A 68,886-nucleotide genomic window follows, 5' to 3' on the forward strand; every position below is an offset into this window, starting at 1 on the left:
GCCGGCCATCTTGGAAGCCCTCGAGGGGCTGTGAGCTGTGAGGGCCAGGTGAGCAGGGCCTCTGCACCCTTGTGGGAGACCCAGAGGAAGCTCCTGGCTCCTGGCCTCCAGTGAGTCCAGCTCTGGCTGTTACAGCCATTTGAGGAGTGAACCTATGGACAGAATAATTCTGCAACCCTCCTTCTTTCTGTGTGATATGCCAAATACATACACACAAGTCAAAAGGTTTATAAAGTGGGGGGTGGGTCAGGAGGCGGGATGTGGTCCAGGAGGCGGGATGTGGTCCAGAAGGTGGGATGTGGTCCAGGAGGCAGGAGGTAGTCCAGGAGCGGAAGGTGGTCCAGGAGGCAGGAGGTAGTCCAGGAGCGGAAGGTGGTCCAGGAGGCGGGAGGTGGTCCAGAAGGTGGGATGTGGTCCAGGAGGCGGGAGGTAGTCCAGGAGGCGGGAGGTGGTCCAGAAGGCGGGAGGTAGTTTAGGAGGCAGGAGGTGGTCCAGGCAGGAGGTGGTCCAGGACGCAGGAGGCAGAAGGTGGTCCAAAGGCGGGAGGTGGTCCAGGCAGGAGGCAGAAGGTGGTCCAGGAGCGGAAGGTGGTCCAGGAGGCGGGAGGTAATCTAGGAGGCGGAAGGTGATCCAGGAGGCGGGAGGTAGTCCAGGAGGTGGGAGGTGGTCCAGGCAGGAGTTGGTCCAGGACACAGGAGGCAGAAGGTGGTCCAAAGGCGGGAGGTGGTCCAGGACGCAGGAGGCAGAAGGTGGTCCAAAGGCGGGAGGTGGTCCAGGCAGGAGGCAGAACGTGGTCCAAAGGCGGGAGGTGGTCCAGGAGCAGAAGTTGGTCCAGGAGGCGGGAGGTGGTCTAGGAGGCGGGAGGTGGTCCAGGAGGTGGGATGTGGTCCAGGAGGTGGGAGGTGGTACAGGAAGCGGGAGGTAGTCCAGGAGGCGGGATGTGGTCCAGGAGGCGGGAGGTAGTCCAGGAGGCAGGATGTGGTCCAGGAGGCGGGAGGTGGTCCAGGCAGGAGGCGGGAGGTGGTCCCGGCAGGAGGCGGGAGGTGGTCTAGAGGCGGGAAGTGGTCCAGGAGGTGGGAGGAGGCAGAAGGTGGTCCAGGAGGCGGGATGTGGTCCAGGAGGCGGGATGTGGTCCAGGAGGCGGGATGTGGTCCAGGAAGTGGGATGTGGTACAGGAAGCGGGAGGTAGTCCAGGAGGCGGCAGGTGGTCCAGGAGGCGGGAGGTAGTCTAGGAGGTGGAAGGTGGTCCAGGAGGCGGGAGGTAGTCCAGGAGGCGGAAGGTGGTCCAGGAGGCGGGATGTGGTCCAGGAGGCGGGAGGTAGTCCAGGAGGTGGGAGGTGGTCCAGGAGGTGGGAGGTGGTCCAGGCAGGAGGCAGGAGGTCGTCCAGGAGGCAGAAGGTGGTCCAGGAGGCGGGATGTGGTCCAGGAGGCGGGATGTGGTCCAGGAGGTGGGAGATGGTCCAGGAGGCGGGAGGAGGCAGGATGTGGTCCAGGAGGTGGGAGGTAGTCCAGGAGGTGGAAGGTGGTCCAGGCAGGAGGCGGGAGGTGGTCTAGGAGGCGGGAGGTGGTCCAGGAGGTGGGAGATGGTCCAGGAGGCGGGAGGAGGCAGAAGGTGGTCCAGAAGGCGGGAGGTGGTCCAGGAGGTGGGAGGTGGTCCAGGCAGGAGGCGAGAGGTGGTCCAGGCAGGAGGCAGGGAGCTGGTCCAGGAGGCAGCCATCGGAAGCAGAGCTTCTCGCAGCTCTCTGGTGTGGCAATAGGGACCCGAGGCCTTGGTCCACCTTTGACTGTTTTGCCAAGGACATTAGCAGTTAGTCAGATTGGAAGTAGAGCAGCTGCTACGATAATTGGTGAGCATAGGGCTATACCACATCTATTCTAAGGCTTTTTTCCTTTTAAATTTAAAAAAAAAGATTATTTTTATTTGAAAACCAGAGTTACGGGGGCAAGGCAGGGAGACAGAAAGAGAGAGTGAGTAAACTTTCAACCACTGGTTCGTTCCCCCAGTAGCTGCAGTGAGCAGAGCTGGGCTGGTCCACAGTGGGAGCCAGGAGCTTCTTCTGGGTCTCCCATGTGGGTGCAGGGGCCCAAGCACTTGGGGCACCCTCTGCTGCTCTTCCAGGCCACAAGTAGGGAGCTAGATAGGAAGTAGAGCAGCTATAACTTTAACAGGCACCCATATTGTGTGCCGGTGCCACAGGCAGAGAGTTAGCATACAATGCCACCATACCAGCTCCATACTTTTTTCCCCCGCTTTTTAAAAAAGTGAACTTGCTGAGTGTCTTCCTGTGGTGTTGGACATGACCTAGCCACAGTTCACAATGTTTGAAGTCCAGTGTTGTACTCTGATGGGACTAAGAGGGTTCGAATAATACAGTTATGTTGATTAGAAGTGGGGCCTGCTTGAGAGGCACTGAGGGTATGTCCTTGCATGCCCGCGGAGACCACGCTCCCAGGAGGCTGGGGCGGGCAGCCATAGCATGCTCGCCCTCGCCAGACCCTGGGATCCAGCCGATCCTGTGCTTGAACCAACACTGCCAGCTACACAAACTCCCATGCTTGGAAGTGGCAGTCCTGGGTACTAGATCACAGCAGGAGGAGCTGCCAACAGCCCCACCTGCTCTCGCTGCCAGGGAAGGGGTCCCCTCCTCCTGAGAGAGGAGGCTGCCAGGCCTTCGGGGACTCCGGAAAGGGAGTGGCCAGGGGCCACCGCTTCCAGGCCCCACCCACACCCGACTAGCTTTCCTGCAGATCTCAGTTCTGGTAACCTTGGGACCCGAGCTGTTTTGAATTTCAGATTGTGAAATACCTGCATATACACAACTAGACATCTCAGGGATGCAAAACAGTTACGAGCCTCAAACTTACATCATTGACACTTTGCCCAGGGCATGAGTACAATCTCATACATTTGAAATAACTGTTTTTCTTCAAGATTAATTTTATTTATTTGAAAGGCAGAGTGATAGAGAGAGAGATCTTGCAGTCACTGGGTCACTCCCAAAACAAATGCAATGATCAGGGCTGGGCCACGCTGAAGCCAGGAACTCCGGCTGGGTCTTCCCTGTGGTGCTGGGGACCAGCGCCGGGCCTGCTGCCTTGGCAGGGGCAGGGAAGCTGATCAGACCAGAGAAGCCCAGGATACCGACACGAGGCAGGCATCTCAAGTGGTGTCAAGCACTACGCCAAACGCCTCCCCTATTTCTTTCTCTCTCATCCTTTTTCTCTCTCTTCCTTCCTTCTTTCCTTTTTTGAAAAGTACTTCTCTAAATATAGAATCCTGTTTTCTGCAGGGTTTGGTTCCATGGCTCATAAGCTAGTCCTCTACCCTATGGCATTATCAAACCATACGGGCGCAGTTCATGTCCTCGCTGTTCCACTTCTGCTCCAGCTCTGTGTGTGTGGCCTAGGAAGGCAGTGGAGGACGGCCCAAGTGCTTGAGAACCTAAACCAGCGTGGGAGGCCCAGAAGACGCTCCTGGCTCCTGGCTTCAGTGTGAGCTAGAGAGATCTGGCACCATTTTCTTTCTGTTCTCTTTCTAGGGCTCCAAATACAATCACAAGTATGCCAGAGGCTTGTTTGCTTGGTTATTATTTATTTATTTACAGACAAAAAGGTCTTCCAACTGCTAGTTCACTCCCCAAGTGGCCTCAGTGGCCAGAGAGGAACTGATCTGAAGCTGCAAGCCAGGAGCCTCTTCTGGGTCGCCCACGTGGGGGCAGGTGCCCAAGGAGTCATCCTCTGCTGCTTTCCCAGGCCATTGGCAGAGTTGGATTCTGTTTTTTTTATATATATATGTGTGTATGTATATTTATTTATTTATTTATTTATTTAAATTGGAAAGCCAGATATACAGAGAGGAGGAGAGACAGAGAGGAAGATCTTCCGTCCAATGATTCATTCCCCAAGTGACCGCAATGGCTGGAACTGAACCCATCCGAAGCCAGGAAGGAGCCTCTTCTGGGTCTCCCAGGCGGGTGCAGGCCCCAAGGCTTTGGGCTGTCCTCCACCGTTTTCCCAGGCCACAGCAGGGAGCTGGATGGGAAGTGGGGCTACCAGGATTAGAAACGGCCTCTGCATGGGATCCTGGTGCATGCAAGACGACAACTTTAGCTGCTAAGTCACCATGCTGGGCCCTAATATTTATTTTTAATAATATTCTGTCACAATGGCTGGAGCTGGGCCAGTCCCAAACCGGAAGCCAGGAGCTTCTTTTGGGTCTCCCACGTGAGTGGAGGGGCCCAAGCACTTGTGCCATCCAACACTGATCTTCCAGATATCTCAACAGGAAGTGGAGCTGGGACTCAAATCAGTGCCCATATTGGATGCTAGCACTGCAGGCAATGGCCTTACGGCCACACTGTCATGCTCACCCCTGTGCATTTCAAAGCACGCGTGCAGTGCATACTGATCAAATCAGTGCACTCCGCACTCCGGTCCTTTGCCACTGCTTTGTGAGTGAACTTGCAGCTCCTTTCTTCCGCTTGTTCAGATGGTATTTGTGTTAGTTCCACACTGGGCTGTGTGACACTGCGGATGTACTTCTTGGCTGCGGTTGGATTTGGAACCCATCATCCAACTCGCTCTTGCTGCCTGCCCCTTCCAGCCTCTGTGTTCAGATAAGTTAGACTCAGCGTCTACATGTGAGGGACAGCACTGCATAGTTTTCGGTGTTTTGCTTATTCTAGCATGTTGCCCTCCAGTTCCATCCACGTTGCTGCACATCACAGGATTTCTGCCTTTTCGTGGCTGAATCGTATTGCACCCTGCATAGATAACACATTTCTTCCTCCGTACAGGTGATAATGGACATCTTCATCGGCTCCTTGCTTCGGCTATGCTGAGCAGTGCTGATGGACACAGTGACGTCACGGCTCTCGGATGCAGATCCAGCACACAGTCTGCTGTTTGGTTACGAGGACTTTCCAGGGAGACTTGACGGCCCCAGACTCCATTCCCAGGGCAGACGTTCCTTTCACTGCATGTCTTCGTCAGCAATAGTTACTTCCTGTTTGCCGGCAGATAGTCCGCCTGGCAGGGGTTACATGATCTGTGTGTGTGTGTTTACTTTGGTTGGTTTTGTTTTGCTTAAACAGCTTTATTTTTTAAATTCTTTTTGACAATGTAGATTCAGGAGCATAGTGGGACCCCCTTTCTCCATTCATTCCCCAACAACCTCGCCATTCATTCTTCCCTTTCCCCCACGTTTTTACCATGGTGTTCTTTCAGTTCACATTTAAGTCACAGGCTCAACATTCCGTTAGGTTAGGGTTAGGGTTCAACAACACGGAGATAGAAAGGAAGAAAAAACCAAAACAACCTTACTGTTTCTCAAGAGTAGACAGAGCTTGCCTAACAGGTTTTAATAAAACGGCCTAGGGGTCAGCGCGACGGCTCAATGGCTAAATCCTCACCTTGAATGAGCCTGAATCTTATATTCCGGCAGCTCTACTTCCCATCCAGCTTCCTGCTGTGGCCTGGGAAGGCAGTGGAGGACGGCCCAAAGCCTTGGGACTCTGCACCCGCGTGGGAGACCTGGGAGAGCTTCTGGCTCGTGTGTTGATTTTGTATCCTGTCACTTTACTGAGTTATCCCACCTGTTCTGACAGCTTTTCGGAAGAGTGCTTAGGTTTTTTCCACATACGAAATCACGGCATCGTTAACCATCAGGACGCCCCTCCCCCTTTCTGGTTTCAGCGCCATCCCCTTCTTTCTCCGCCCCAAATGCTCTAGCTGAATGTCTGCTAAGGCTGAGTAAGAGTGATGAGAGTGGCCATCTTTGTCTTATCCCAGAATGGAAGGGAGATTCAGCTTTCCCTTTTGGTGTAACATTGGCTCTTGGTTTGGCATGTGTAGTCTTTATATCTTCAGGTACGTTTCTTCTATTCCTAATTTGGTGGGAATTTTTCATTTTTCTGCAGATACTGAAATGGGCACATGGCTTTGTTCTTCATTCTGCCCATGTTATTTATTGTGCTTATTGATTTGTGCATCTTTTTCTTATAGATTTATTTTTCAAAGGCAGAGTTCTAGAAGAGTGACAGAGACAGAGAGATAGAGAAAATCGTCCACACACTGGTACTCAAACTTGTGCCTGGAGTTTGAAACCTGAAGGAACAGGACTCGAAGCACACGCGTGGGGCTGAGCCAGCGGGCAGGGCAGCAGGGGCCACTGAGGGCCAAGGGCGGTCAGGTCCACTTCCCTGTGTGCCTCGGGGCTTCCATCACTCGTTGTCTGGTGGCTCTGGCAAAGCGTGGTGGGCACGAGACTCTTCTCTCAGCTGTACTCTTTCTCAGTAAGAAACTTCTGGCATTCTTCTGGGCACAGGCCACTCTGGGAGGAGCTGCAGCCCCCAGTCACTGGGGGAGAAGCACATGTGGTTTGTGCACTTTTCTCGAAGAGCAATGGTGTGCCTTTCCTTTTGCTCTTTTTCTTGAGTCGTAGGAACACTGTCACAATGGTTGGAGCGTCAGCAGCCATTTCAGACTGTGGGGAAGCAGCCATCTAAGTGCCCCGGGGTCTTGACCTTGCACACACCGAAGGTCAGCAACCTCTGGCCAGGATTTCTTAGCCAGGCCCTGTCAACATTTTGCACCAGATACAACTCTTGCTGGCGACTATGCTGTGTGTTGTAAGATGTTTAGCACAGCCTCTGGCCTCGAACCCCATTGTCAGTTGCTCCTTGACCCCCACATGTCAGTCACACCTCACCTCCAGCTGTCACAATCACGAGTATGTCCAGAGACAACTACTGTTCTCTAGGGGGCAAGATGCCTGTAATTGACACCACATCTGTCCAGCAGGGTTAGAATGCATATCACATAGGCAGTTTAAAAGAAATTCATGGGCCTGAAGCAGTAGCCTAGCAGCTAGTTTTCGCCTTGCACACACCGGGATCCCATATGGGAGCTGATTCTAATCCTGGTAGCCCTACTTCCCATCCAGCTCCCTGCTGTGGCCTGGGAAAGCAGTCGAGGACGGCCCAAAGCCTTGGGACCCTGCCCTTGCGTGGGAGACCTGGAGGAGGCTGCTGGCTTCTGGTTTCGGATCAGCTCAGTCCGGCCATTGCGGTCACTTGGGGAGTGAATCATTGGACGGAAGATCTTCCTCTCTGTGTCTCTTCCTCTCTGTAAATCTGACTTTGTAATACAAATAAATAAATCTTTAAAAAAAGAACTAAATGTTATATAAAAAATGCACTTATTTTCATCTGGAAAGCGAGAGAGGCAGGGAATCTCCACCTGCTGGCTCACTCCTTGGATGTTTCTAGCAGCTGGGCTGGGTTAGACCGAGTTCTCCATCTGCTTCTCCCACATGAGCGGCAGGAGCCCAACAATGCGAGCCAGCATCTGCATCCTCCCAGGGGGAACACTGGCAGGAAGCTGCAGCTGGAAGCAGAGCCAGGGATTGGGGCCAAGCACTCGAAGTGGGCCGTGGGCAGCCGAGGCAGCATCTTAACCCTGAGCCCAAGCTCACCCCCAGAAATGCAACTTTAAAAAAAATTTTTTAAATTTATTTTTATTATAAAGTCAGATATACAAAGAGGAGGAGAGACAGAGAGGAAGATCTTCCATCCATTGATTCATTCCCCAAGTGACCTCAATGGCTGGAGCTGTGCTGATCCAAAGCCAGGAGTCAGGAGCCTCTTCCGGGTCTCCCATGCGGGTGCAGGGTCCCAAGGCTTTGGGCCGTCTTCGACTGCTTTCCCGGGCCACAGGCAGGGAGCTGGATGGGAAATGGGGCAGCTGGGATTAGAACCAGTGCCCACATGGGATCCTGGTGTGTGTGTGCAAGGCAAGGACGTTAGCTGCTCAGCTACTGTGCCAGGTCCCAGAAATGCAACTTTTTAAAAAGAAAAAGATACACAGGTAAAATTAATTTTCAAGACATTGTATTTAATCCAAAACATTGGAAACACTGCCACCATCACAGATGTGATCTGTATTAAAAATGTCTGCAGACTATCTAATCCTTTTTCATGTAGGTTTCGAACTTGAGGTGTACTTTGCATTTCCACCTGTTAAGTGAGTTTTCAGTTTCCATTTATGTGAAAGACGGAGGGACCAAGAGTCACAGAGACAATTGGGCAGCAAGGATTTCCACCCGCTGGCGCACTGCCCGCTTCCCACCCAGCCAGAGCTGGGCTGGAGCCACAGGCTGGCTTCATCTGCGGAGATCCAAGGCCGGGAGCCACCCGCAGCTGGATCTCCCGATGCGTATGAGCGGGCAGGACGCGAAGCGGGGGAGCAGCCAGGCACTCAGCGCCCCGCGGCGACTCACCTGCTGAACCCAGGCCCACCGTATTTCCAGCGCTCCGGGGCTGGTGTGCGCCGCATGCACCCTTCCTGGATTCCCAGGAAGCGTGGCCCGAGTCACCTTCTGGCTCCTTGGAGCCAGGGGCTTCCTGTGACTGCAGCAGAAGTAATGCCAGCAACACTTGGGGCTGCTGGTCAGCCACCCCAGGCACACCCCTCAGAGGCTGTGACGGCAGCACTGGTGAGACAGCCACTGCCACCAGCATCATCTCCCCGAGGCCTCCCCTCCCCCGAGAGCTACTGCTTTCATCCTGTGAACAGATTGTGCCGGAGAGGAGGCGGGCAGGCTGAGGCGGGCGGCCACACGAAGCCCCCTGCGCCTTCCGCTGAGCTTTGTGCTCCCCGAGGCCCGCAGCTTGCCTCCTGCCTGCCTGCTTCCTCCCTCACCCTGGAAGAACAAGGGGCACCCACGGAACCCACGGCTCCCCTCTGGCTGTCGTTACCCTCCCCTCCATCCTCGCCAGCGTCCAGCTGCAGCAGGTGCCTGGCTGCTGTGCTGGGTGGCGGGAACGACTCGGGCTGCTCCAGCTTCTGGCCTGCCTCCCAGCACGGGCCTGGGGTCTGGGCCCAGTGGAGTCCTCCATGGTCTAAGGTCCACACCAGGGACAGGGCTGAGCCTGCTGCGGCCGGTGGGCGGGGGGCAGCAGTCACCTGTGGACGGCAGGAGCGGCCTGGGCTCAGGCCACACGTCCGGATGCAGCGTGGAAAGCTCGCGGGGGCGCCGCCGTCGGCCCGGCCTCCCTCTGCGCGTCGCTCACCTAGACACCCTCCTCCGCGGGCACCGCTCGGGCTTCGCTCGCAGCCGCACCTGGGGGGCTCTGCAGGCTCCGAAGTCCCCCCCACCCCACTCCCCGCCACGGCCTCTCCGTCTGGGCCATCGGGGCGCAGTGAGGGAGCACCCCACGGACCGGCAGCACCCCGGGCTGCCTTCCCTTGAACTAAAGGCGGAAAGCGCTGCTCGCGGCAAGGCGCGGCCGTGGCCGGCTGGGCGCCGAGCAGAGGCCCGAGGGGCGCGCGGGGAGCCCGGGCGGAGCGGGGCGCTCGCTCCCGCGCCGGCCGGCAGGTGCGCGGCCGCCGGGCGAGGCTGGGCGGGCCTGGCCGCGGCCCCGCCTCCGGGCCGCCCATAAAGGAGCACGGCGGCGGCCGGCGGGGCTGGGAGCGCGGCTGGCGGGGTCGCTGCCGGTGGGCCTCGCGTCGCCGGCGCCCGCGCTGCAGCCATGCTCTTCTGGCACTCGCAGCCCGAGCACTACAACCAGCACGGCTCCGGCAGCTACCTGCGGTAAGCGCGCCGCGCGCCCCCGGCGCCGGCCATCGGGGCACCCCGCCGGTCGAGGGGCACCGTCGGGGCGCCGACTTGGGGCGCTCCCGTCCGAGGAGTTGAGGCAACTTTGGGTCCCGCACCCCTCGATCCGCCGCGCGCTTCGCTGTGCCCAGGGTCGTGCCGGCCGCCGGCGCTCCGCCAGAGCCCATCCTTGCGCGGGGTCCGGGCTGAGCCCTGCGTGCGCGGCGGCTCCCGCGATCCCCGGGACCCCCGGGCGGGCCGGAGTGCGCTGGTTTCCTTGGCTCCGCAGCTCGCCGGGCGCGCGGTCACTCCCCTTCTCTGAACTCGCCGGAACCAGCTCTAGCCTGCGCTGATTTCCTCTCCGCCGGAGCCCGCAGGGCTTTTGGTGCGCGCTCAGGGCGGTGGGGATTGTGAGCGCCAGGTCCCGCTCGGAAGTGCATCCCCGCTAGTCGCCGGAGGCCCGGGAGGCCCGGGGGAGCTGGGGGGGATCGTGCGTCCTCCGCTGCTGGGCAGGCGGGAGTGGGAAGGCGCGGCACAGGCGCGGGCAGGACCGGGAGCTGCAGGGAGGGACCCCCAGAGAGGAAGCTGCAGGGGGACCCCCAGAGAGGGAGCTGCAGGGAGGGACCCCCAGAGAGGGAGCCGCAGGGAGGGACCAGAGAGGGAGCTGCAGGGAGGGACCCCCAGAGAGGGAGCTGCAGGGAGGGACCCCCAGAGAGGGAGCTGCAGGGAGGGACCCCCAGAGAGGGAGCTGCAGGGAGGGACCCCCAGAGAGGGAGCTGCAGGGAGGGACCCCCAGAGAGGGAGCTGCAGGGAGGGACCCCCAGAGAGGGAGCTGCAGGGAGGGACCCCCAGAGAGGGAGCTGCAGGGGGACCCCGAGTGCGGCGCAGGTGCAGCTGCGTGTCCCGGAGGCCCGCGCTGGGGACTCGCGTGGGAGGGGCTGCCTTGACATCTGCTCCCTGGAGGGGAAGGTCCCCGGAATAGCTGAGATGCCTGAGAGCGGGAGCCGCAGGCCCTAGGTGCTGCGTTTCTGGCGCCGTCTTGGGTCCACGCCGCTCACTTTTGCAGGGTGGGGGTTTCGCTTGCGTGAGGGTTGGGCTCAGTGCGGCTCCTGGATTCTAGAGCGAAGGTCTGGTCCTTCTCCTCGCCTCCTGGGTCTCCTCCCGCAACTCTTGTGCGGGTTGCGTGGCCTTCACTCTCCTCTTCCCCCATCGTGTTTGATGTTCCTGTGACTTTTATTCCTTGGCAAATAAGGATACCAGGCTTGAACAAGTTACTGTTGAGTGATGGCCTGCCCCCACCCTACCCCTGTCCCGTGCCTTTTTTTTTTTTTTTAATTTGAAGGCAGCAGCCCATGGATTATTAACTTGCCGTGGTCTGGGCAAACAGGAGGTTATGCAATCCTTAGGGGAGCTGGCCTGGGTTCCTAGAGACCTCCACAGAGGGGGAACTGGCTCCCAGGACGGTGGGGCGTGGGGGACTCTGGCAGCTGCCCTCCGGCCTGGGCAGGGCGGCGCGTCTGAGTGCGCCCACAGCCCAGCTCTCCTTGAGAGTGAGGTGGGCATGGTCGGGGTGTGTGCCACACTCGTTTATGATGTCGTGTGGGGAACAGATTGTCCCGGTGACTCTTGTGTTTATACAGTGGAGTCAGGTCAGCCAATCTGATTCATGGCCCGGGACCTGTGCAGGGAGGAGGCTGATCAAGATAAGCATGCTGGCACTTTTTTGGCACCTGTCGCTGCCCTGCTGACGGTGTAGCGAGTCTCTGCCGCTTGCAGGTTGTCCGGGTTCTCAAGGAGCGCTTTGTCCCTTGCAAGGGCGTTTTGAATGTAGAGCCAGGGCTGGTCCTGATCATGTGGTTGTTTCAAAGTGGAGAAGACACTTCCTGGGGTTAGGCCTTGAAGCCGCCGCTGGAGAGAGCACTCCTGGGAGGGTTGGGAGCCTGTCCCCTGCCCCTGGGTGGGGAACTCAGCCTGCATTTGCACTTAGAGCCCCCTGGACAGGGTCTGATCTGACTAGTGGTCAGTTCATCGAACCGTCAACCTAAAGTCAGAGCGTTTGTTAAGATTCTTCTGAGGGCATGGCCGGGGGCACCTTTCTGGGTGTCCCGTGGCACCTCTGGCTTGAGCTGGTGGGTGAGTGGGGACCATGCGACTCCCTGGCTGCAAGCCTCTGCTGCAGGTGTCTGGCTGTGCAGCTGGCTGCCCGGGCTCCAGCCTGACCCCGGCCCTGTGTGTTGCAGGGACGTGCTTGCCCTGCCCATCTTCAAGCAGGAGGAGCCGCAGCTGTCCCCGGAGAACGAGGCTCGCCTGCCGCCCCTGCAGTACGTGCTGTGTGCCGCCACATCCCCGGCCGTGAAGCTGCACGAGGAGACACTCACTTACCTGAACCAAGGTAGAGCCAGGCCCGGGCACACCTGGAGGGTGGGCTCACTGTGTGGTCAGGCGAGCCGGTGCCAGTGGGGTTGGAGGCCAGGGACTGGGGCTCAGCTTCTGTTTCCTGGCTGTACACCCCTGCCCCCCGCACTGGCTGTCTTCATGGGATGGAACACTGGCTTTGTGGTTACACACCCCGAGCAGAACTCGCCTTGCATGTCCCCCCCGAATGTCCCCTTCACTGGTGGGTCCTACAGGCTGGAGCTTCTGCTGCCAGATGTCATATGTGGGCATGAATTGAGCACCGTTGGCATACCACGTGTGTGTTTTTCTTAAAGATCTATGTGTTTGAGAGGGAGAGAGACAGACAGCCAGGCACCCTCATACAGAGTGCGAGAGAGTGAGAGGTGGATCTTGGGGACCCTGGCTTACTTCCCAAATGGCCACAGCAGCCAGGGCTGAGCCGGGCCCCAGCTGGGGACCTGGAGCTCCAGCCTGGCCTCCAGATGTGTGCATCTTCCGCTGCTTTCCCAGGCATGTTAACAGGGAGCTGGGTCAGAAGCAGAGCTGTGGGATTGCAATGAGGTTCCGACGTAGGGTGCTGGCGTCTGAGGCAGCGTAGCCTGCTGCGTCACAGCACTGGCCCCTGCTCTGCTCTCTGCTGGAGCTGAACCTGGTGGTTATGGCAGCTCAGTGCAGGGCCCAGGTGCCTCAGCCAGAGAAGCCAGGGCCGAGGCCGCCGGGACTTCGTGCTGGGTTCTCTGTAGGAGCTGGGCCGGGCCTCCGTGCTGGGTTCTCTGTAGGAGCTGGGCCGGGCCTCCGTGCTGGGTTCTCTGTAGGAGCTGGGCCGGGACTTCGTGCTGGGTTCTCTGTAGGAGCTGCGCCGGGACTTCGTGCTGGGTTCTCTGTAGGAGCTGGGCCGGGCCTCCGTGCTGGGTTCTCTGTAGGAGCTGGGCCGGGCCTCCGTGCTGGGTTCTCTGTAGGAGCTGGGCCGGGCCTCCGTGCTGGGTTCTCTGTAGGATCCGGGGCCGGGCCTCCGTGCTGGGTTCTCAGGGCAGCACTCCGGCTCGTTCTGATCCTCTGCCGGTTGGAGAGCAAAGGTGTGTGAGGCGCGTAGTGTGACTGCGGCTGTTCTGGGGCGAGTTGTCTTCATCAGGACGCCTGTTGGGGGACTGGAGCACGTGGCTTTGGCTGTTCCTGGGCCTGTGTAGGGTTTGCTGTGTCTCCCGGGTCCTGAATGGAGCAGAGGACTCGGGAAGTTTTGTGGGGAAGCTCAAGGGTGAGCGTCTGGCAGTAGGGAGACCCTCTTCTCTGGAATTTTGCCTCAATTTGGGGAGCCCCTGGACTGAGAGTCCATTGTGATCAACAGGCTCCCCTGGCCTGCCGCAGCCACGTCCTGGTGTTGGCAGGGCTCGGTGGGCGGCCCAGGCTTGCTGCTGTGGGCAGCACTGCTGGCTCGGTCGGCTGTGGGGAGCCTGCAGGCCCCGGTGGCCCTGGCTGGGGGTGCCGAGGGTCTGCGTGGCTGCAGCTGCTGTTGCCCTTGCCTCTCTTTCCTGCAAGGTTTGCATTTCAGCAGTTTCTTTTCTTTTTATTTTTTTTAAAGATTGATTTATTTTGATTGGAAAGTCATATATACAGAGAGGAGGAGAGACAGAGAGGAAGATCTTCCGTCCGATGATTCACTCCCCAAGCGACCGCGATGGCTGGAGCTGTGCCGATCTGGAGCTAGGAACCAGGAACTTCCTCCAGGTCTCCCAGGCGGGTGCAGGGTCTCAAAGCATTGGACCGTCCTCCACTGCTTTCCCAGGCCACAAGCAGGGATGGGAAGTGGAGCTGCCGGGATTAGAACCGGCGCCCATATGGGATCCCAGCGTGTTTAAGGCGAGCACTTTAGCCACTAGGCCACGGTGCTGGGCCCAGCAGTTGCTTTCTTTTGTGGGCTGCTGGCAGCTTACCCTGCCGACCCACAACACCAGCCCCTCTGTTCTTTCTGTGTGGTGTTGGGATCCAGCACTTTACGCATTTGCTCCTGCCTTTATGAAGTACTGTTTTACCAATGGCATTTTCTACTGTTGTCAAAGCATCTTAAACGTCATTTAAAATGTTTACATTCTTCTCGTTATTTAGAGCAGAATCTTTTCATAATAACTAAAACACATGGTGTAATTATTTAGGAGACGGGGAGGGCCGAGTCCCCCTGTTTAAAAACATGGGTGTATTTATTTGTAAAGTAGAGGTGGAAGGAAACGGAGAATCTTCCGTACACTGGTTCACTTTCCAAATGGCCACAATGGCCGGAGCCAAGGTCAAGTTATGAGCCTGGAGCTTCTTGCGGGGTTCCATGTGGGGGCAGGAGCCTGGCTGGGTGGCCTTCCTTTGCTGTTTTTCCATGAGCATTAGCAGCGAGCAGGTTGGAGGTGGGGCAGCCAGGACTTGAACTGGTACCTGTACGGAATGCTGGGGTTTCTAGGGGTGGTCTCGCTGCTCCGTGCCAGAGTGGGCCCGCTGCGGAGTCCATGTGTCAGCACACAGTGTGTCAGCGCTCAATGTGGCAGCACACAGTGTGGCAGCACACAAGGTGTCAGCAGTCACTGTGTCAGCGCACAGTGTGTCAGCGCACAGTGTGTTAGCAGTCAGTGTGTCAGCGCTCAATGTGGCAGCACACAAGGTGTCAGCAGTCACTGTGTCAGCACAGTATGTCAGCGCACAGTATGGCAGCATGCACTGTGTCAGCGCCCAATGTGGCAGCACACAATGTGTCAGCACACAGTGTGTCAGGCAGCACACACAGTGTGTCAGCAGTGACTGTGTCACCACACAAGGTGTCAGCAGTCACTGTGTCAGTGCACAGTGTGTCAGCACAGTATGTCAGCGCACAGTGTGGCAGCACGCAGTGTGTCAGCAGTCACTGTGTCAGCGCACAGTGTGGCAGCACCTGCTGTTCAGTGTTGATGTTTCCTGTGCTGTTGCCATGGTATTTCTTTTTGCACATTTCTGTAAGCCATCCACATGCTGTGAAACATGATGGGGTCCTGTTGCTGATAGAAGACCACCAGAGAGGGGTTGGTGTCGTGGTGTCATGGTGTAGCACGCTAAGCCTCTGCCTACCGTGCTGGCATTCCAGTGGGTACTGGCTCCCGTTCTGGCTGCTGCAGCCATTTGGGGCGTGAGTCAGCAGATGGAAGATTCTCTCTATAACTCTGCCTTTAAGTAAAAATAAATCTTTAGAAAGGGAACCACTAGGCACTCCCAGGCCGGGATGCTGTGGTTGGGGAAGGTGTGTCACCTGGACCGCCTCAGATAGTTTAAGATGCAGTAAAAATGGTTTGAAGAAGAGTCTGTCCTTGTAAGGGGCAGAGAGCTATCTCAAGAGCTTTGCAAAGGCTGGTTTATCTGCTGCCCTCACTGGGCCAAAGGTCACTGTGGCCTGCTCTGGCTGCAGCCCCCTGGAGGGAGGAGGTGGGTGGGGCCGCCTGAGAGCCCCAGGGTGTCTGCTGGGGATTCTGGCTTTGCGATAAGAATGGCTTGCAGAGAGAAAGCTCTGGTATGTTCTACCAAAGCAGCTGTTCCTGGAGGTTTGTGAGGGTGGGATACAGGGAGCACTCCCGGCTGTGTTGGCTGGAGCTGGGCGGGGCCGAAGCCAGGAGCCAGGACCTTGGTGCAGGTGTCCCGTGGAGATGGCAGGGATCCAACTCCTAGAGCCACCACCATTGCTGCAGGGGTCTGGAGTCGGGGACTGAGCTGGGATTCCGGCAGAGGCACTCGCTCCGTGTGGGCCTGGACATCAAACAGCTAAGCCAAATGCTTACTCTGCACAAAAGCTCTTCTTAAGGGTGGAGCAACAGAGAGGGCTTTTTCTTAGTTTTATTTTTGATGGTTACATAATTGGTTAGGTGGGAAGGGTCAAGGATTAGCGGGGAAATTGGGTGAGACCGTTGTTTTCATACCTTCCTTATCATCTTCCTGTGTCTGGGGAAGAGGGGAGATAAGGGGAGAAGCCACACCCAGCCTCCAAACCGCCTCAGCCCCCGGGGATGGGGGAACTGCCACCCAATGTCATCCCAGGATCCCCGGCCCTGCTCAGGTGGTTTCAGTGGTTCTGAAATGCTGTGGATCTTGCAGATCTGAGGAAGAGGCAATCCTTCCACAGTCTGTTGGCTGACCTAGTCCACCTCAGAGGCTCTCGTGCTCAGAAATGTGCTGTCAAGCTTTGGTGGGGTAGTTTGCCAACTTGCTCTGCCCTCCCTCCTCTGCCGTGGTACACATACCCCCCTGAGGCTCCAGTGGACTGCCCTATCCCGTGTGCCTCTGGGTATGCTGTCCACTGCCATCTTCAGGAAGTGAGCAGGCCCCATTCAGACACACGCACTTCACTGTCAGACCACAGGCCCTGCCACTCTCCCCGTGCATGGCTCCGAGGCCAGCAGTTCGGTTGGGGTGACCCTCAAAGAAATCTCATCGGAGGTGATTCCTGACCTGACTCTTATGTGTGCCTGCCAGTATGGGGTCCGGCTCATTCTGCCTCTCGCAGCAGCCCACACACACTGATAGTTGTAATTGCTAGGTCAGATCTATTTCTAGCCCTATTTCTATCCTTACGCAAACCAGTGGGTGCTACAGCCCTGCCCAGCCCTGCGCACCACACACTTGGTCCCAGTCGGAGTAACCCTCGGTACCCCCTCCTGGGCCTGTCCCCAGCCCTGGTGTCTGTGCCTGCCACCATGTGCAGTGGACTGGTCTGGTCTGTCCCACATTCCATTCTGCTCTCCTACACATCATTGGGCACCAAAGCCAAACTGTCCAACCAAGTCTACCCTCCAGTCCTGGTTCTCATGCTCACCAGTGGGAGCTGCAGCCCCTCAGAGAAGTGCTCATGGTTTCTCTACTGAACCCATTCCCTACCCCGGATCTTGCACTCTCCAGGTGGTTCTGTGGTGTAGCTCAACAGGACTTGCCCCCAGCTCCATCACCTGCCAGCTGATGTTGTGACAAAGCCCAGCCAACCTGTACCCACTCTGGCTTATGCATGCACCAGTAGGTACAGTCGGTTAGCCCAGCCTGGCTTTCCCCCAACCCAGTTCACGTGCAGGTGAACAGGTGTTGTGGTCGGTCCAGCGTGGCCTGGTCTGCCCCTCAGTCCCAGCTCTCACGGTCACCAGCAGGGAGCTCCCTGGACTTTCTGGTTCACTCCTCAAATGATTGCACCTGTTAGGGCTAAGCCAGGTTGAAGTCAGAAGCCTGGCATTTCATCAGGTCTCCAGATGGAGCAGGGGCTTAAGCAGCTGGGACATCTTTGGCTGCTTTCCCAAGTGCATTGGCAGGAAGTTGGACTGGAAGCGGAGCAGTTGGGATTTGAACCGGCACCATATGGGGTGCCGTGTCACAGGCAGCTTCTGGCTCTCTGGGCCGCAACACCGGCCACACTTTTCAAGAGTGTTTTTACTATTTCCATCCTGTTCCTGGTCCCAGGTGAGACAGGGCAGCTCGGGAACTGAGGACTGCACTTAGATTGGACCAAGTGCTGAATCTGTTAGGCTGCTGGGAGCAGCATCTCCCCTTCTCTCCCCCATCCTCCAGATACAGGAAGAAACAAAATTGACAGCAATTGTCTCATCCACTCCCCCCATTCCTTGACCCTTCCCGCTCTGCCTGGTGGTCCAGGCGGGCATGCATCCTTCTCAACTGTGTAAACATCTTCAAAAATACAATAAATTTCTTTTTTAAGAAACAAAGAATTGGACCAAGTAAGACAGAAAGACTTTTCCTAACTGTGGACTCGCCACACTTCAGACAGTGGATAAAGCCCCGTGAGACATTTCTTCTTTTTTTTTCTTTTTCAAAGGATTTTAAAATTTATTTCAAAGGCGGAGTCTCACACACACACACACACACACACACACACACACACACGGAGAGAGAACAGAATCTTCTATCTGCTGGTTCACTCCTCAAGTGTCTCCAAAGGCCAGAGCTGGGCCCATCTGAAGCCAGGAACCAGTAGCTTTTTCCTGGTGTCCCACCTGGGTGTAGGGGCCATCCTGGGCTGCTCTCCCCACTGCATTAACAAGGAACCGGATGGGAAGTGGTGCAGCTGGGCCTGGAAATGGTGTCTGAATGGGATGTGGAATCTGCAGGCTGCATCTTTACCTGCTATGCCACAGCAGCAGCCCAGCAAGGAGCCGTTTCTCACAACGGGGTGTTTAATGCCACTAGAAAGGTGTGGCTGCCGAGTGCTGCCCGTGAATGGAGCACCTGGGAAGCGGACTGCGGTGTGTCGCTGCCCTGTCTGGAACTCAGGAGTACAGCAGCACTTCGATCTTGTCCTGGATAGCACGTGTTATGCTGGTTTTCCAGGTGACAGATATAGAGGGGGTTCGCCACCCCCAGACCTTGATCCATGCTGAGGGTGCTGTAGTTTAGGGGAGACTTGGTGAATGGTGGGAGGCAGAGTCTAGGCTGCAGCGCTGAGCCTGGTGTGCTGGTGGAGGCCTGCAGAGACCCCCGGCAGGGAGAGAAGAGCTCAGTGGGAAGTCCTGTGTTTCCCACCCTGGAGGCCCTGGCTTCCTGGAAGCTTCTGCCCCCGGGGGTGATAATCCTTCCAGGCTTTATCTGGGAACCTGGGTTTTCTCCTGGGGTGCGCCCTGTGGCCTGCCCTAGAAAGTAGCCAGTGAAAGGTGCCTGGCAGACACCGGGTACCAGTCCTGTTTTTGCTTCTGCTTGATTATGTCAGTGACACTGAATGTAAGGAATGAGGCAAAGGATTAGTGACTGTTACCTTTCTCCATCTCTGAAGTTTTCTTTCCAGATTAATTTTTAGCCAGAGTATAAACTGAACAAGCCCAATGACTCTGGGATACCTTACTTTTGTTTTTTAATATTCTCTCTTATTTTTTCTCCCAAGTACAAAAGTAGTACGTGCTTATTATAAAACCGACGGCGTTTGGGGCTATGGTCAAGTAACCCCTGGGCCACCTAGGTTTGAGTTGGAAGTTCCTGGGCTTGAGTTGCAACTATGTATCCAATTCTAGGTTCCTGATCAGGCGCCCGTGGGAGCTGCTCAGGTGAGGGCTCCAGTGCTTGGGGGGAGAGCTGGGTTCTGGGCTCCTGGCTTTGGCTCAGGCAGCCTAAGCTGTTGCAAGCATCTGGGGAACAAAGCAGCGATTGGAGGGTCTCTGTGTGTGTGTGGGCTCTGCTTGCTGATGCAGCTGCGGGGCACGAGACAGTAGTCCTGGCACTGGGGCTGCTGCCATCTGTGTGCAGGCCTGGGTGCAGCTCCTGGCCCTAGGTGAGGGCTGGCTCGGCCCTGCGCACATGTGGGGTGTGGAGCAGTGTATGCATCGTCTTTATTTTCCTCTGATTTTCAAGTGAAATGAAAGTAAAGAAATAAAGGGAACAAGCCACGGCCACTTGCTGGTTCCCTCGTGGCAGCTGTGTGTCTGTTGAGCAGTTTGTCTTCGGGGAATGTTGGCCTGGCCCCCCTTGCACTGTTTTGCCAGTCCTCGTTTGGGCAGTAGTGCCAGGGTTTGTGGGATAAACCGCTTCGGGCTGGATGGCCAGCACCGAGTTCCTGATGGACGCTCCGGCCAAGAAGCACTCGCGAGCTTTTGGTGGAGGGGGCTCTGGATCGCTCAGTTCCTCCTCTCTGCTTTCTGCCTCATCTTTCCCGTCGGTGGGCTGTGGCCCGGAGCCTGGCCAGTGTCCGGCCTGCAGCACCGTGGGCGGATGAGGGATGCCTCTTCTTGACCTTCACCAACACGCTTTAATCTTTGGTGATTTGCAGCAGAAACTTTGGGCTGTTTCTGGTATAATTGTTGTCTCTTCAGTGATGCTGAAAATTTTTATAGTTTAGTATTTTTTTTTTTTTCCTGCCTTTTATGTGATTTGCTCATATTAAGGTGTCTTTGGAAGTATTGTTTTCATCTGTCCCATTGACCTTGGTTTTTCATTTCCTTTGTTTAGCCCTCGCTGCCTCACTTTGACAAGCAGAGCCAGAGAAGTGTCCACAGGAGGAGGTCCTCCGTGTGCCGGCCCCTCCTCCGGGTGGCCGCCGTGCTTGCGTGGGGCCTGAGCCGCAGCTGCGGCTGTGTGGTGCGGGGCTTCTCCGTTCCTTCCCAGGCACCTTAGCAGGAAGCTGGGTCAAAAGTGGAGCAGCAACAGTAGTTATAAAAGATATAAAAGAAAAAAGAAAAGACTAAGCAAAGAGCTCTTTCTTGAATGTCATTTTCCCATAACAATCTGAATTTAGGGTTAAACTGGTAAGCATATCAGTGGGAGAGCTGGGGTAGGGCTGTGGCTGGGTGGGTTTTCAGTTTCTTTACGATTTTTGAAACCAGTCAGCATGTATGGAAAGGAGTATGAATTTATTTGTGGCTGGATGGGAAGTGGAGCAGCTCGGGCAGAAACCGGCCCCCATAAGGGGTCATCAGTATGTGCAGGAATAATGCAATATCTGAACTCGAGTGGGATTCCACAATGCCTGGTGAGCTGGCAATGTTGGGTTTTACAGAATGTACTGGCGACATGATGCTGAAGGAGGAAGAGCTGGTGGAAGGACTCTATGACACAGAGTCCTGAGAGCACCTTGGGGTACCAGGTGTCCATGTTCTGTGTGCAGATCCTCCCGGCAGGTGTCTGCCTCAGCACAGCTGAACATGCCCCGTGTGGCGCCCTTGTGTGGCCGGGTGATGTCCTGTGTGCTCACCGTTGAGCGAGGGGTGAGCACTGGGGCTGATATGATAGGTCGCCACCGACAGTCTACATCTTGTGCCCCAGCCACTCCACTCCCAGCTTTCTGCGCATGCTCCTGGGTGGTTCAGGTAGTGGGGCTCCTGCCGCCTTGTGGAGTTCTGGAAGGAGTTCCTTGCCCCTCAGTTCCGCCTGGCCCAACCCTGGGTGTGTCACTTTCGCAGGCGTCTGGGGAGTGAGCCAAAGGTGGAGCTATCTCTTGCTCTCCTTCTCCATCCCTTCCATCCTTTTCTGCATCTCTGTCCTTCAAATGGGTGAGTAAAGCTATCGTAAAGAGCAAAGGCAGCCAGCCCACATGACCGCACCTGCCCTCGCCCCGGGGACCATGCAGGTCCCTGGCGAGCAGGGGAAGATGCCAGGTTTAATGAGCTTTCTTCTGGTCTGTCCAGATGGGATTATGGCTGCCATGGCATCTCCTGCTGAAGGGCTTGAGTGCTTTCTTCTGCTGTTTTCCTGAGTGTTTGGAGGGCAAAGGGAGATGAGGGTGGGGAGACCTCTTTCCTCTCTGTACCTGGGCTTCTGAGAAGGGCTGCAGGATGCTTTGCAGTGGGGTTAGAATTTGCCTGAAGGATGAGTGCAGGTGCTGCTCGGGCTCAGGGGGCACCCACGGGTGCCTCCACCTAAGTAGCCCCCATGCTTTGTTTCACAGGGATGAAAAAACCCAGGGTGAGGATAGGGCAGACCCAAGGTGTTCCTGGGGCCTGTAGGCTCAGGGCTTCCTGGTGGCATCAGCCCAGTGCCCTACCTGATTTTTTTAGGACTCTGTATTATTGACATGTCCCTGTGGGATGCTTGTCCCATGGTGGGGCTGTCCGGGCATGAACTGGCTGCTTGGGTCGGGGGCCAGAACCTCCAGCTGACACTCGTCACCGTGTCATTCAGAGGAATGTCCCCTGGGGACCTGAGCAGCTTCCCTTCTTGGGCGGGTATCCTGGCAGGGGGCACATGGGGCACACTCCTGGTGGTGTCTGTGAGTGGTTGGCTTGAGCGTGGCACCTGCTGTGACCTGGACGTCGTTAGTCCCCGTCCGTGGTTCCTGCTAGCTCGGGCCTGGGAGGGCAGAGCCGTGGTCTTGGGTGGACAGTGGCCGCAGGTCCTGGGGATGCCGCAGGCGCTGCTGCGTGTCTTTCCTTGGAGGAAGCTGTGGCTCTGCCCTGCTGGCCCTGCTGGTCAGAGGACCCTGGCGCTCTGTGACCCTGCAGACTTCATGCGAGTGGTGGGAGGTGTCTGGAGCCTAGGTGCGGGGGAGGGACAGATGGGCAGGAGTAGTTGGTAACGCTAGGGCTGGAGGGGCTGGGGAGAGCCCCGGGAGATCTTGCTGCCTGCCGTCCAGCAGCATCACCGAGAACGTCCTCCAGCGCAGGCTTGGGCTCAGCCAACTGCCACGTCAGGTGGGTATGAAGGATCGGTAGCTCTCGTCTGGATGGCCAGCCCACCCTGGCGCTCTGCAGGTGGCTAAGCTGAGATCCGCAGAGGTGTCTCTGCCTTTGCCAGAGCTGGAGCTGTGTTTCAGTCTGGCCCATCTCATCTTTCTTTCCTAACATTTAAAGAAAGAAACTATTGGAATGTAATTCACGTACATAATTCAGTCAAAGCATGCAATTCAAATTTTTTAACATTATATTCAACTACGTATGCTATACATAAACTATTACTATAACCAGTTTTAGGATACTTTTGTCCTAAGGCTGGCATTGGTCCTGGGGCTGGTGTTGTGGTGTGTTGGATAAAGCCATTGCCTACAATGCTGGCACTCTGCGGGCCGCATTCCCTGTCGCCCACCTCCCAGCCCCTGTGGGACATCCGTTTGCTCCTCAGGGCATCTGCTTACACGGAGGCATCCGGAAGTGGCCATGAATGGTCTCCAGAGGAGCTGCGGCAAGCCGGGAGGGCTGGTCTGCAGAGCCAGCACCTGCTGTGTGCGTTGTCTGTCTTCGTGGCATTGGCGAGGGGCCCCTGAGGTGGCTGCCATGGATGGTGCTGGGTGGAGCGACGCCACGGGTGTCGCCATGTCCCTGAGAGCCACTTTGCTGCCCTCTGTGGCCTGCCTTCTCCTGGCTCTGCTCAGCTGCCCTGCCTCTGTCAGATGGCAGCCTGCCCAGTCACAGGTGCTCGCTTTCCTCTCGTGGCAGGAGCTGTGGTCTGGTCTGAGGGCCACGCGTGCACTGGGGTACAGTCATGCTGCCTTCATTCTCTCTGCAGCCCTCAGGGAGGGTCCCCAAAGCCATGCTCTTGTGGGCAGGCCTGGGAAGGAGGCGGGAGGGGAGGCCTCGAAACGCCCTCCTCCTGCTCCCCAGAGGCCGAGCCAGGGAGTGGGGCTGCCCTGGGTAGTGGGCAGTAGTGTGGGAGTGCTGAGTGAGCAGGTGGCCTGGCCTCCACCCTGGTGCATCTCCGTGACTTCCCTCAGTCCAGCGATGGGTCTACCTCACTGCGTGCCCAGCCTGACAGGCGGTCACGGCCATGTGCCCAGTGAGTCACAGCGCTGACCTGACCTTGGAGATTGGCTTTTCTGGCCATTACTGTCCTTTGTCCCAGTGACTTGTAGAGATGTTTCCTTTGTGTTTTCAGGAGTGACTGTTTTGCCAGAGTCTGAGATTCCAGGGGTAGAGAGGGTGGATGGCACGCCTCCATCGCAGCCCTGCCCCAGGCGCCGGCTCCCTTCCCCAGGGCACCTGATGCTATCCGTGTGTTCACGTGCCACGGGCTCGGCTGCGTTCTTGTGCTACTTGTGTTTATGATTTCCGGTGAGTCACATGCACCTTACTCCTGTGCGCCTCTGTGCAGGTGGGCATCTGAGCGGGCACAGTGGGCTCGGCCGTGCCTGCACCTGAGCTGGCACAGTGGGCTCGGCCGTGCCTGCACCCGCTCGGCCGTGCCTGCATCTGAGCTGGCACGGTGGGCTCTGCGTGTCCTTATTGAATCTTCCGATGTGATGTATTCAGGGAGTGGGAGCACGTGGTTTGTATTTGCATTTAAGTTTATTTTAAAGTTTATTTATTTTTATTTGAAAGGTAGATTTACAGAGAGGAGAGACACAGAGATCTTCCATCCACTGGATCACCCTCCCAAAATGACCCCAGTAGCCAGGACTGGCCTGGAGCTTCCTCTGGGTCCCCGTGTAGGTGAGGGGCCCAAGGCCTTGTCATCCTCCTGCTTTCCCTGGTGCACTAACAGGGAGCAGGATGGCAAGTGGAGCAGCTGCGACTCACGTCAGCCCCCATGTGGCTGTTTCATTTCTTGTAATGATTATGAGTGAAATCGAGCTTCTCCTCCTATGATTCTGTGCCCTTTTTATGCCCTTGCTACATCCTTTGCCAAACACTGGCAGTCGGTGTCCATTGCTTATTTTTTTCTTGGGGTTTTGCTTACCGATGTGCAAGAACCCTGGGAGAGCTGCGTCTGGGTCTCCCCCAGGTTCGGAGTGCATTCTGCATCTGGATGGGAAGGGGAGCGGCTGAACCCAAACCTGCCCTCCTCCGAGCTGCCAGCCGTGCAGGCAGTGGCTTAAGCCACGGCGCCGCAGCACCAGCTCTCTGGTTTTCCCTTGACTGGGGGGAGCACTGGAAGCCATGTTGCAGCCCTGAGTTTCCTGGAATGTTGCTGCCTTTTGGCAGCGTCAGTTTCTGCTTAGTGTTTGTTTAGGGATGATTTTCTGCCGTTTGTCTTCTTTCTGCATTGTATTTAACACACTACTGTCAAAAGTGGGCTTTCACCCGGCATGGTGGCCTAGCGGCTAAAGCCCTCGCCTTGCGTGTGCAGGATCGCATATGGGTGCCGGCTCATGTCTTCCCATCCAGCTCCCTGCCTGTGGCCTGGGAGAGCAGTCAGGACGGCCCAAAGCCTTGGGACCCTGCACCCGCGTGGGAGACCTGGAAGAGCTCCTGACTTCAGATTGGCGCTGCTCTGCCATTGTGGCCGCTTGGGGAGTGAATCAATGGGCAAAACATCTTTCTCCCTGTCTTTCCTCCTCTGTGTATGCCTTAGTTTCTAGTAAAAATATATAAAGTGAGCTTTCTCTTTGCTGTGGGCGTGTCTCCTTTAGTTATGTGTCCTATCACTGCAGACCGTAGGCATCGAGCTCCCGCTGGGTGTCTTTGGTTATGCTGCTGCTGTAGTTGTGACCCGCTGTCATTCCGGAGGGTGGCCCCGGGGCTGCGTGCCTGTGCGTTGTAGGAACACGGCCTCCTCTGTGGGACAGTGCGGGGCTTGAGGGTTTCCTGCATGCTCTTGCCTCCAGCCCTGTAAACTCTGAGACGTCTGCGACAGGATTTACTTTATTGGTCCATTCATGCGTGCTCGCACACATGCACATACACCGAGCTGCAGGCATTTGCCGGGGACTGCAGTGTGCCTGGCTGGCTGCCTCGGCCGTCACATTGCCAGTGAGTGCCCAAGGTCGCATAGGTACTGTTGCATCAGGAGGATGTGGCCTCGGACGGCGAGTCTGCCCTGCAATGCGCTGGCTTGCATGTGAGCTGTCTGCTGCGACACACGCTCTTGTGAGGCTACGCAGAGAGGTGACAGGCCCGGCCACACGTGCTGGGCGCAGCAGGTGCGGTGTTGTGCTCTGTGTGTGCCATTATCACAGGACTTTTGGCGTCTGGCCCTCCTTTCTCTGGGGTAATCATGGCCTCCATTATGTTTTATGTGGCATTAATTACCCAAACCAGTAACTGTTGGGAGGTAAACGACCTGTAAATCTTGGCTGGTCTGGGCAATTGCCTGCTGTTCTTGGGAACACAGTGATCCGAGCAGGAGGCCCAGCTCTGGGTTCTGCCCTCTGGGCAGAGGCACTAGGGCTTGTCCACACTGCTCTGCAGTGGTGCCGAATGGCAGAGAGGGGAGGCAGCTGGGGTGGGCACTGCGAGGGCACCGGGGAAGCAGACCCTGCCTGGCTGTGCTCCGTGGTCAGCCCTCTGGATGTGGGGCTGTGGGCAGGGAGCCCGTTCGCTCCCTGTTTGGAAGCGGTGAGTGTGGACTGTGAGTCTGCAGAGGACAGCCGTACAGGTGTTTGAAAGGCTGCAGCAGGAATCAGGCAGACGCTGGCATCGTGGAGGGTTTCCCTTCAGCCCCGTGTGTCTCCCCTGACCCACAGCTTCCTGTCCCCTCTCATCCTAGGACAAGCTGCAGGGTCTTCGTCATTGTGGCGTGACCGCTCTGGGCCTCTCAGTTTCTTAACCCCAAATGGGCACGGCCACGTGCACCTGAGGCTGGAGCTCAGACCCTTGGTACTGACCCGTCTGACTCCTGGGAGAAGGAACACCCATTGCTCGCATCATCTGGGCTTGAGGCGGATTGAGCGAGACAGTTGTTCTCAACCTGTCTCACTCGAAATGTTTTGCTAGATTTTGGGAGTTGTTGATTATTTTAGAGCCGCTGCTGGAGGCCCACATGATTTAGAAAGAGCCTTTCGACTCACTGTCAGACTCTTGGATTAGCTTGACCCACGTCAGGGCATGGCACACACCCAAGGCACGTGTGTGTGTGTGCGTGTGTGTGTGTGTGTGTGTGCGTGTGTGTGGTTGGTAAGTTTTACATGTCTGTAGTACATCTCAGTCAGCCTAATGTTTTGTGATCTTAACTTTAGTTTCTTCTTATTTTTTTTAAAGATTTATTTTTATTATTTTTTTTATTGGAAAGGCAGATATAAAGAGAGGAGAGACAGAGAGGAAGATCTTCCGTCCGATGATTCACTCCCCAAGTGAGCGCAACGGCCGATGCTATGCCGATCCGAAGCCAGGAGCCTCCTCCGGGTCTCCCACGCGGGTGCAGGGTCCCAAAGCTTTGGGCTGTCCTCGACTGCTTTCCCGGGCCACAGGCAGGGAGCTGGAAGGGAAGCGGGGCTGCCGGGATAGAACTGGCGCCCATATGGGATTCCGGGCGTGCAAGGCGAGGACCTTAACCACTGCGCCGGGCCCAGTTTCTTCTTATTTTTAAAAGATTTATTATTTAGTTTTATTAGAAAGGCAGATTTACAGAGAGAGGAAGATAGAGAGAAAGATCTTCCATCCACTGATTCACTACCCAAATGGCTGCAATGGCCAGAGCTGAGCTGATCTGAAGCCAGGAGCCAGGAGGTTCTTCCAGGTCTCCCATGCCAGTACAGGGTCTATAGTCCATTGCTTTCCCAGGCCACAAGCAGGGAGCTGGATGGGAAGTGAGGCAACCAGGACGCGCACTGGTACCCATATGGTATCCCGGCAAATGAAAGGCAAAGATTTAGCCACTGGGCCATCGTGCCATGCCTGCTTTAGGGAATTTTTTTGGAAAGAGACTTATTTGTTTGAAAAATCAAGAGACTGATGCTCGTTCGCTGGTCAGCTGGCCTCAAGCGCCAGGCTGAAGCTAGGCCAGAGCCAAGAGCCAGGAACTCCTCCTGCCTCCAACATGGGTGCAGTGGCCCCAGTACTAGGCCGGCATCTGCTGCCTTCCCACTGTGTGAGTGGGAACTGGAGCCGCCGAGGCTTGCAGCGGGTTCTGTGGTGTGGGAGGCCAGCAGCACGAGCTGCACCCCAGTGCCGGCCCTGCAGGCTCTGCCCCAGATGCGGTGGAGGAACCTGCTTGGAGGGAGCTGGTAGGGGTGCTCCAGCCAGTCGGCCTCATGCTTGAGGCCTCAGGGTCAGATGCAGAGCTCTGAAAAGAGTGGCAAGGAAGGAGGAGGTCAGCAGAAGAACCAGGATTATGAAATCCCAAAATCGGTTTGCTTATTTGAAAGGCAGAGTGACGGAGGGAAGACAGAAAGAGGGCAGAGAGAGAGAGTCCCCGCTTCCGGTTCACAGCTGAATGGCCTCACAGCTGGGACTGGGCTGAGCTGAAGCTGGGAGCCCTGGGGGGCCGCCCATGTGGGTGGTGGACACTCTGGCCCTTGAGCCCCTTTGAGCAACCAGACACAAAGGCGTGGGAGCCAGGAGCTGCAGCAGATCTGAGGTACTCGCAGTGTCCTGGGGCGGGCTTGCTAAGCAGGCTTGAAGGTCCTTGCAGGCTGCAGGAGGAAGCCAAGGTTTGTTAAGAACCTGCCTGGGGCAGGCCCAGGCTCAGGGCTGGATGGTGGCGGGTGCTCAGCCTCTCCCTCCCTTCTCCCCTCCTGTGCGGTTGAGCCTGGGAGGACATGGGTTGCAGCAGGGCCCACCTTCACATGTGGGTGTGCAGTCCCGCGGAGCCTGGGCCCCCTAAGGAGCATCCCTGACCCCACGAGGGACCTGGGTGGCCTGGACTCCTGGGGCTGGAGCTGGGGAGCCAGAGCAGGGTGGGGTCAGCCAGTTGAGCTGAACTGCAGGGTGGGGCTTGAGGCTGCTCCGCCCCAGCACCTGCCGCTCCCAGGTCACCTTGGCTCTGGGAGCTGGCTTGGCCTTGTTGACATCACAGAGTGATCGGGCCCCCTCCCTGCCAGCTGGAAAAGGCCTTGAACAGCCTTTACAGTGGAGGGCAGGGCTGGGAAATTGCCTGGCAGCCTTTCTAGGCCTTGTGTGCCTGGTCTGGCTCCTTTTTGCTGCCAGGGTGGGAGCATTTCTTGTGAGCCGGATGCTCTGCTGAGTGCGCCTGAAGCCCCCTGCAACAGCCCTGAGCAGCAAGATGTGGGCAGAGCCCGTGGTGGAGCTGCCGGCCCGAGGCTCCCAGGGTAGCGCCGGCCCAAGGCTCCCAGGGCAGCACCGGCCCGGCGCCTGGCTGCAGCAGGCCAACCTTCGCAGTTGCTGCTGGCTTGGGATCTGTCTCCATGCTCTTCCTCTGAAGGCGTGTTTGCGCCTTGAGGGGCACCCCACCATGTGCACTTTCCTCCAAAGGTACGCTTGCACTCTAAACACATCGGCGTTTGGAAAGTGGGTCGGTGTGGGCTCCTGGCAGCAGCTGTTGACGTCGTGGAGTTGCGGGTGTGGTGGGAAGTGAATGAGGTTGCTGGTGTGAAGTTTGCACTCAGCGTGTTTGTGCGATTGTGTGTGTGAGTGAGAGAGCGAGCTTAGTGTGTGATGTCAGCGAACAGGTGTCCCAGGCCCAGCCTTGCCAGAATTGCCACTGGCCCTCCATCTTCCTAGGCTCCGTCTTCAGAAACACGTCCTCTTTCCCAGGCCCATTCTTACGGTTTTTACAGCCTGCTTATCGAACCATAAAAATGAGCAGCATTGTTCTGCGTATCTTCCAGCATGGCCCAGCGTCACATATGCCACTGTGTGCTCTTCTGTTTAATGCCGTGGCTCTGCAATTGTCTGGCTTGTAGGATTTTTTTCTTTGTGTGTAATGTTTACCGATTCATTGTCGGTCTTGTTTGCTGGACATATCTTTTTCTCAACCTAGAACCTTTCCTAAGCTCTGTGATGTATTTTATCCTAGAAGACACTGATTTTAATGTCATCCTTCCTGAATGATGTGTGTGTTGCTTTCCAGGTGGGATGTGGCCTGTCTCACAGTCCTAAACTAGTCTCCCATTTGCCTTAGCAGTGGTACTGTCTTGCTTTTATTTTTAGGTCTTTCATTCAGAATTAATTTATTGTGCGTAGTGTTGGTAAGGATTTACTTTTCCTTTTAAAATGCATTTTTACAATTTTTTGGAGATTGAATCATTTGTTTATTTGAAAGGCAATGTTACGAAGAGATGGCAAAGCGGAGAGAGATAGGTCTTCCATCCGCTGGCTCAGTGCCTGCCTGGCTGGGAGGGCCAGGGCTGGCCAGGAGCCTGGAGCTGCTGCCTGATCTCCCACACAGGTGGAGGGCCAGGGCACTGTCTGCCTGGCTGGAAAGGCCAGGGCTGGCCAGGAGCCTGGAGCTGCTGCCCGTTCTCCCACACAGGTGGAGGGCCCCAAGCGTTGTGCCATCTTCTGGGAGCTGGACTGGAAGTGGAGCAGCCGGAACATTTGTGGGCACTCATTCAGGTGCTGTGCCACCACTCTGGCACCTGATGTAGATATATTCCTTGGCACTGTTCTGTTGTGGTGCCCAGAACACGGGTTTAAGTCACCTTAACTTGGCAGTGTGCTCAGAGTACTGGACACAGGAGCCTGGCCTCAGTTCACACCGTGGTTTCTCATTCTTCTTCTTTTTTTTTTAAGCGACCGCAACGGCCGGAGCTGCGCCGATCCGAAGCCAGGAGCCAGGAACTTCTTCTGGGTTGCCCACGTGGGTGCAGGGTCCCAAAGCTTTGGGCCATCCTCGACTGCTTTCCCAGGCCACAAGCAAGGAGCTGGATGGGAAGTGGAGCTGCCGGGATTAGAATCAGTGCCCATGTGGGATCCTGGGGTGTTCAAGGCGAGGACTTTAGCTGCTAGGCCAGCATGCCGGACCCTTCTCATTCTTTAACCTTCAGGCCATCCCAGCTCAGGGAACTGAGAGTATTCGGCATCAGGAGCTGGGAGCCCCAGGAAGGGGAGGCCTTAGATCTGTGAAAGAGGGTCCTAAGACAAAGCAGAATCCAGGCCAACTGTGCTTTTCAAGTGGGGACTGCGGGGCCACGGGAGGTCGGGGTCTGTGGGCACAGGGCTGGGCCAGCCACAGGAGGTCGGGCTCTGTGGGCACAGGGCTGGGCCGGCCACGGGAGGCTGAGGTCTGTGGGCACAGGGCTGGGCCAGCCACAGGAGGTCGGGGTCTGTGGGCACAGGGCTGGGCCGGCCACAGGAGGTCGGGGTCTGTGGGCACAGGGCTGGGCCAGCCACGGGAGGTCGGGGTCTGTGGGCACAGGGCTGGGCTGGGGTCTGCGGGCACAGGGCTGGGCTGGGGTCTGCGGGCACAGAGCTGGGCTGGGGTCTGCGGGCACAGGGCTGGGCTGGGGTCTGCGGGCACAGGGCTGGGCTGGGGTCTGCGGGCACAGAGCTGGGATGGGGTCTGTGGGCACAGGGCTGGGCCAGCCACGGGAGGTCGGGGTCTGTGGGCACAGGGCTGGGCTGGGGTCTGCGGGCACAGGGCTGGGCTGGGGTCTGCGGGCACAGAGCTGGGCTGGGGTCTGCGGGCACAGGGCTGGGCTGGGGTCTGCGGGCACAGGGCTGGGCTGGGCTGGCCAGAGCTTCACTGTTGTGGAACTTTGTGGAAGTTGCTCCTCCGAAGGGGTGTCACTGGCTTTCCTCTGTGAGTGGACCAGACAGAGCAGGCACGGGCTGATGTGTGACCGCTGGCTGTGTTCACCCTGCTTCCTTGCTTTCAAGGTCATCCTCTTTTTCTTTTCTTCTTCTTCTTCTTCTTTTTTTTTTTTTTAAAGATTTATTTATTTGTATTGGAAAGTCAAGTTTAACAGAGAGGAGGAGAGACAGAGGAAGATATTCTATCCATTGATTCACTCCCCAAGTGGCTGCAACAGCCGGTGCTGCACTGATCTGAAGCCAGGAGCCAGGAGCCTCCTCCAGGTCTTCCATGTGGGTGCAGGTCCCAGGGCTTTGGGCTGTCCTCTGCTGCTTTCCCAGGCCACAAGAGGGAGCTGGATGGGAAGTGAGGCAGCTGGGATTAGAGCTGGCATCCATATGGGATCCCGGCATGTGTAAGGTGAAGACTTTAGCTGCTAGGCTATCGTGCAGGGCCCATCCTCTTTTTTCTTGATCTGCATCTCTGAATTCTAAAACAAGGGCAGATTTTTTAAAAGACTTATTTGTAAGGCAGAGCTATAGAAAGAAAGGAAGAGGCAGAAAGGAGATCTTCTGTCTGCTGGTACACTCCCCAAAGGGCCACAAGAGCTGAGCAGGAGCTAGGAGCCAGGATCCTGGTCTTCCACAGGGGCCCAAGCATCAAAGCAGCTTCTGTTGCTTTCCCAGGCACATTGGCCAGGGAGCCGGATCATAAGTGGTGCAGCCAGGACTGGAACTGGCGCCCTGCTCTCTGAACAGTGTCCTAACATGCTACACCAAACTCTCCCCAGAGCAGGTTTTGTCATATTCTTTAGTGGCATTTCCACCCAAGACCACTGTGGCTTGTAGGGAACAGACTGAGCCTTCCCTGGGGTGAGAGTTGGGCCTCGTTCTGCCAGAGGTAGACCCTGTCAGTGTGTGGCACAGAAGCAGGTGCAGCAGCCAGCAGGTGGGATGTGGCCGAGTGGGGCAGGTTGTAGAAGCAAGCCGAGCGTGAGAGCTGGTGTCTCCTGGTCAGGTCACGGCTACAGGCCTGGGGGGCTATGGACTCTCCGTGGGCAGGACAGTTTTCAGGGAGTGCCTCTTCTTGTAAGCACCCAGGGAACCAAGCTGCTGGCTGTAATTTTTTTGGTCCCATCTCACTGCCTCCCTCCACTTCCTTGCCTCCACTCACCACACAGCACCGTGGCTTTTGCTAAGCACCTACTGTGTGTACATGGGGCCGCAGAGGCACCGAAGGAGCCCTCTCCAGGACTCCCGCTTGTCCCCCGTGGTGGTACTGACAGCCTGGAATTGTTGGCTCAGAAAGCCTAGGTCCCTGCAGAATAGTTTCCCGAGGTTTGCCATGCTGAGCGGCCTAGATGCCTGGGGACCCAGGCGTGTGAGTGGGGAAGGAAGGTGGCGCAGTGGGAGGTGTGAGGCTCGGGTCCGTGCTGTGGAGCAGGAGGCTGTCAGGCCCAGCGGCCGTGGCGCCGGCTGTAAGCTTTGCTGTAAACACTGCGCAGAGCTGACCAGTTAGGGTCCGCGTGCTGGGCTAGCGATCGGGTCTCAGTACCCTCCCCTTGTTCCTTGAGCACACACCCTAGATAGGTCAGGAGGGGCGGGAGGCACCACAGTGCTGTGTGTGCCACAGGAGGCTGGACTCTGGGGGTGCAGCTCAAACACCAGCCTTTGCAGAAAGGTGGGCCAGTGGGAGTGCCCCTTCAAAATATTTATTTTATTTTTATTTGGAAGGCAGAGTTAGAAGGATAAGAACACACACACAGCTTCAAACTGCTGCTGCACTCCACAGATGGCTGCAACAGCCCAAGCTGAGCTGATCCAAGGCCAGGAGTCATGTCTCCCACGTGGGTGCGGGGTCCCAGGGCTTGGGCCTTCCTCTACTGCTTTCCCAGGTCATAAGCAGGGAGCTGAGTGGGAAGTGAAGCAGCTGACATTCGAACTGGCACCTGTATGGGGTGATGGTACTGTAGGTGGAAATTAGCTCTTTGTTCCTCCATGCGGGGCTCGAGGGATTTGGCAGGTCTCCTGAGAACAGGCCAGTGGGGCAGGATGGAGCCTGGCATTTAGGACAGAGCCGGCATTTGCTTGTCTTCCCTGTGACGGGTCAGCCCCCAGCAGTTTCGGGCTGGGGCCCCCTGGGTGTGGCCCTGCTCCCCGGCGTGCTGCCAGGCCCCTGGGAGCTCTCACTGGGGCACTGTGACATGTGCACTGCCATCGCTGGGTCCCTCGCGTCCCTGGGACATGCACTGTTGCTCAGCAGGTACCGGATATGAGTGATTCAGTTGTGTTTTTGCTGTCCCTTGAACGATTCTTAGGGATGGTCGCTTCAAGTTGCTACCAGCCCCCTCCTAGTGCTGGGAGCCAGGAATTCCCAGGAGCTCCTTTTTCCTGGGATGCCACTGGGGCTCCTGGTGGCCCCAGGATTCGGCTTGGGGGCTGCATGACTGTGACCTCTGCCTCCACAGGGGCCAACCTCTTTCCTTCTCTGCCCCTGTGTCTCCACCGGTTTGTGTCCTCACTCAGAAGCTGTGTCCTGGGCCCAGCATGGTGGCCCAGCGGCGAAATCCTCACCTTGCAAGCACTGGGATCCCATATGGGTGCTGGTTCATGTCCTGATTGCCCCGCTTCCCATCCTGCCCCCTACTTGTGGCCTGGGAAAGCAGTCGAGGACGGTCCAAAGCCTTGGGACCCTGCACCCGTGTGGGAGACCCGGAAGAGGCTCCTGGCTCCTGACTTTGGCTCGGCTCAGCTCCAGCTGTTACAACCATTTGGAGAGTGAAGCAGCAGATGGAGGCTCTCTCTCCCTGTTTCTCCTTTTCTCCATAAATTTGATTTGCCTTATTAGTATAAATAAATAAATATTTTTAAAGCTGCTTCCCAAGGATAAGGCTGCTGGGAGTTCAGTGGTGGGCCCTCTTGGGGTCTGCCTTCACCTCTGTTCACGGGCTCTAGGTGTTTTTCGTGAACGCTCCCGCATGGCTGGTGTGGGTTGGCCGTTCCTAGTTTGCTGTGTGTGTTCCGTCTTTGTAATGTGAAGTTTCTGTATAGCTGAACTCCCCCGTCTCCTTCCATTCTGAAAGCTTCCTGCTGTAACGTCTGATCAGTCTTCATAGCTAAGATGAAACTGTGACGAACTGGCCAAAGTTAAGGTAAAAATGTGAGGAACTGACCAATCAGAGCTAAGGTAAAGCCAGGAGGAATTGGCCAATCAAAGCGGTGTGTGTAGCCTGAGGTTTTGGGATGCAGGTGCACTGTGGAGTATCTCAACCGAGCTGGTTGCCACATGCCTTACCGTACACGTGTACACGTGTGTGGCTTTCGCTGGTGAGAAAGTCTCTGCTCCCTTGGTGTGATCTCAGGAGCGCAGTACATTGCTGCTAACTAGTCCTCGTGGTGTACAACAGACCACAGTGCAATACTAACTAGTCCCCATGCTGTGCCACAGACTACAGTGCAATACTAACTAGTCCCCGTGTTGTGCAATTGACCCTACAGTGCACTGCTGCTAACTAGTCCCCGTGGTGTACAACAGGCCACAGTGCACTGCTGCTAACTAGTTCCCGTGGTGTACAACAGGCCACAGTGCACTGCTGCTAACTAGTCCCCGTGGTGTACAACAGGCCACAGTGCACTGCTGCTAACTAGTCCCCGTGGTGTACAACAGGCTACAGTGCACTGCTGCTAACTAGTCCCCGTGGTGTACAACAGGCCACAGTGCACTGCTGCTAACTAGTCCCCGTGGTGTACAACAGGCTACAGTGCACTGGTGCTAACTAGTCCCCGTGGTGTACAGTGTTGTACAACAGACACTCCAGTGTGTTGCTGCTAACCAGTCTCCGTGTTGTATAACAGGCTCTTGGGCTTATTCTTTCTGTCTGAATGAAAACTGTCTGTCGACCAACACCCCCAGTTCTCCATTCCCATGAAGAGTTTTGTTTTAATAAGGATCGGAATAGGGGCTGGTGCTGTGACACAGTGGTTGAGCCGCTCTGTGTGGCAGCAGCATCCCCCAAGTGGCATTGCTTTGTGTCCACTTCCAGTCCAGCTCCCTGCTGATGTGCGGAGGATGGCCCGAGTGCTTGGGTCGCTGCAAGCATGTGGAAGACCCAGGAGAAGCTCCTGGCTCCTGACTTCAGCCTGGCCGAGCCAGCCCTGCTGGTAGGGAGCCAGCAGATGATATCTCTTTTGCAAAATATAACAAAAACAAAAGTTCTAGAGAGGAAGATACAGAGAAGGGAGTCATTCACCAAACGGCTACACTGCCTGGGGCTGCGCCAGACAGCAGCCAGGAGCCCAGAATTCCTGCCCGCTGTCCACGAGGATGGCAGGAGCCCATGTCTCTGGCCGTCTTCAGCTGCTTTCCAGGTACCTTAGCGGGCAGCTGGATTGAGAGTCAAGCCCACCAGGGCTTGGATCCTTCCTGCAATGTGGCTGCTGAACCCTAGAACATGGCTTTTTTTTTCTTTTTTAACTTTGATTTATCTGAAGGATGGCTCAACAGAGAGACAGATTAATCGATGTTGCGGTCTATCCCCCGAGTGCCTGCAGCAGCTGAGGCCAGACGAAAGCCAAGAGCCCAGCACTCTCTGCCTCCCAGCGTGGCAGCACTCCCGTACTTGGGCCTCCTGTGCTTCAGCAGGAAGCTGGAGTCACTGTGACTCTGAGTCCGTACAATGTTGTTTTCAGGTTTGCTGTGAGGAGAGGATGTATGCATTGAAAAACAACAGCTGATGTCTCCGTGTGAGACATCACACACTGAGCATGGGAACATTTATCTCTGATCTCCGTAGGCAGCCCACAGGGAGACGTGAGCGCAGTCCGTGCTGGAAACAGTTGGCCGGTTTGGACGATGTCTGACAGTTTCCTCAGACGTCACCACTGGGGGATTCCAGAAGGGAATTCAGGACCTTTCTTTAGGGTTTATTTTAAGTTGTTTTTAAGTTGTATTTTATGTTGTATTTTATTTATCTGAAAGGCTCAGTTACACAGAGGAAGAGGGAGAGAGAGAGAGAGATTTTCTGTCTGCTGGTTCACTCCCCAAATGGCCACAACAGCTGAGGCTGATTGGATTGAAGCCAGGATCCAGGAGCTTGTTCCTGGTCTCCCACATGGTCCAGGGACCCAGGCACTTGGCCCATCTGCTGCACCTCTAAGTGCGTTGTCAAGGTCATGGATCATGAGTGGAGCAGCTGGGACTTGAACTGGTGTCCATGTGGGGTGCTGGCACTGTAGGCTATGCTTTAACCTACTAAGCCGCAGCACCGGCTCCCTCTGTAGGACTTTTATAACTTCTTGTGAATGTCTAATAGTTGGAGGCTTTAGACAGTTCTCTTGCTGTGAAAGTCCTTAGCTGAGTGACAGTATGTGCCAGGGTGTACTAAAGTGTGGTTTAACATTGACTGTCGGGAATGCTGACAACATTTGCATTTACACAGGCTGTCTGTCCTGTGACATGGTGTGCTCTGTTTATTCAAGCACATGTCACAGTTTTCTTCAGATCATTCATAGATGCTTTGAGAGGCTTTTTTATTATGCTCAATTTTCCCCCCATTTATATATCTTAACTGGCTGGTACCAGTTGTATGCCACCGAACAACATCCCCACACCCTTTCAAATACATGGCATTCTTTGACCTGGGGAAAATGCTTTCGTTCTGCCATTCGGGACAATGTTTAACAGGCTCCTCTGTTCCCTGCACCTGCTCAGGCAGGCTCTGGTGGGTGACTGACGCCATGCAGGGGCAAGGGGCGGGCCCGCGATGGACACAGGAAGCCGTGTGTGTCCTGGTGGGGCCTTGCTTGGCATTCCAGCCCAGGGAGGTTGACCCGGTGTACAACTGAGGTGTAGCCGGACGGTCCGACTTGGGGGTCGGACCACACACGCCTTTCTTCTCTGCTCGGGGCCTGAGCAGGCGCGGAGGGCTTGCAGGAGGCCGCCGAGCTTCGAGTTGGGACAGTCGGATGGAAAGTGTATCTTAACCTCTCTGTCCAGGTCAGTCTTATGAAATCCGGCTGCTGGAGAACCGGAAGCTGGGAGATTTTCAAGATCTGAACACAAAATACGTCAAAGTGAGCCCTGGGGTTGTGTGTGTGCTAGGGGTGTGGGCGCCCCGGGAGGGGCACAGGCTAGGGGCGGGGTTCTGAGGGCTGTCGCCCCTTCTCCTGCTGGGGTAGTGGGGAGCAGGCTGTGCACCCACCCACTCATGCCTGTGTTGTGCACGAGGGGTTTCCAAGTGCATCACAAGTGTATGTAAAGCGTTTGGCAGCCCTGTGCTGGGTGGGAGTACTCTGGGCTCTGGGGAAGGGGCCTTATGGGTTGGGAAGCGTGTGCTTGGGTGCATGGGAGAAGCACTGGGATCTGCACAGAGGGCCAGGTCCCTCCTGGCCACCCTGGGCCCCACACCCAGCTGTCCCCCTCCCTCCCAGAGCATCATCCGCGTGGTTTTCCATGACCGCCGGTTGCAGTACACGGAGCACCAGCAGCTGGAGGGCTGGCGCTGGAGCCGGCCCGGGGACCGTATCCTGGACATTGGTGAGTGCCCTTGTAGTGCCCTTGGGCCCTGGGAGGTGGTGGCAGCACAGCCCCTCCTGTCCTGGCCCTGAGGGTGCACACCACCTTTCCCTGTGTGGCGGTGGGCTTCTTTTCAGGGAGGCTTGTAGTAGGGAGCGAATAGTGCAAAGATTCCGAGTGAGGAAGGGCAGGCAGAGAGCTTGGACTCTGGGGGCCCTCGACTGCCACAGGGCTTCAGAGGCTAGAGTGAAGGTGGGGTGTGTGCACCCACGGCCTCCAGGGTCTCTTGCTGCCACTCAGTGCTCCTGCAGCCAGAGCAAGTGGGACAAGGAGCATCCTGAGTTCACAGTGGCTCCCCAGGAGCTGTGAAGAGCGGAGGCACCAAGCTTCCAGCATGATGAGCTGCGGTGCGGGAGCGTGGGCTCTGAGAGATGCTGACTTGCCCTCTTGTATGTGTGCACAGATATCCCACTGTCTGTTGGTATCTTGGACCCCAGGGCCAGCCCGACACAGCTGAATGCAGTTGAGTTTCTGTGGGACCCTGCCAAGAGGGCTTCCGCGTTCATTCAGGTAAGCGAGAGCTGGTTTCTCAGGGGCCCACCTGGCTGCGTCCCCTGGCCTAACGCAGGACTGAGCTCACTCTGGATCCGAGGGCTCCTGGTTTGGGAGCTTTGAGGAAAGGACTTGGAGAAACACAGAATCAATGAGATTTCTTCCTCAAATCAGCATTTCCCAGCATCGAGAAGTAGTTTAAAGGCAAGTGTTTTCCAGTATAATTTCTATTAGGGAACAAGCTGTTATCCAGCACACAGTTTTGCAGCTCTGTCAGGTGGCAGTGGTTAAGGGCGGGGCCTGGGCCTGAGCCTGAGCCTTGTCCTGGGCCTGGTGGAAAGCTGTAACACAGCATCCAGTCAGTGAAAATGATTTTTCTTTAGCATTAATTCAGAAATTTACAATGTGATTGTAATAAATTATAATATAATAGTATTATGCTATTATAACAATAAATACACAGAAGTCTTAAAATTTTGAGGGGGGCCTGGCACAAAGGCCTAGTGGCTAAACCCTTACCTTGCAAGTGCCGAGATCCCATATGGGCACAAATTTATGTCCCGGCTACTCTACTACCCATCCAGCTCCCTGCCTGTGACCTTGTGAATGCAGTCGAGAACAGCCCAAAGCCTTGGGATCCTGCACCCACATGAGAGACCGAGAGGAAGCTCCTGGCTCCTGGCTTCAGATTGGCTTAGCTCTGGCTGTAGCAGATCGGGCCCTGCAATCTTTTTCTCTGTATCTCCTATTCTCTGTAAATTGCCTTTCCAATTAATTAATTAATTAAATCTTAAACAGTTTATGAGAAACTAGGAATTAAGGTATAATGTACATTTTTCTATTAGCTTTTTTTTTTCTAAAAAAATATCTATTTAGAAGTCATGTAGAGAAAGGGAAAAACAGAGAGAGAGAGACTGAGAGAAAAAGAGAGATCTTCCACCCACTGGTTCACTTCCCAAGTGGCTGCAGCACCGAGGCTGGGCCAGGCAGGAGACAGGAACTTCATCAGGGATTCCATGTACCTGGGTACAGGGGCCCGCTGCCTGGGCCGTCCTTCCCAGGCCATTAACAGGGAAATGGACTGGGCGTGGAGCAGCCTGGTTAGTCCTGAACCTGTGCCTACAAGCTGCCATGCCAGCCAGTGGCTTTACTTGCCATGCCACAGCCCATCACTCAGCTTTGGAAGCCTTGTGTAGTGAGGAGCTTCTGTGTCTTGCACCCAAAAGCTCATACCTGAAATGCTTCAGAACCTGAGATGTTGAGCAAGAAGAAACTCAACAATACTGTACTTCACAGCATTTTTGGCTTTAGGATTTTTGGGTTTTAGAAATACTTAATGGTAAAATCTATGTCAATATTCGCTCAAGTCCAAAATGTGAAATATTTCTGATCTCCAACATTTTAGAGAAGGGATGTCAACTCGGACTCCTGGACACATGGCAATTCCTGTAGCTTCTGGTTGTGCTCAAGCCAGCGTGCTGGAGAGCACTTGGGCTGCTCTGAAGTCTGTAGGACTTGCCGGGAGTGGGGTGGGTGCCTGTGGGGACAGTGTCCTGAGCCAGGTGGGCAGGCCTCCAAGCACAGGCATGGAGATGGGAGGTGCATCTTGTCTGCATGGGGACTAGGAGCTATCAGGCCACTGGTGTTGCATGGGGTCTTGGCAGAGCAAAAGGCAGACTAGGAGACTCACATATGGAGCACAGTCCTGGGGAACCCCACCCTGCACCCCTCATCTTGCTGCCTGCTCTCCCCCCTCCTCCCAGGTGCACTGCATCAGCACAGAGTTCACCCCGCGGAAGCACGGGGGTGAGAAGGGCGTGCCGTTCCGTGTGCAGGTTGACACGTTTAAGCAGAATGAGAATGGGGAGTACACGGAGCACCTGCACTCGGCCAGCTGCCAGATCAAGGTGTTCAAGGTAGGAAGCGGGGGTCTTAGCCATGGGGTCCCAGCCACGGGGTCCCAGCCACGGGGTCCCAGCCCTGCCTTACGTGAAAGCGGCTCAACTTTTATCAGGAGTGTCGGGACCCCAGATGTGAGCGTAAGGCTGTGAGGATGGTGTGATCGGCCAATTTGGGATTTTTGTTTCTCCTAAGCATTTGGAATTGCTCCCAAGTGCCTGCTGCTAGGTCCGCTGCCACGGCGCTGGAGGCCTCGCACCTCTCCTGCTTAAGCCCCAAGGCCTGTTTGCCCTCCGTACTGACCTCTTGGGGGAAGAAACATGTTGGGGTGCCCCTGCTGTCTGTCTGCCTTGTCCCTGCAGTCATCTGCCCCAGTTGCTTCCTGAGCATGAAGACCAGTTTTCCCACTTGTTGGCCCGTGTGGTTTCTGGGAGATGCGGGGCATGACCCACCCCTGCAGCCTGGGCAGCTCCAGCAAGTGTCCACGGAGAGAGCAGGGCCACCGCTAGGCAGGGACTGCCCAGATGACCTGCCCCTGAAGCCGTGCTGGCATGCCCCTTCTTTCACACTCAGGAGGATTTGGAACCTGTTGGGGCTGGAGTCACTCTGGACAGGGGCTCACCAGCAGCAACTCTGGGGGCAGCAGTGACCTTCCTGAGCTCAGCTGGGTGGGGAATGGATGCTCACTGGTAGAGCCATGAGCCTGCTGACTGAGTGGCAGGTGGGCCTGGTGTCCTGCTAGACAGGGCAGTGCCACTGCCCAGTCTGTAGCATCTTCTGCAGGCCTGGTGCCCAGGAAGCCCTTGGAAGGAATCTGAGTCATTCGCCACTCACTGCAGGTGTAGGTGCACAGAGGAGTCTGCCTGGTGGATGGTGCTTCTGAGGCTCCCGTTTGAGCCGTGGGGGTAGGACTGGGCTGCCTGAGGCCTGGGGCGAGAGACAGTGCAGCCCTGATGAGGCTCTGAGTGCTCGGCCCCCGTGGCTAGGCGGTGACCCTGGCCCAGCCGGAGAGAGAAGCCAGTGCCTGTTGGGGAGCCTTCGGAAACCTGCTTGGGATTATGAAGCTTCCCAAGGAAGTTGGCCCTTCCACCGTGTTTGTGTCTGTTGCTGCTAGGTAAACTGGGCATCCGAGCGTAAACACCCGTGCGCTCATTTCCTGTCACTGTACTGACGTTCTGAACAGGTCCACATTCCTTCCCAGAGTTGAAGCGAGAATCTATTTCCAAGACTTTTCCGGCTCCTGGGGCCCCTCCATTCCTTGGCTCGGAGTCCCTCACAGCCTGTGAAAGTAGGCATCACCCTGGCCTCCTCTGCCAAGAGCCCTGTGATTCCATGGGGCCTGCCAGACGGTCCCGAGGCACCTTCCTGTATTCCGTGGCAGTTTACTGACCCGCATTCTAAAGTCATTTGGCCTTCAAGCTTGAGCAACTGCGTGCCACATAAGGCCACATAGCCGGTGGGCCCTCCTTGGGGCCAGCCCTTCTGCAGATCTCTTGGCCACGGCCACAGTATTTCTGGGTAGCTGTTCCCTCTGGATGTCTGACAGCACAGCCCGTGGTCCTGGCGCAGCCTGTGGTCACCGCCGTCTGCCAGGTTCAGACCCCACCTGTGGTCCCACTAGCCGGGGAGCACCCTCGGGGCAGCAGTTCTCTTCCTTGCAGGCTGTGCCTTGGTGTGAGATGCTGTGCTATCCCCATGGCCTCTCAGCCTCATGCAAGAGTGTCCCAGTCCAAACTGGGTCCCCAGGGTGCCACCAGCCAGGCTGGGCAGAGCCCTGTGCCGTGCCCATCATTGTTCACATCCTAGTTCCTGGGAACCCTGGCTGCTGGGGTCCAGCAGCTAGGCCAGCAAGGCTTCAGCATGTGGCCAGGACGCCCAGCAGCCCATGCTTCTTCCATGTCCCGTCAGTCATCCCTGTGGTGCTTCCTGACTCCAGGGGAGGAGCGGCTCCTTTCCCTCATGAGCCCCAGTCTCTTCGCAGTATCTCCTTGGAAGCAGCAGAGAGGCCACCGAGAGCCGACTGACAGCCTGTGGGCAGGGAAGGGTGACAGGCAGGAGGCTGATCCCGTGTTGAGCTCCCCCCGTCCGTCTGTTCTGGGCCCTGTGTAAGGTGGGCTTATGTGCTGGCAGCTGTCCCTGCCTGCTGTGCGCTGACCGGCCCCGTGTGCCACCAGCTGTCCCTCCCTGCCTGCTGTGTGCTGACCGGTCCCGTGTGCCTGCAGGTACCCCTGCCTGCTGTGCGCTAACTGGCCCCATGTGCTTGCAGCCGAAGGGAGCTGACCGCAAGCAGAAGACTGACCGGGAGAAGATGGAGAAGCGGACTGCCCAGGAGAAGGAGAAGTACCAACCGTCCTATGAGACGACCATCCTCACAGAGGTGCACAGAGCCCCGGGGCCTCTGCACAGGAGCCAGCTGTGGCTCCAGCCCTGGGGAATTACACTCAATCCTGTCATGGTCCGTCTGATCAGGCCTGCTGTGGGGGAGCTGTCTTGGGTCACTCAGAGCCCTCTGCTGCTTCTGAAGGAATCCACGTGTGCCTCCCCAACTGTGCTTGTTTCCGTTTGCTTACTCACGGGACTCAGAGTGGAACAGGTTTCAGTGTCTGCCTGGAGCTGCCCTGGAGTGCCTGCCCTGATGCACTGTGTGTGTGTGTGTCTGTGTGTGTGTGAGTGCTTGCTGCATACCTGTGTGTCTGTGGCACAGCTCTGTACCCCGCTCTTGTCATCTGGTAGCTGGTCTGGAGGCCCCCACTCCTGCATGGAAGCCTTCTGGTTCGTTGCCCAGCTGTGCAGCATTCCTCTTGGATAGCTTCTTGGCAGGTGGGATGTGGCTCACAGGCTCTTCCGCCTCACACCGTGCGGCTGGGAAGACGTGCATGGGGGAGAGCACCTGGGGTGGACATGGAATGCAGCTGCCAGCCTCTCTCTTGATCCAGTAGCTGTTGGAGTCATTTCCTCTTCGCCCTGACACTGTGCTGGCCTGCTCTCACCAGCATGACGCCCTGGGGGGGCTTCCAAGGCTCTCACTGCTTGGGTCGGAGTTGGCTTTTCTTTTACTGGGCTCTGCGTTTTGCTGTTTTTATTTTTTATTTGACAGGTAGGGAGTCCCATGTATTGGTTCACTCCCCAAATGCAGTGGCCACAGCTGGCCCAAGGTGAAGCTGGGAGCCAGGAGCAAAGGCCAGGTCACCCCCATGAGTGGTGGACCCATGAGCTGCACCATCGCCCGCTGCCTCCCAGGGTGTGTGAGCAGGAAGCTGGAGTCTGGAGCGGCCCTGCACCCTCCGATCCAGGCATTGCAGTGTGGGATGTGAGCATCTTAGCTGCTGGGCTAGCCTGCGTGGCCTCAGATCTTTTTGGAACATCCACTAACCCACTTGGCTTGTAGTTGGATCTACTACTGTTGGTGCTTGTCCACTGAGTATTTGCAGTTTCTCAGAATGCCCCTGTACCTATATGAGTGGCCATGGCAGGGCAAAGTGTGTTAGCAGAGCATGTTAGAGAAGCATGGCTGACAGCAGTGATGTGTGTGTGTGTGTGTGTGTGTGTGTGTGAGTGTGTGTGCACGCCCGCACGTGCATAATAAGCCATATGCAGAGGAGTGTTTGCAGTAAGGCAGTGTAAGAGCTAAGTTGTGGTTGGGCCTGGAACTTCACCTGAGGGTAGCTGTGGCCATAACCTTGATGAGAGGAGCCCTGCCCCATCAGTGTGACAGATGCAAAGGCTGCCCTTGATGGCCTGGGACTCAGCCCAGTTTGTTCACGTGCCTTCTCCATGCCTGTGCTGTGGCGCTGCCTGGGAGGCCTCCTGCATTGGCCTGCCTGCCCCAGGGGCACCGTCCTCTCCCCAGCCGAGCTTCAACCTCTTTCCTCCTTCCCTGGTGGAGACAAAGTACCTGGAGCTGTAAGGCTTGGTGCCAGCACACTGCAGCCCACGCACTCATGACAGAGCTCCTGTGGGTGCTCGTCGGTCCACAGGGAGGCTTCAGCTGGGTCTACTCCACGGGACATGAGCCCAGGGCCCTGTGTGTGGGAATCCCGTCTGCCTTCGCTTGCTTTTGGGGAGACGCCTGCTTTTGGTTTTTGCTTCTGAGCTAGTGGTTTTTGGGGGCAGGATTGCATGTGAGCATTGACAGGTGCCCTGTAGCCCCAGGAGACCTGAGCTGCCCAGGTGCCATGGCGAGAGCTCACCTGCTGAAAACTCCACTGGCATGCTGTCTCCCGTTTTCTGTGTGGTGCTGCTTTTGGTGTTGAGTGTTGCTGGCTGCCTGGCACTGGGCAAGGTCTGGTTCTCCTGGGCCATGCATTTGGCCACGTCTGTTTGTCCTGGAGGTGACCCTGTCTCAGCCCTCTATTTCCCTTTGACCGGGAGTCACCTGCCTGCTGCTGTGTCCCTGTGGGTTTGAACCAAAGGAAGCTCACAGACACCACTCGCACTTAGCTTGTCCCCAGGCTGGCTCCGTCAGCCTCCAGCCTCCTTGCTGCTTGCTTTGGCTTCTGGGCTTCCATAGCCCGCTGCCCCCTGGGTAAATGCAGGCCATGTTGGGCAGGGATTGGAGGGTGAGCATGCTGGGGCCTCTGGCCGCTCCTGGAACTGTTGCTCTTGTCTCCCTGCAGTGCTCACCGTGGCCCGATGCCGCCTATCAGGTGAACAGCACCCCATCCCCGAGCTACAACGGCTCTCCCAACAGCTTCAGCCTTGGCGAAGGGTACGTCGTCCTGTGCTCCCTGCTCCGTGCCGTTAGGACGCTGGTCCTCCTGCCTGCACTGTCCCCCTTCCTGTGGGTTTCACGGCAGCTGTCTGAGCTGTGTTGACATCCATGCACCTGTTTGCACTCAGAGCCATTTCCATCGACTTTATAAAGCCCAGAGTTTTCCCAGTAAACCCAGGCCAGCCTCCTGTGTGCCCTGGGGAAGAAGGGCCTCTGAGAGCCACTGTTGGGCTGGTGGGGGTGTCTGGGAGGCCCTGACTGTTTGTCCTCTGCAGCTCCTGTGTACATTTTCTGGGTGATATGGGACCCCTCATGTGCCTTCCCTGGGCTCGGCGCTTAGAGCTCCGAGCTAGCCTGGCTGTCGGTTGCATGGGCACAGGGCAGTTTTCTGGCTGTGCAGGCTGGGTGGCACGGCCCATGACCTCCCTGTGATGGCTCTCTGAGTTGAAGCCTGGGTGGAGCCAGGGAGCAGCCAAGCCAGGCAGTGTCAGCAGGTGGGAGTGTAGTCATTGCACAGCAGGCAGAACTCATCTGATTTCTTCCTTTTAAGATTTATTTTACCCATTTGAAAGACAGAATTAGAGAATTCTAATTAGACTTAGAATTAGCTGGGGCTGGGTCAGCCTGAAGGCAGGAGCCTGGGGCTTCATCGGAGTTTCCTCCTGGGTGCAGGGGCCCGTGCACCTGGGCCGTCCTGCGCTGCTCTCCCAGGTGCAGAGGCAGGGAACAGGATCACAAGTGGGGCAGCCTGTGCTGTAAGACACTGGCCTTGTGACAGCCAGCCGCACCCAGCACCGTGTGCAGGTCCGTGGCATTCACTTTCTTGCAGGGTTGCACGATGGTCAGTGTTGTCCCTCTTTGCGCTTCAGTTCTCAGCTCCATGCCTGGGCGTTCTGGTCACAGCCTCCCCTGAGCTGACCTTCAGGGAAGTGTCCTGCTTACAGGAGAAGCCCTGGGGATGATGGCAGCTCCTCCTGCCCCCCATGGGCACACAGGAAAGTGGCACTAGGTCATGCAGCCGCGGCCCCACCTGAGTCCCTAATGTCGGGACTGGTTGGGACTGTGAGAAGCTGTCAGGAATGGGGTGGGGTGTGTGTTGGCAGCGCAAGCTTCCTGTCTGGCAAAGGTCAGCTGGTAGTTTGGAGCACTCGGCTGGGAATACCGGCTGCCGTTTCTCTCCCTGGGGACATCCACAAGGAGCCATTTTGTTTCCGACAAACCATGTAGCACTGTGGCTGAAGCAGGGCTGGGGAAGGCATGGCCTCCTTGCGACTGGAAGAGCCCTGTCCTCACTGATGGCCCCTTTCCCTTTGCAGCAACAGCTCCCCGACCCATCCCGTGGAGGCCCTGCCACTGGGCAGTGATGTAAGTGTGTGCATGCGTGGGCGTCCCGGCTGGCTGGCGGCCCCAGGAGCTGTGGGCCACGGCTGGCTGGCGGCCTCCCAGGCTGTGGGCCACGGCTCAAGGCCTCTTGTCTCCCTGCAGCACCTTCTCCCGTCCGCCTCCATCCAGGACGCCCAGCAATGGCTCCACCGCAACAGATTCTCACAGTTCTGCCGGCTCTTTGCCAGCTTCTCTGGTAAGTGGGCGTTGTGACACCCCTATCGCGTCTGCCGGGACCTGCCCTGGGTCCCTGGGGCTGACCCTGGTCATAAGCTGGAGACACAGAGGCAGCCCAGGAAGTTTCTGTTTGAGTGTGGACTCATGGGAGTGGTCTGCATGGCCCCGTCATGATCCCCCTACACCTTCATGGAGCGGATGGAGCCTGTAGCCAAGCAGAGTGGCTGCTCCTGGACTGGTCACTTGTTCCGGTCTTCCTTCCAGTGAGGAGCAGAGGCCTGGCAGGCACCCAGGACTGCCCAGGGAAGAGTTTGTGCCTTCTCGGCCTTCCTAGCCTTCTGCTGGCTGCCAATGCGCCTGTGCCCGGCCGGGATCTGGGAGAGATGGGGAGGGGGTTCTCCTCTCTACGGTGGTCTCGCAGAAGCTGTGAGCCAGGCACATTGCGTCGGGGGTGGGAGCCACACTGCAGCAGCCTCGTCCTCCAGCACCACCAGTCCACCGTCAGTCCACCATCAGTGGTATTTCCCATCTGCTAGTTCACACTCCAACTTCCTGCGGCAGCCGGGACTGTGCCTGCTTGGGTGAGAGCGTGGACTCGGTCCCATTCTCGAGACCTGTGTGATGACAGGGGCGCAGGTACTCAGGACACCCCTGCTGCCGCCCAGGTGTGCGCTTACAGGGAGTGGACATAGACTTGAGGCCAGACGCCTATGCCTCTGGTGTGGCTGGGGCCCGCCCCTCACCTTCTTCCTAGCACTCTCTCTGTTCCCAGGGGACAGCCACCCTCCGGGCTCCTTTGGAGCTGGGCCAGTCCTTGTCCGACTCTGCTTGCAGTGCATGGAGATCCGATGTGCCTTGCTGCTGGCTGGGGTCTGCTAGAACCCAGCACTTGTGTGCCCTGGGACCTGGTTGTCTAGCCCAGACCCTATGGGCACGTGTGAGAGAGTTCCTAGAGGCTGTTCGTGCAGCCACAGACTGGACAGCACCCAGGTGCCCACGAGGGGCGGGTGTTACATGAAAGGGAGCATTGCTAATCATGGGCATGAGTCCCATGAACACTGAACTGGGACCTGGGAAGACGGGAGCTGGGAGTCACAGGTCCTGGGGGAGCAGAGCCCTGGGTGGAGGCAGAGAGGGCGGAGGGGGTTGTCACTGAGACCCAGGGTGTGCTCAGGCGCGCTGGCCTCTGCACCAAGAGATGTGCTCGTCACACTGCCAGTGTGCTGGTGGGAGCTGTGCTCGTAGGCTCAGATGGAGTGCCAGTCAGAAGTATGGTGGTGAGGCTCTCCTGGCTCATGTCCGTGCCCCCTGAACCCCAGCAGGGCTTCCAGGGTCTCACAGGGTCACTGGCTGCTTCACTGTTTTTCTCCCTGGGCTGTCCGTTGTTCCTCCAGAGTGAGACTGGCGCGTCCCTTGGCCCCCCTGCAGTGTGGATGTTGGGGCCCTTTGTCTGGGTCCCTTCCGTGAAGGGTGGCTGCGTTTTCCTGTCCAGGTGCCGATTTGCTCAAGATGTCCCGAGATGACCTGGTGCAGATCTGCGGGCCCGCGGATGGGATCCGGCTCTTCAATGCCATCAAAGGCAGGTGCGTGCTAACTCCTCAGGCTGCAGGAGAGCCGCAGGCACACTGAATGACAGGGGCCAGGGCTGAAGGCCGGGAATGAGGTGTGGAGACACAGCTGGGATGAAGGGGTGAGGGTGCTTCTAGATCTTGTCGCCGAGCTGCTCACCCAGGTTCTCCAGTCTTGGGTGGCCCTGGGCTCTAGGCTGCCACCCACGCAGGAGCCCTGGGCCACCCTAGGTGTTTATCATCTCGTGGCAGTGCACAGGAGCAGGGCCAGCCATGCTGTAGGGTGTCATTGTTCTCAGCCACGTTGTCCACTGCAGGAGCCTCTGGCTGCCTGTGCTAATGTGGTGGCTACATTTGTATTCCCTTACACTGTACTGAGTTGAGATGATCATCCCCATGCCAGACAGGTGCAGAGTGAGAGGCCAGAGTGGGAAGCCGAGATCCACCTGCTGCAGACCTATAACCACCCCCAGTGCTACATGGCTTGGAAGGGGCCTGTGCGCTGGGTGTGGCGAGGCCTGGGAGGCCACTGTGGACTATGCGGGAGAAGGTGGGGGAAGTTCTGTCTTGGTCACCCTCAGGAGGCCGCTGGGGCAGGCCACAGGGGAAGGCCTATCTGTCCCTGCACTCCCCACCCACAAATGACACTTGCTCTTCCACTGGCCTCTTGTCCTGGCCTTCCCACTGCTCTTTCTATCCTGGGTTTTGGATGTTCTGAGATGACCGTGCACCTGCTACTTGTCTCTTGTGTCCACCCACCAGGAATGTGAGGCCGAAGATGACCATTTATGTGTGCCAGGAGCTGGAGCAGAGCCGGGTGCCTGTGCAGCAAAAGCGGGAGGGTGGCGGGGACAGCAGCCTGTGTGGTGAGTCGGGGCCCTGTGTTACCCTCAGGGATTCAGGCCCTTGCTGTACACCTGTTCGTGGAGTCTGTGTCCTGGGTTCCCACCGGTGAAGGAAGGGCAACTGTTTCCTCCCACAGCGGGTCCTGGGCACACTTTGAGGCTCCTGGACTGGTCGCTTGTTCCGGTCTTCCTTCCAGTGAGGAGCAGAGGCCTGGCAGGCACCCAGGACTGCCCAGGGACGAGCTTGTGCCTTCTCTGCCTTCCTAGCCTGCTGGCTGGGTGCTGGCACAGCCAGCTGGCCTTCTGTTCGCTCAGTGCTACTGCTGGCCACAGTCAGCAGCACAGCCACGGCCCAGGAGGAGGGTCACAGCCGCAGTGCCAGCCCGCAGATCTGCCGCTGCTTTTTAGCCAGAAATGGAGTTGGCTTTGGGAGGAAAATCGGGCAGAGAGGAGCTGACTCTGAAAAGATGAAAAGGAGGAAGAAACGCAGCGATGGGGGCAGGGCGGCACTGTTGCATAGTGGGTAGAGCCATTACCTGCAGTGCTGGTATCCCATGCAGAGGCTGGTTCGAGTCCTAGCTGCTCCACTTCTGACCCAGCTCCCCGCTAATGCATCTGGGACAGCAGGGTGGGGATGGCCCAGATGCTTGGGACCCTGCATCTGCGTGGGAGACCCCAAAGAAGCTCCTGGCTTTTTCCTGGCACAGCCCTGACTGCTGAGGCCATTTGGAGAGTGACCCAGTGGCTACAAGAGCTCTCTGTTAGGGTTCTGTTGGAGAAGGGGGTCTTAGGACGAGGCCTGGGGCTCTTGCCCAGGGTTGGCCCTACAGGCTCACTTAGCAGAGACGACTCTGAACAGAGGCTCAGTCTGCCTGAACCCTGGCACAGGAATCCTTCTGAATGGCCAGGCTTGAGACCTCTGCCAGCCCCTTTCAGGGGAGCCCTCCACCCCGCCAGCTGTGTGCTGTCACACCGCTCAAATTTGGTCCGGGTATGTTTAGTTTACAATCTCATGCATTTGTGTTTCTTTAAAGAGCGGGGAGAGAAGAAAAATCTCACACCCTTGGGTTCATTTTCCTGATACCACAACAGCTGTGGCTGGGCCAGGCCCAAGCTGGGTGCTTGAAATGCCATCCATGTCTCCCCACATGGTGACAGGGACCCAGGGGCTTCGTGCCCCTCCCAGGGTTTGCATTTGCAGAGTTGGGACTCCAATGCAGGCTCCCCAGGGCATCTCCTGCCCATCTGTGCCCCATGCAGCAGCTGCTGGGGCCTGTCACCAGTGGCAGGGGTGAGGGGAGAATGTGCCCCGGCCAGCTGACCGCTCTCTGGGCAGGGCCTCAGATATCTTCCTCTTGAAGTGAGTGCATGTCTCGTTGGTCCATGAACCTGGCCACTCTGGCCTGTTTGCGCTCCCTCTCTGGGCGGGCCTGGGTCTGAGGGTCCAGGAGCCTCCACATTTCAGACTGCCGCCCACCAGAGACTGAGGCAGTATTAAAGAGGTGGGGCCAGGCCTGTGTCCACCATGGATGGTTGCAGAGGCTGCGTGGTGCCCTCAGCCTCGTAGCCAGTCCCACTGAACTGCGCAGGCACTGGCATCCTTATAGCAGGCTCGTGGGTCTTGGTTCCTCACGCAGAAAGCTCCTGTTCCTCCCGCAGTGTACCATGCTATCTTCCTGGAGGAGCTGACCGCCTTGGAACTTATTGAGAAGATTGCCAGCCTGTACAGCATCTCCCCCCAGCACATTCACCGGGTGTACCGGCAGGGCCCCACGGGCATCCACGTGGTCGTGAGCAACGAGGTGAGTGAGAGCTGCGCTGGGAGGCTGGGAGGAGGTGCTGCGGGACCACTGTGCCTGGTGGGCGCCCTTGTGGCCACATCTGCTTGCACCTGCTCACTCCAAGGGGCAGTGCTGATGTTGCTAGTGGTTGCTTCTGGTGGCTGGGTGCTGAGCAAGCACCAGAGCACCGTGTGCCCCTGCCTTCTTGATGGGAATGAGCAGGGCTGTGGCAGTGGGAGAAGGGCGCGGCAAGGCTGCAGCTTGCAGGGGAGAGCAGGGCTGTGGCAGTGGGAAAAGGGTGCGGCAAGGCTGCAGCTTGCAGGGGAGAGCAGGGCTTTTGTGGATGGCGAATGAGCTGCTGCAGTGTGGGTCTGGGGCAACAGTGGCATGAGCAGGGTCTGAGCGGAGGCAGCAGGGTTCCCAGGTGCTGTGGGAACTGGGCTTGCTCCTGTCAACAGAGGGGCACTATGCAAGTCCAGGGCAGAGGCCTCGAGGCTTCTTCCTGCATCCCTCTGCCAAACAATAGCAGTGACCAATGCCGGTGTCGCAGCACTTGCTGTTCCTGGCTCCTGGTGCCTCGTTTGCCCCTCGTGCCCCGTCTCACAGATAGCAAACTGAGGCACCCGGGCCACCCGCTGGGAGTGAGGACCTGTGAGCCAGCGACCCGTCCTGGAATCCTGGTCTCAGCCCGCAGCTGGACATGGAAGTCTTGATTTGAGAAGAAGAGGGGTCTGGTGTGGAGAGTGGGAAGGGTGGCCGCAGCATGGACTTGAGGACGCCCAGGGCTGGTGCTGAGCGATCTTGGGGAGGTTTGCGATCCTCAGAGCCCCAGGTCAGCATCTGCCGAGGGCATGCGTGGATCTGTGGGACAGGCTGTGGTGCGGAACAAGGAGAATGGAGTCAGTCACCAGGAGGAATGCAGAGTGGAGGTGTGATCGGTGGGGCCCCTGCCAGGTGCCGGTCACTCTAGGGGGCAGGCAGAGGACCTAGGGGTGCAGTCAATAGTGATTATCTGTCACTTGTCACCATGGCTGTCAGCTCACTCCTGTTCATGTGTCCGGCGTGGCTGCGTGGGCCATGGTACTTGGGCCATCGCTAATTACTGTTATTTGTTCCACTTATGAGAAAGACACAGAGAGTAGGGGGACACGGAGAGAGAGATTTCACCTGTTGCTTCACTCCCCAATAGCCACAACAGCTGGGACTGAGCCAGGCTGCAGCCAGGAGCCTGGGGCTCCATCCAGATCTCCTACATGGGTGGCAGGGGCCCACATACTTGGACTATCTTCTTCCTCTTTCCCAGGCCCATTAGCAGGGAGTCGGAAGAGAAGTGGAGCAGACAGGACCTGAACTGGAGCCTGGATGGAGATGCCAGCATCTCTGTTGGGCACCGTGCTGTTTTAATTAAGAAAGGGTTCTTCATCAGTATGAGAAATCAAGCAATATGACACACATAGCAGAAGGCAGATGTGAAAGGCTCTTGTCTCCCTGAGGATCTGGTAGCGATGTGATGTGCTCTGTGCAGTGTGCGTGTGCCCCGGTGTGCGCAGGCATGGTGTGTGTGAACTCAGTGAAGATACCCGCCTTTGTCACCAATCCAGGCTGGCTTCCATGCAAGTAGACTCTAGGCTTCCACAAGTGCCGCTTTCCCACCCTGGGTTCAGATCAGAGTGGAGCCCAGAGTGCTGGGGCTGAGCCTCCTGCAGAAGTGTCGGGGAGAGGTGAGGGCATGGGGCACTGGAGCCTCGGCAAAAGCCGTGAGGGCAGGGAAAGCCTTGCTCCTTGGTGGGCCTCTGGAGGGACCGCCCACCCGCGCCTGCCCTGGCCCTTGAGAGGCCGTTAAGTAAGTGAAGCAGAGCAGGGCTCCAGTGCCACCTCGCCTAAGTAGGCGATTCGTATTCCCTGAAGTCTCCTTGTCTCTTAACCCCGAATCAATTGGAAACCTTTGGTTCCTAATTGCCTGGAGGACTGGAGGCAGCCTAGCCAGCCACAGAGCCGGCCCCTGGGGTGCAAAGGCACTTAATTAAACCAGGGAGTTACTGATTAAGCCCACACGGGCAGTGTTCTGGGCTCTGCATGCCCAAGGGATGGGGCCGCCCGGGTCCTGGATGGAGCAGACTGGCAGTATAGAGGGAATGTACTTCATGCATCATTAGGTCCTGTGGGGAGGAGCAGGGGATGGCTGTGCGAGATTTGCCACGTTAATCCAGAGCGGCCATAACCTGGGCTGGGCTGCCTCTCTCTCTGTATATATCTGGAAAAAGCTCTTGCTGTTGTGTTGAGTTGCATCTGTTTATTTTTAGTGTTCTTTATTTGTATTTTGTGGAAGACAGTTTACAGATCTGGAGTGTGCCCAGGGTAATACATCATTGTTGTTCCCAGGCACCAGCTTTGAGATTGCTAGAATATTCTATAAGGAACCCCTTTGGCCTGGTGTTTTCCCCCGCTACCCCCACCAGCCTTCATTGTGTATCCCTCACTTCCTTGTTCCTTCTCAGTGTCGTCTGACTGCCTCCTTGAGACTCTGCATCGGGCAGTCACGACTGTGCCCCTACCATTGCTTCCTTTGGCACACGGCATTTCCGAGATCCCCAGATGTGGAGGGCACGCCTGGTCCTGCATCTGCTGCTGCCCGATGTCGGGCTGCTCTTGACCTCTGTCACTGCCAACAGTGGCCGCTATGTACACACACATTCCCTCTGGTGGAGGGAATGCGTCCAGTCGTCCTTACCCTACCCATGAGCCATTTCCTACAGAGCTCTACCCCCACTGGTGCCTGTCCGTTGCTCTGGGTCACATGTCATTTTTGTCACCCCGGCGGCCCTGTTTTACAGGGAGGACCTGCAGGTGGGAAAGCAAAGGGTGAGGTCCAGGGTCACTGGGAGGTGATGGGTAGGAAACCTGAGCTGTATCGTTTGTTTCCTGCCACGCGGCCAGTCAGGGATGCAGGGAGGTGCTCTCTCCTGCTGTCCTTGCAGGACCCCGGCACACAGATCCTTTGGTGAAGGATTTTTTTTAGAAAGAAATTGCAAAATGTTTTGACTTATTACTGTTAGAGACTGAGTATCTCATAAGACCAGCAGTGTTTCGGGTGTGGAGTTCCTTTTATGTGGGGGCGTCTGCGTGGCTCTGGGGTCCGCAACCCCAGAGTCTAAAAGCTGAATGCTTGGGGCTGGCCTTGTAGCAGAGTGGGTAAAGCTGTCGCCTGTCCCAGCAGCATCCTGCATGGGTGGCTGGTTTGTATCCCAGCTGCTCTGTTCCAATCCCGTTCCCCGCTCAGGGCCTGAGCAAGCAGCAGCAGATGGCCCAGGTGTGTGGCCCCTTGCACACACGAGAGACCTAGAGGCTCCTGGCTACGGCCTGGCCCAGCCCTGGCTGTTACAGCCATTTGAGGAGAGAACCAGTGGGTGAAAGACCTCTTTCTCTCTAACTCCATTTTTAAAATAAACCACCCACCCCTGAAAACTCCCAAGTCAGAGACTGTGGTCCTTGTGAACATTCTGAGTTTATTTTTGCGCTAGGGGGACTCAGCGTGTGCAGGCAGGAGTCCCCATAGCGTGTCCATCACAGGGCATGGGTCACGCAGTTACTGGGGGAAGCAGAATGTGCCAAATACCAGGACCCCACAGCCCCGTGCTGTGGGATCCAGGCTGCCTCTGTTCTGGTCCTTCTCAGGGCTTTGTGGACATACAGAGCCATCTGCAGGCTCTGCTGCCCTCAGCTCCATGCTGAGCCTGTGGCTAAGGAATGTGTCTCCTCGTTTGCCTTTCAGATGGTGCAGAACTTCCAAGATGAATCTTGTTTTATCCTCAGCACATTAAAAGGTAATGCTCTCCGGTGGTGGTGCGTGAACTGGAGCAGATTGGGGGCTGAGTGGATGTGGGGACCTGCTGGCACCCAGGAGTCCCTCCGAAAGGGCCTATCTGGGTTCAGCCTCAGGAAGAAGCAAGCCCCCATGGGTCCCAGCCTTGACCCTGTTGCTCTCTGTGCTGGCCAGCTTGCTCTCTGGGTTACACGGGAGCACAGTGCATCTGGTGTCTCTGGTCTGGGGTCATGAGCCAGCAGAGTGGGAGGCCCAGGAGCTGGGCCAGGAAGAGCTCAGCAGAAAGTGCCAGAGAAAAGTCCAAACCAGAACTCGCCATGGCCTCCCTTAGAGCTGGGAGGGACAGCGGTTAGGGCACCGTCCCATCACCAGGCCGCTTATGCCCTTGATCTGGGGGTGGAGTCTGTCAGTGCTGTTAGGGGTCTGGGGCATGCTCGACATGCAATCTGCGAGAACCACCATTTGCCCAGAGGTCTCTTTGAGGTAGTTCCTTTTAGGAAATGTGAGCCTTGTTCGGCTCTGGACCCTGATAGCATTCTTCTCGGCCCCGAAGGCTGTTAAGGGTGCAGCCTCCTTCCAGTGGAATCCACCTGGTGTTTTCTCTCTTGCAGCTGAGAGCAATGACGGCTACCACGTCATCCTCAAGTGCGGGCTCTGACCCGGAGTAGGACACGCACCTGCCTCCCAGCGCCCAGCCCAGACGCCCTTGGATGTAGAACTTGCACCTCTGTACACTGCAGCCTTACCTGGCCAATGGAAGCTGGGAGGGACCCTGCCCCAATGATGGAAGCAGCAGCCTGGTGGCTAACAGAGACTCACAGAGTCTGGTGTGCAGCAAGCTTGGGTCTTTCCTCCCTGTCCTTGGCCACCAGCTTGGGGACACATCCTTGTTCTTCCTCTCTGCCCTGATGGCCAGCAGGGCTCTTGGCTCTTAGTTGACAGTCCGCTTGGTACCACCTAACTGGTCCCTCCTGATTCCTCCCCTGCCCCCAGAGACAGCTTCACCTTGCCCCATTCCTTTACCTCCCACTCTGGCCACTGAGGCATGGGAGGCAGTGCGGCCCCTTCTCCTGTTTGCCACCCTCCTCAGTGAGCTTGATGGGCATCTATCCTTCCTGTTCTTGATGAGTGGGTGGGGGTGGGGCTGTCCCGTGCCTTCTATCCCGTGCCTTCTGCCGGGTTGCTGAGGATCTGTCACTGCAAGCCTGGAGGTCTGCCTGTGCTTCTGTGTATGGTGGCTTGTGGGAGCTGGCTGCTGCCATGCTCATTCTGAAGGCCACTGCAGGTGCAAGATGGAAGCCTGTTTTCAGGGATGACGGCAAACTGGGTGCTTTGGTGCAGTGTTACTTCCCGAGGGCTCGAGGACCAGGGAGACCAGGCCGACCAGGCAGTGAGCTTTGCATTGAATCTTTACATGGTCTTGGCCTCTAGAAGCGCTTACCAAACCCTGGGTAGAGAAGACCTTAGTCCATCATTGCTAGGGTTGCAAGGTGACCTGGGGTATTCTTAGCTCTCCTTGTGGGCAGGGCATGATTAGGGTGAATCTCCCACATTGGAACAGCTGGATCTCCTTTCTAAATGGCCTTAGAAGGCGTTTGAATATCTGTGACTGTCACGTACTCTGGAGTTAGTCTTGGTTGTGCCTGTGGTTCTAGTTCATAGGAAAATGCGGGTTATGAAAAAACACATGAATTTCAAGGGTTTTTTTGCACCGAAGTAAACTTATGTTTTTAAAAACTAATTCTTCATTAGTTTTTAAGATTCATAGTTCAAGAATGGAATGGAATGACGTTCCCCTCCTTCCCTCAGTGCCATCGTCCTTCCCTCTCCATTGATCTTTTTAGTTTTTGCAATAACATTTTATAGATTCACATTTCAGTGGAAAGGCTTTACACTTCACTGAATAAGCAAACACCAAAAAGAACTTCGATGAGAGCTATAAATAATACTTAGATGGAAGAAAATGACCATTTCACCCATGTACAGTACCTTGGAAAGCAATCACAGATCGTCAAAACTAGAGCTGTATGACGTTCTTAAGTCTGAGGACTCCGAGTTCCACAAAGCAACGTTTAGAGCAGCGCTGACCCACAGAGGCTTCTCTTTACATCGTGGATCCCACAGACAGGGCCGAACGCACCGTGTTGGTCCTTCGGTGCACACGGCTCATTCCGCATGACGTCCTCCAGTTGGGTCCATTCTTCAAGCACTGGTCGAGTTTCATTCTTCCTGATAGCTGCTAGTATCAGTTCATGTTCTGATGAACATTGTGAGGTACTCTCATGCACTGGTATGGTTTTTCACAAATTCACGAAATCACCATCACCTCCGAGTTACAGTCAGTTTTTGCACATTTTCCTTGTCCCCTAAAGGAAGCTTGTACCCTGTGACTCCCAGCTGCCCTTTGCCCCCAGTTCCTCCAGATGCAGGCAACCTGGAACCTGGACAGATGGCATCATCCAACACGGTTATATATGATGTCACACAACATTGTCGTCTGGGACTGTCTTCTTTCTCTCAGCGTGCTTTCTAGAATCGTCTATGTTGTGCATCTGTCAGAGCGTCACTCTTTTTTGTTAAGTCATCCAGTCACGCACCACGTTTTCGCCCTTAGCTCCTCACCTGCGTATTTGCTGCTTCTACTTTTGGGCTTACAGGAATGCTGCTCTGCTTTTGTACAGTTTTTGGTGGGCACAGGCTTTTGTTTCTCAGGAATAGACGTCGGAACGGACTAGATCACACAGTGACTCCGGGTTCAGCCCTTGAATCCTCACCAGGCTGTCTCCCGCACTGCCACCTGCAGTATGAGGGTTCCCATTTCCTCACGTCCTCACCAGCACTTGCCATTATCTGTCTTGCGGCTGTGGTGTCACAGTGGGTGTGGAAGGGTGTCTTGCTCGCTGTGCGTCCCCTGGGAGCTGCTTACCTTGAGCCACTTCTGTGTGCTTGTCACCTGTGCATCGCTTCAGAGAAGTGCCCCTTTGATCCTTTGCTGTGTGGAACTGGGCGTTTTGGTTTCTCCTGGTTCTGTGAGTTTGCCCATATATTCCAGATTCGGGTCCCTTATCAGCTATGTGGCTTTTGGATGTTGTCTTTGCAGTCGTGCTAGTGTCCTTTGAAGCAGAGAAGGTGATCACTTGGAAGATAACCAAGGCTCATTTTCCCTTTTGTTGCTTGCTTTTGGTGTCTGATCTCAGAAACCATTGCCCAATTCAAGGTTAAGATTTATGTTGATGATTTCTTCCAAGAATATTTGTAGTGTTACTTCTCACAGTAGTCTTTGATTCATACGGGGTTAATTTTTGTGTCTGTGTGTGGTGTGCTAGTTTTTGTGTGGAAGTATGGTGTGTTAACCTTTTGTGTGGGTGTGTGGCATGTTAATTTTTGTCTGTGGTGGCATGTTCAACTTCCTCCTTTTGCACATAGCTGTCTGCTAATCCTGCCTGTGGAAATGGCTTGGCTAAATGTTCCTGATTCCTGCTGCAGCCCTTTGGGGATGAGAAGCTGACTGGGGAAACTCCCCGAGTCCTATTTTGAAAAACTCAGTCCTGTGCTGGTTCTGCTCTCTTGCCAAATTGCCGAATTCCGCAGGAAGTCCCATGCATGGGGGTCCGATGAGCAAAAGCAGGCTGTGGGTGTTATTGCTCCTGTTCATAAGACACAAAAACCATAATGCTCTCCAGTCTTGTCCAGTGTCTCCTGTGATGGCCGAGCCCCCTGGAGGGGTGTGTGGCCCCTTTCTCCCGTCTTTCTAGGCTGTGACATTTTGGCCACTGAGGGACTTAAGCATTGGACTATCATGTGTTTTGGTGGGCAGGCATTTGTTTGCAAGGCTGTGATAAGCCGACTCCTGTTTAAGGCCTGCACCTTCACTAGGGGCAGAGGCTGTGGGAGAGCAGTGGCACTCCTTGGGGGAAGGGTTGGTGGGCTTGGGAAAGGGGAGAATGGCATGGAGAGTTCAGTCTTGGCCTGGGGTCCTCCACGGAGGTCAGGTTGTGTCCCAGTGACCTTACGCCCCATCAGCAGAGCTAATAACCTAGAGAGGGGCTTGCCCGGAGCCCTCTGGAGCTGGCTGAGCCATTCCTGGGACTGGTTTCCAAGTGCAGTGTTGCTTCAAGGGCTGCACTGAGTAACTGACCTCTGAAAATCATTAACGAGTTGCAATGAATGGAAAAGGCTCCCCTGAGGTTGTTGTTGGAGCCACTGGAGCCAGAGAAAGCTGTGGGCGCTTGGAGAACACGGGGGTCAGGGGAGCCCCCAGGCTACGGGGGTTCCTGGGCTTTGTGGGGCCTGTGCATTCAGGTTTATGGGGTGAACCATTAAAACCACATGTCTGAGTCATGTCGGAATCACACAGGAGGCCTTGGCCTGGGTGGGTCTTGGCTGTGGTGTGCCCTGACCCCTCCAGCTCCCAGTGGGGCCACTGGGGGATCCCTTATCTGCCACCTGCTAGGTGTATGGTCACTTAGCTGCAAGGCTGTCTGGCAGGTGTAGGTGTGGGTGCACCTCCTTGAGCTCAGAACCACCTTCATGCCCACAGAAGGCGAGCTCCCTTGGGAGAAAGCAGAGTGCCCTGAGGCTCTGAGGGCGGGTCAGGGCACTGTCCCCACTAAGTGAGCCCTTGCAGCTGGCTGAGCATGCCTATGGTGGCATCTGACAGGGCTCTCTCCCAGAGCTGCATGCCACACCACTGCCTCCTGGCAGACCTGTGACAGGTGATGGATCCAAGCGGCAGCTCCCACGCTAAGGCCTGGTCCTTCCATCTCCCGAGGTAGGTGGCTCTGTGGAGGACAGCCAGGGCAGGTGGGAGGTGGGGAGGAGCACTCACCACCTCAGCCTGGGCCACCAGCCCCACCACCTGCCAGGCAGTGGCCCACTCACTCCCCACAGGGTCCCTGTGCCCTCCCTCCCTAGGGGTCTGTGTGGTGGTCAGCTGCACGCTTGGCCTCAGTGTGATACTAGGGAACACCGTGCTGGCATGTGTTAGGCTGGTGTCCTCCCTCCTTCCCATTAGGGATCTGTGTTACCTGAAGTTCAGCCATGAGAAAATGCGGAAGTGTGCCTCTCATGCCAAGCATCGATTTGGCCTTTAACCCTTAAACCCTGAAGTGCTTCCACTCAATGCCTTATTGCTGGCTACAGAGCTGTCCTCTGTCTCCCCATGCCCACCCAGGGGTGCCAGGCAACTGAGACTTGTTTAAATAACTGAGAAGTGCTTGCTGCCTCTGAGTTGGGCAGACTCACCCGAGGGGCCCTAGAGCCCCTGCTGGCTGAAGGTCCTGTGTCCTGTGCGGCTCTGAGTGTTCTGTGCAAGTCCTGTTGAGCCTCCCCCAGCATCCCTCATCCCTGTGTCCCCACCTGCTCTCTGCAGACACCTGCAGCGCTCCAGTCCTTGGCCTGTGGCAGCATTCACAGGCTAACTGAGCTGCTGGTGTGGTTCAGTGTCCTGGGGGCAGTACCACCCCTCTCTGCCCGGGTAGCCCTGACTACCTCTGAGCTTCTACCTTCCCGCTGGGACAGCAGTGGGCTCTGGGCCTACCCCTAACCATTAGCCTGTGAGCGGATGAGCACTGGAAGCCTAGCCATGCGCCAGGCTCTTCCAGCTGCTGGTGGGCCCTGCCCTGTGCCCTCCATGAGGCCTGGGGGCCGCCCCACCAGCCCCGATGCTGCGTGAACTGAAGCTCCCACATGTCAACTGATCCATTTGTCAGGATGGAACTTTCCCGCCTGTTTTCTGCTTTCGGTGATTCTTTTCCCACGGGTGGTGGGGGTGGGGTGGGAAGTGCCAGTTGGGCCACCGAGAGGCTGTGACGGGTTGTGGGGAGGTGGCCTTGGAGGTTGGTGCTGTCCTACTGTCATGCTGTTCTGTACCGGGAATAAAGCATATTTTGCACTTGTTACTATACCAGTGTGCTTGTGAGAAACCTTGTATGTGGGGAGGGGTGGGCTGTGGGGGGTGTGGTGTCCTGCCGGGGTCCAGAAGACAAATAAAGCTCATTAAATAAAGCCTCATAGAGGCTCTGGCCTCTAGCTGTTTGGTGTTTTAAAACTGTGCGGTAAAGCAAGCAGTTGGGCATCAAGCCTGCAGGCGAGTGATGCTAAGTGCATTTGCGTCCTGCATCCTGTCCAGCCGCCTCCACCGTCCACCGCCAGAAGTCTGACTGCCAACTCGCTGTTCCCCGGCCCTGGCACCACCCCACCATGGTCTGGCTGAGTCAGTTTCCCCTGGCACCTTAGGTTCCTTATCGTGAGGACTCCAAGGTCAAAGTTGGATAACACCATGGACTGTTTGTGGTGCCCTGTCAACCGGTGTGCATGGGCTGCTTCCGTCACCTGGATATAGTGAGTAATCTCTTTAAGGCTGTTGTCAGGTTTGTTTTGCAAATGGAAGAAGTTCATGGAAATTGCGTTTGGAGGACCATGTGCATTTGACGTGTTGGAGCCCCATGGGGAACGATGTCCTTCTGTTTGTCCAAGCAGCCACAGCCTTTCACGCTCCCAGCAGCAATGCACATGGGTTCCAGCTCCCCCACATCCTTGTCAACACTTGCTGGGTTTTGGTGATGGCTGCGTTATTCCGTTAGTGTTATGCAGTGAAAAAGCAGGCTTGTGAGTGCTCACTACTGGAGGCTGGAAGTCCACACAGCTGCTGCAGGCTGCCTCCCATTGCTGGCATCACAGCAGGATCACATGGCAAGAGGGACAGTGTGACCCAGTCAGCCAGGGGAGGGGAGGAAGGGACCCTTCTCTGTGTCTCAGGGAACCAAGGGTAGTGCCCCAGTGCGGTCCCACCCCTCAACTCCACTGCTCCAGGCACAAACTCAAGCTTTTGCAGAGACTGCCCAGACTGGAGGCCTTAACTTGGATCAGCAGGTGGTGCACTGTGCTAACCCTGGTCCACGCATTGGTGGTGCTGCAGCACCAGGCCCTGCTGCTGCTGCCCATTCCAGGAGCGCAGCCTCGTGAGCCACCACCCTCCCACCTTCCTGAGCGGCTGTGCCCTCTCCAAGCTGCATTCCACTCTGAAGCCTTCATGCCCAGACCCCATCTTTCTGAGCAGAGTGGAAGGTACCCTCTTTTCCCACACCTCCTCCCATCCCCAAAGGAGGGACAAAGCATGTGCTCACAGTGAGCGGTTCAGGTTTTGAATTGCAGTTCTAGGTCCACACAATGTTGAAAAACTTCCCTGTATGCATACCAATGTGGGGCTGAAGCCTTTTCCTTTTTTGATGGGTTTTTTTTTGAAGGGCAGAGTTACAGAGGGAGAGAGAGAACTTCCATCTGCTGGCTCCTCTCCAAATGGCCACAGTGGCTAGACCTGGACCAAGCCAAAGCCAGGAGCTTCTGGGTCTCTCACATGGGTACAAAGGTGCAGACACTTGGGCCATTCTCTGCTGCTTTCCCAAGCATGTCAGTGGGGAGCTGGATGGGAATTGACACTGCTGGACTTGAATTGATGCCTGTATGAGGTGCCAGTGCTGCAGGCGGCATGTTACCTGCACCCCCTTCCTCATGTCACTGGCCTGGGGACCGGTCTTGTGGAGCAATGGACACCGACCAGTCTCAGACCAGGCGCCCAGTGGAATGCGGCAGCAGGTGTGAGCTCCTGGCTCCCAGATGCCCACGTCACACATCGGAGCACCTGGCTGCAAGGCGTGGCTCTGCTCCTGTTTGCAGCTTCCTGTTGCTGTGCCCTCTGGGGGCAGCAGCTGAGGGCTCAGGTTGGCCGTTGGTGCAGGAGCCTGAGCTCCTGGCTTCAGCCTGACCAGTCCCTGCCCGTTGCAGCCCTCTAGGGAGTGAATCCCTGTCCCTCTGCCTTTTGAATAGAATATAATGTAAAGCAATTTGGGGAGTAAAGAAACCAAAGAAATGCAGAACAGCCATAGAGCTTGGAAACAGTCGGGTTTTCCAGAATTCCAAGGCAGTGTGCTGTGGCAGGAGTGACAGCATGAAGGTGTTGGGGGAGGATGGGTTCTCAGGGGTGCTTACTGTTCCCGACTACACACTCGCGTAGTGAGAGTTGCACAGATGTTGGGGTGCAGGGTTCACGGTCCACCTCGGGCTCCTGGCTCCAGCTTCCTGCTCAGGTGGACCTGGGAAGGCAGCAGAAGACAGCTCCTGCAATGGGTCCCTGCTGCTCACATGGGAGTCCTGCCTGGAGTTCAGACTGTGACAGGCTTTTAGGAGGCAATCTGGAAGATGGGAACTCCACCTCTGCCTCACAGATAAATTAAGGAAGAAAAGCCTTTCACAAAGCAATGCTTAAACTTTTCTGTTTCATTGTTCCCTAGAATTGTGGGTCCTGGCCTGCCCAGATCTTCCCTGCTGGGCCCTCAGTCCGTATTGCCACACACAGAGCATGCGTGTACATGTGTGAGTTGGAAGCATCGTGGGGACAGTGCCACAGAAGGAAGGTGATGGTGCTGTAGTTCACAGAACAGCAGTTTCTGGAGCACGTTCTGGAGGCTGGGGCCCAAGATGAAGGCCAAGATGAGCCCAAGATGAAGGTGGGATTGGTGCCAGCTGAGGCCCCACAGGTGGTGCCTCGGTGAGCACTCACATGTACCAGCTCCCTGACCCGGCACGCCAGACTCCACCTTCACCATCTGGCCACCTGCTCAGGCCCTGCCTCCTAGCACTTGGCCTTGGAGTTCAGGCTTCAGTTCTTGGTCACCAGGACAGACACTGCAGGCTGTTAGCTGGGGGCCCTCACCCTGCCTGCCTTTCTGGGCGTGGCTGCTGGCTGCCTCGCAGGAACCCAGGCATTACTGGTGTGACAGCAGGTGTGTGGCATAATCAGCGCAGGCTGGAGGCCCCTGAGGTAGAATGGCTCCTTCCGGCCCTCTGAGGAAGCCGGGCAGGCCCTGGGAAGGGGGGCCTCATGGAGGTATAGCTGCTGGAGCTGCCTGCCTATGGGCAGAAGTGGAGCCACACTGCGAGGTAGGCCACTCCAAGGAAACACTGCCCAGCTACAGTGTGCACCCATGGCCTCACTTTCAGGCCTTGGTGATGCTAGTCTGAGGCTACATTTTGGCAGCCCCTGGTCTGATGGCTAACAGTGCTTTAATTTGTCTCTGTGACCTTGGCAAGGTCAGGGAGCTTCTCTGTACCCTGCTGCCCTCATCTGCATCCTTGGAAGGAGGACTGCCTACTCACCCCTGTGATGGAGGCCTCATGAGTCCAGGGGAGGCAAGGACTTTGGATGGCCTGGCGCACTGTGAGCCCCTGCGGGGCAGGGGGTGCACTCTCCAGGAGGGTCTCCACTTCTACGACCTCTGGCCAGTAGGACAAGGGCAGGAATCTGAACTAATAATGGGCTTTCATGGGGCTTGGAAACTGCTGTCCTGGAAACCCCCACCCTGTGGTGAGACAAGCCCTTGTGATGGGAGAGGGTGGGAGCTAAGGGTGGGCTAAAAAGGAGGAGGCCTGGAGAAGGGTGGGCTCGCTTGGCTGTGCTTCTGTGGTCACCCATCCTCTCTTAGGGGCGGCTGACCCGGGTCCACGGGGCCTCCAGCCCACTATGTACCCAGCCCCTTCCAAGACCTGGGCTAAGCCCCTGGGTCACTGACTAAGGGTCTATGCTACCTGGTTTGGGGATCCCTGCAGCCTGGGGATACCTGGGAATGCTCTGGGAGCCAGGGTCTGTGTGAGCTCCCAGCCTCTCACAGACCAGCAGGGTGGGCAGCCCACCTGGACGAGGGGGTCAGACCAGGCCTGGAGCTGAGCAGTGTTTGGGGAAGCCTGTGCCCAGCTGTTCCCCCTTTCCTTGTTGTGCCTTTGAAGGGACAAGAGCCTGGTGGTGGCTGGGAGGCTGCCAGGGCTGCACCTTGTTGAATATTAACCCGCCTTGATTGGACGGATCAATATTTAAACTCAATTACAAGGGAGCGGGGTTATCTGGAGAAGGCTTATCATGCAGCAACAGCTTTTGGAAAATCTGATAGAACTCCAGAGGGAGGTGGCGAGGGCCCTGGCCAGAGGGGAGGAAGGTGGCGAGAGGGCAGCCAGCACCCCTTCCTCCTCTTCCTGCCCCCTGCTGTCTATCCAGCTCTCCTGTCCACTGCCCCCAGCTTTGCCTCTGAGCTCCATGAGGTGCCTGGGCCTGGGCTGTGACCTCAGGGCTCTGTCTGCCTCCCTGCCGGGTGTAGCTCCGGGAGCCCACGGAGAAGCTGCCTACAGGAAGACAGTCTGGAGCCGGGCCAGGGCGTGGCAAGGGAAACTCCTGCTGGGAGTGTTTGTTGAGGGAGTAAATGATCGTGAGCTGGTGCCAGGCAAGAGTGCTGCAGGCCAGGATGAAGGAGAGCTGTGCTGACTGGGGTGACCTGGGGGTCGTCACGGGGCCAGGGAGCACGAGGACAAGGGCAGAGGATGGTGTGGGGATGAGGGACAGGCGGGGAGGGACATTGTGCAAGAGCAGGGGCTGCCCTGTGGGTCAGAATGAAGAGGGCTTGGGAGGGCACCCCTTTTGGCTGTGCCATGTCTGTTGCGGTCTTCCGATGGATGCAGATTAGTCTGTCCTGGAGAGCTGATTGGTTTTGGTTTTCTGGTGTTGGTTTTCTCCTTCCACACTGAAAAGCAGTCTCCTCTAGGTCCCCGAGGAACCCAGTAGTCCTCCGTCCCCTCCCTGAGACCTCTGGGAGCAGGAGGCGGCTGCTCTTGGCAGAGGGCGAGAACCTTCCACTACCATCTCCTTGTCCTGCTGGGGGCCATTCTGATCCTTGCCGTCAGCACCCTGCCCCACCCCTTCTGTCTGATCTGAGGTTGAGTCAAAGCCCCTTCACGCTTCCTGCCCTGTTTGCCCTTCCCTGCTCACTGCGCAGGCTCCAGGCACCGGTGTGAGGAGGAGGCTCCCCAGCCCTGTGTGTGAGGCCATGCAGTGCCTCTCCTTCCAGCTTCCAGCCAGGCAGAAGCAGGAGCCAGGCCGTGTTCCTCAAGCTGCCACAGGAAGGCTTAGTCTGAACCCTGGAGCTTCCGCCAATGCCTGTGCTCTGAGCCCCTGCCCAGTCGCTGCCCAGTTACAGAAGCAGAGGAAGAGGGGGCAGCCACGAGCTGTCCCCTGGGGCCAAGTCAGCACTCCCATCTCTTTCTGCCAGTGGTTGCTGGGAGCCACGGGGCAGCAGCCAGGCTGCCCGTGTGGCTGTAGGGGGAGACTGTGATCTGTACGCTCCAGAGTCTTCTCACTGATGCAGGAAAGCTCCCTGCTGCCTTGAAGGAGAGTGCAGCAGCCTTGTTGCAGAGAAATGGGCTGGAGGTTTACAGTGGCCCAGGGTGGAGGTTTGTGTGCAGAGACCTGGGGACCTGGCAGGGGTCTGGGCATGGCACACAGAGGACACTGTTCGGCAGGGCAGAGGGCCCCCTGACCTGCCTCACTCTGGAGAGGCCCTGCGTGAAGGGTCCATGTGACGCAGCTATGGCCCACGGCTCAAGTCCACGCTCACAGCCCCGAGCACATGGATGAGGAATCCTGCAACATGTCCAGGTTCGTGGGTGGCATGCTCTGTGTGCAGCCCCACAGTGACAGAAGCAGGCGTGTGCGACATGCTGTGTGTTCACAGCCACAGCGACATAGGCAGGTGTGTGACCACCCACACAGGATTGTGGGTGGCATGCCGTGTGTCTTCACACACACAGTGACTGAAGCAGGCGTGTGGGCGGTATGCCGTGTATTACCACCCACAGTGACAGAAGCAGGCGTGTGACCACCCACACAGAGCTGAGCTGAGCTCAGGGCTTGGCCTGGGGTGCAGGCAGCGCAGTGGTGCATGGGCTGACACAGGTGACTTTTGGGTGCCAGAGGTGGACTCACACCTCATCTGTGGATGCCACTGTTCCTGTTGGCCAATCAAGGCCCCGCTAGAAGGAGGCTGCAGAGGCCCTGGGGCCCAACTCGGCTCAGAAGGACCCAGGTGTCCTGGCCTCCTGGAGTTTCCATCACGCTGCACTCCTTCCTACACCAGCCAGTTCACTCCCTGTACCGGATTCTGACACCAGCCACCTGGTGTGGGGCTCAGGGAGAGGGGCCCAAGCCCGCAAGTCTACACTCCTAACTCCAGAGGAGGTTTGCCCCTGGTCTGCACAGCATGGGTCTCTCTGGGAGTTCCACACCCTGGTGGCCCCCAGGGCTCAGGAGAACACTGAGCTCATATGATGCTGGTTTATGATATTGATAATGGCCACAGATGCACAGCCAGGTGGAGAGGCACAGGGTGAGGTCAGGGAAGGTGCCAGATGCAGGAGCTCCTGTCTTCAGGCTTGGGGACCTGATGGTTACATTTTAAAGCTCTGGAATCTCGCCCTCCAGGGAGTGTTGTTATTTTGAAAAGATTCATTTTATTTATTTGAAAGACAAAAGGTCTTCAATTTGCATAGAGCAGACCTGGGCCATCCTGGAAGCCTGGAGCCAGGGGTGTCTAGGCCTGATTGGGTGCAGGATCCCATGTCCCCAGGCCATCCTCTGCTGCTTTCCCGGGCACAGTGACAGGTGCTGGGTCAGAAGTGAGCAGCCAGGCTTTGAAGTGGCATCTGTATAGGACGCTGATACTGCAGGTTGCAGCTCTCTCCCGTGCCTTGGTGCTGACCCCTCTCCAGGGAGTGTTAAGGAGCCTGTGTTACACAGGTGGGGTGGACAATAATGCAATCCCCAGCCCTGCCTCTCAGGCCTCAGATCCTGGCTTGGTTCTGTTGGTGACCAGCCCCAGATCCTGGCTTGGTTCTGTTGGTGACCAGCCCCATCCAAGAACCCACCGAAGACTCACATCTTTGGGACCAGGGGCATGGCCGTGAGCCTAGAGAGGGTGGCTGGATAACAGGGTCTGGCCCGGCATCCTTCCTGGAGAGCCATTCTGCTTGCAACTCCCTGTCTTAGGGCCACAGAATCATCTTGGGGCTTCCCCGATGGCGCCCTTCCAGGGCAGCTCTCTGTGTGCCTTGTGCACCTCTTGCTGGCTGGCTATCTGCCTCCTGCTCAGGGTCCATGTAAGGACTCATCCTAAACTCGGTGAGCTGCTGGGCTTGCAGTTGGTGGCTTGCCAGGTCCTTCCATGAGCAGGAGCAGAGAAGCAGCCGGAGGTGCTGCACTCAGGGGTCACAGCTGCAGAGGGCACCTGGAGCTGCTCCTGCCCTGTGCAAGTGACTCCTGGGGGGCACCTGGGGCTGAGGGCAGGGTCATGGGTGGAGTTCTCAAGCCCACTTCTTGGCCAGATGCATAGCATGTGTCCTGAGACCTGTGCTGCCTTCAGAGGCCCAGGGATGTGTCTTCCTTGGTTTTGAAATGACAAGAGTAACCGACTAGAGTCATGGTAGCATTTATTTGCCTTGACACCACTATTGATGTAAGACATCATTTCAGACATTATGCATGGAGGCGAGAGCCACAAGCCAGTATGCCTGGGGCCACAGAGGCACTGTCACATGGGAGCCTTCTGCAGCTGCCCAGGGTCACAGGGGCACCGTCACACAGGAGCCTGCTGCAGCCGCCCAGGGCCACAGAGGCACTGTCACACGGGAGCCTGCTGCAGCTGCCCAGGGCCACAGAGGCACTGTCACATGGGAGCCTGCTGCAGCCGCCCAGGGCCACAGAGGCACTGTCACACAGGAGCCTGCTGCAGCTGCCCAGGGTCACAGGGGCACCGTCACATGGGAGCCTGCTGCAGCTGCCCAGGGCCACAGAGACACTGTCACATGGGAGCCTGCTGCAGCCGCCCAGGGCCACAGGGGCACCGTCACACGGAAGCCTTCTGCAGCTGCCCAGGGTCACAGGGGCACCGTCACACAGGAGCCTGCTGCAGCCGCCCAGGGCCACCAGGGCAGTCACATGGGAGCCTTCTGCAGCAGCCCAGGCTCACAGAGGCACTATCACAGGGGAGCCTACTGCAGCCACCTCACACAGGAGCTGCAGCTGCCTCCTCCAGGCCCTGTCTTCAGGGTCAGGCTCCTGGTCACTGGTGAGGCTGCATGATCAGTGCCATCTCAGTATGTGCTCTCCTTCTTGTTCACATGTTCTGGCCTTGCTGTGCTCCTTGGCACTCCTGGGAGGCTGTGTGTGTGCCTGGCCTCAGGGCCTTTGCACTTACTGCTCTCGAGTCCTGTCAGCACCTGTGGTGAGACCTGCCCATGCCACTGTGGATAAGTGGATGCCATTCCTGCAGGCTCGCTGTACCTATCTTGCTGTCTGCCACCTACTTCGCTCAGTGGTTTCCTAATGCCACGGCCGGGGAGGGGGAGAGTGTAGTGGGGTGCCCCAGGGGGGCTGCTCTTGGGCTCAGGGTTCCGTTTACAGTGCTCAGTTCCCTGTCCCCCCGGAATGCCTGGAGCCTGGTGCTGCTCAGTACCATCCCAGTTGTACAGGGCCGTGTGCAAAGCTGGAAGCACCGTGCTCTCCGGGCCCTAGGTCTGCAGAGGATGCTTTCTGCGTGCTCCAGTCTCTGGTGCCTGGGATGTGCAGAACATTGAGAGATGCCCCTGTCTTGGGGTCCTAGGCTCCTACTCTGTGCTGACCAAGGTGTGAGGATAATCTTTGGTGTGTGTGTGAGAGAGAGAGAGAAAGAGAGAGATACATTTTGCAACAACCCGTTAGCTGTGCAGATGCCTGCATCAGCAGGGGCAGGACCAGGCTAAAGCCAGAGTGGGGAAATTACCCTGAGTCTCAGGTGCTTCGAGGGACCCAGGTACTTGAGCCATAGCCTGTTGCCTCCCAGGGGACATCAGCAGGAAGCTGGAGCCAGGAACTAGAGAAGACAAAGTCAGACTCTCCACCGTGGGACACAGAGGGCTCCTAAGCCCTCACCACTACACAGCCCTTCCAGGCAAGAGGGTTTCAATGCTCATTTTCCTTCCCAATGTCTGCAACTTTGTGTTTTGGGGAGTAATTTCAATGTTGCT

The 68,886-nt window shown here is 56.8% G+C and overlaps 1 protein-coding gene across 1 annotated transcript; it reads left to right on the top strand.

Moving 5' to 3' along the window:
• Window positions 1-9,530: 9,530 nt before the first annotated feature.
• Window positions 9,531-54,787, top strand: TFCP2L1 (transcription factor CP2 like 1). The gene is made up of 15 exons (XM_041000199.1): window positions 9,531-9,592; window positions 11,836-11,987; window positions 36,749-36,825; window positions 37,183-37,288; window positions 37,731-37,837; window positions 39,583-39,735; window positions 41,985-42,095; window positions 44,335-44,426; window positions 45,746-45,794; window positions 45,915-46,008; window positions 47,482-47,572; window positions 48,320-48,423; window positions 50,062-50,204; window positions 53,956-54,007; window positions 54,618-54,787. The coding sequence occupies exons 1-15, from the start codon at window positions 9,531-9,533 to the stop codon at window positions 54,662-54,664; spliced, it is 1,440 nt and encodes a 479-aa protein (XP_040856133.1). The 3' UTR covers window positions 54,665-54,787.
• The last annotated feature ends 14,099 nt before the right edge of the window (window positions 54,788-68,886 follow it).

The sequence above is a fragment of the Ochotona curzoniae genome, unplaced genomic scaffold, assembly GCF_017591425.1.
Source record: "Ochotona curzoniae isolate NIBS_2020 unplaced genomic scaffold, NIBS_Ocur_1.0 scaffold_2217, whole genome shotgun sequence".
Taxonomy (NCBI): Eukaryota; Metazoa; Chordata; class Mammalia; order Lagomorpha; family Ochotonidae; genus Ochotona; species Ochotona curzoniae.

Coding starts and splice junctions, on each gene's coding strand:
- TFCP2L1 (XM_041000199.1), top strand. CDS start 9,531: ATGCTCTTCTGGCACTCGCAGCCCGAGCACTACAACCAGCACGGCTCC. Junction 37,838..39,582: donor GGGCTTCCGCGTTCATTCAG/GTAAGCGAGAGC, acceptor CCCTCCTCCCAG/GTGCACTGCATCAGCACAGA. Junction 42,096..44,334: donor AGACGACCATCCTCACAGAG/GTGCACAGAGCC, acceptor GTCTCCCTGCAG/TGCTCACCGTGGCCCGATGC.